Source organism: Salmo salar, unplaced genomic scaffold, assembly GCF_965601325.2.
Source record: "Salmo salar unplaced genomic scaffold, fSalSal1 ptg000743l, whole genome shotgun sequence".
Classification (NCBI taxonomy): domain Eukaryota; kingdom Metazoa; phylum Chordata; class Actinopteri; order Salmoniformes; family Salmonidae; genus Salmo; species Salmo salar.
Window position 1 is genome coordinate 160,841 of NW_027675484.1, and position 72,089 is coordinate 232,929.

Genomic DNA, 72,089 nt, shown 5'->3' on the forward strand with positions numbered 1-72,089 from the left:
GGCCTCACCCTCTACTTCTTGTTTTACTGTGATATTCTCTTCTTTAGCAGGAGGAGAGTAGCTCAGTGACCGCATGGTCGGAGATGTTAGCTAGCTAGGCTAATGCTAACTTAACCAGCCCGCTAGCTGAATAATAACAACAACACCGTAAATATGAAATTAAATCGGATAACTAACTAGACGACAGTAGTGGGTTTAAAACACAGAGGCTAATATACACTAACGCGTCTAAAGAGCTTTATCGGTTCGGCTATTTTGTCTAGCAAACTACCGTGGTGTCCGACTAACTGTTGCTGATGTTGAAAGAAGAGTTCCGTCCACTAGATTATACGTCACACCAACAGCATTACCTTAAATTCCCAGACCGCCATCTGCTGACTGGAGTGGGTAACGCAGTTGAGTAAAATGTTTATTTTGTCAGACAAAAGTTAAAGGGTAGGAATAAGGGACATCGCTGGTCCTAAAATATTCATTACCCCTCCCCCACCCTAAATAAATCAATATCAGTCAATATATTTTTCTGTGATTTTTTTTTTTTCGTCAACCGTTCCATCGCATCTTAAACTCCTAGGACCGGGGGAGGCTGCTGCTGCACCAGTGACTGTTAGACTTTCTTCAGAAATACTAGGAGAGAGGGGTACCCCTACACAGAACTGAACTGGATCAAAGATGGAGGACAGAAACACTAGGAGAGAGGGGTACCCCTACACAGAACTGATCTGGATCAAAGATGGCGGACAGAAATACTAGGAGAGAGGGGTACCCCTACACAGAACTAAACTGTATCAAAGATTGCGGGCAGAAATACTAGGAGAGAGGGGTACCCCTACACAGAACTGAACTGGATCTAAGATGGAGGACAGAAATACTAGGAGAGAGGGGTACCCCTACACAGAACTGAACTGGATCAAAGATGGCGGACAGAAATACTAGGAGAGAGGGGTACCCCTACACAGAACTGAACTGGATCAAAGATGGAGGACAGAAACACTAGGAGAGAGGGGTACCCCTACACAGAACTAAACTGTATCAAAGATTGCGGGCAGAAATACTAGGAGAGAGGGGTACCCCTACACAGAACTGAACTGGATCTAAGATGGAGGACAGAAATACTAGGAGAGAGGGGTACCCCTACACAGAACTGAACTGGATCTAAGATGGAGGACAGAAATACTAGGAGAGAGGGGTACCCCTACACAGAACTGAACTGGATCTAAGATGGAGGACAGAAATACTAGGAGAGAGGGGTACCCCTACACAGAACTGAACTGGATCAAAGATGGCGGACAGAAATACTAGGAGAGAGGGGTACCCCTACACAGAACTAAACTGTATCAAAGATGGCGGGCAGAAATACTAGGAGAGAGGGGTACCCCTACACAGAACTGAACTGGATCTAAGATGGAGGACAGAAATACTAGGAGAGAGGGGTACCCCTACACAGAACTGAACTGGATCTAAGATGGAGGACAGAAACACTAGGAGAGAGTGGTACCCCTACACAGAACTGATCTGGATCAAAGATGGAGGACAGAAACACTAGGAGAGTGGTACCCCTACACAGAACTGATCTGGATCAAAGATGGAGGACAGAAACACTAGGAGAGAGGGATACCCCTACACAGAACTGAACTGTATCAAAGATGGAGGACAGAAACACTAGGAGAGAGGGGTTTTTATTTTATTATTTTTTATTTTTAAGTTTGCACAGATCTTTATTTAACTTGCTATAAATAACAGTAACATGCAAAACATAAACATAACATAACATAACAGCCAGAGGGAATCCAAAGAGATTAGAGAAAAATAAAAAAAACTATTATATCAAATCAAATACAGACATATATCGAATACATTTTTTTGACATATTGTTTTGTATACGTTTTAAAGATTCTACGTACTGTTCCAAATCAGATAAAAAAATTAAGAAAAGGGGCTTTTTCTTCATAAATTTTGATTTGTGGATGAAAGATTTTCCTAATAAAAGAAAGAGATTTATGACATACTCACGTTCAATTGTGGAATCAGTGTAGTAAAATAATATGTCAAACTTAGTAATATCAATGGTTGTATGCAATTTGCGGCTAAGATATAGTTTTACATCAGTCCAAAACACTTCACTATATAAACAATTACAGAATAAGTGTTCAATAGATTCAGTTTCTAGTTCACAAAAACTGCATTCACTGGTAACGTCAAATATATATTTAGAAATCAAGCTATTACACGGATAGCATCTATGGATTATCTTAAAGGAGATCTCCTTTACTTTATTGGTCACCATAAATCTGTGTGGAGTGAGCCAAGCACGGCGCCAGTTTACATCAAACGATGAAGCCCAACAAAATATAGCAGAGGGAATAGACTTCCTGTAGAAAATATCCCTTATTAAACGATTGTTGAATTTCGTATCTAGTAGACCAATGCCATTCAACTGAATATCGCTTACAATCGGAGATATTCCAAAATATGCATTATTCTGAAGTAAAGTTTTTATCCCACTAGGTATAGCTTTAATAACAGTGTCATATTCCTTGCTTGAAACCTCAAAGTTGTATATTTCCATAAATTCTCTCCGTGTAAATAGATTCCCACTGTTATTAACCAATTGGCTGACAAGAACAATGTTTTTCGAGAACCATTTATGGTTAAATAACATCTTATTTCTATGTAATATTGACCCATTGTTCCAAATAAAACATTTATGAGGTGAAAAGTTGTGTTTATACAACAAAGCCCAGCACATTAAAGCCTGCTTGTGAAAAACCGCCAGTTTCACAGGAATTTTACCCACAATATATGGACATTGTAGTAAAAAATTAAGCCCGCCGAACTTCTGAAAAACAAAATGAGGTATAATATTCCAGAAGCTATGAGGATTTTTTATGTACCTTTTAATCCAGTTGACCCTTGATATCTGATTGAAGAGATTGAAATCTAAGACATTTAGACCGCCATCACAAACCCTGTTGGTGATAACATCTCTTTTTATCTTATGTGGCTTGTTTTTCCATATGAAGTTGTACAAAAGCCTATCTAAGGTACAGCAAGTGGATTTGGGAATGTCAATAGATGAAAAAAGATAGGATGCACGAGATAGCCCCTCAGCTTTGGATAAAAGCACCCTTCCTTGAAGACTTAAATCCCTCCCTAACCATGAGGATAATTTTTTTTTGACAGATTCAGTTACAGGGTTCAAATTAAGATCATTCATAGCCTTAAGATTTTTGGTGATCTTTACACCGAGGTAGGTTACAGTATCTTTTTCAGAGATGTTACAATCTGCTGGGTTGACAGCTCCTTTCACAACAAACAACTCACATTTGGAAAGATTTAAAGTCAAGCCTGAGATTTTGGAGAACTGCTTCACGATATCCAATGCTAATCTAGCTTGAGATACATTTTTCAAAAAAAGTGAGGTGTCATCCGCCAGTTGGGATATCTTGATCTCTCTGGACTGGAATGTAATGCCTTCAAATGGACTTTTATGAACTAATGAGCATAACATTTGAGAAACTAACAAAAATAAAAAAGGTGAAATTGGACAACCTTGTCGTATTCCTTTGTAAATGTTAAATCTTGAGGATGTTCCATGACAGAGTTTGATACAGCTATTGCCACCATTATACAGAGTTCTAATAGCATCAACAAAGAAACGACCAAATTTCAAATGCTTAAGACAATCAAAGATAAAATTGTGACTTACTGTATCAAATGCTTTCTGAAAATCCAGAAATAGGATAACAGGGAAGTCATCTAATAGATCACGATACTCAACCAAGTCTAATATCAGCCTCAGATTATTAGATATATGGCGCCCTTTCATAAACCCTGATTGACATTCATCAATCAGATCATTTAAGCAAGACTTTAACCTTTTTGCAAAGATTAAGGCTATAATTTTGTAGTCGTTATTTAGGAGTGTGATTGGACGCCAATTATCAATACTTAGGAGATCCTTGTGTGGTTTAGGTATAAGAGTAATAACCCCTTGCTTCAGAGAGGCAGGTAGTTCTCCCTTCTTTATAGCCTCCTTAAAGGTTTCAAGTAAAAAAGGTGCTATTTCTTCAAAGAAGGTTTTGTAAAATTCAGAGGTTAATCCATCACAACCTGGAGATTTGTTCTTTTTTAACTGAGCAACCCCGTACTGGATGTCCATAATGGATACATCTTGGCAACAAGACTGATTGAGTTCTTCACTAATCGAATTAACATTCTCTATAGAATCAAGGAGATCCTTAGAGTCACTCAAATTGTTATCTAAGGAGTAAAGATTCTCATAAAATTTAGTGGTAAATTCTGATATCAACTCTCTATCCTCAGTGGTAACCCCATTAATTTTAAGTTTCCGAAGTGTGTTGAGTTCCCCTCTCCTCTTCTCCAAATTAAAAAAGTATCTACTGTTCTTTTCTCCTTTTTCAAGCCATTGTTTTCTAGATCTTATGAAAGCTCCTCTAGCCTTTTCCTCATACAATGTATCTAGTTGATTCTGTAAATCATTCAATTTAGCTTTCTCATTAAGATCAAGATGCTCAATCTCTGTGATATCGGCAATTGTCTTAGAGAGTTCAGCTACCTCACATCTCCTTCTTAAAGCAAGCCGTTTTCCATAAGTAATACAGGCTGAGCGGATTTTAAATTTCAGCAGTTCCCAATATTTCCCATATTCTGCATTAGATGTAGCTAAACTCCAGTAAACAGCAATTAGATTCTTAATCACATTTTTTAAATCATCATGCAATAACAATGAGTTATTTAGTTTCCAGTAACCACCAGAGTATTTCTTACCATCATTACTGCATATTCTTACAGTCAACCATATGACTTTATGATCCGTCAGGACTGCAGGCAGTATTTTTACCTCTACAGTGTTGGGCACAAGACTAGAGGTTATCACCCACAAATCAATTCTTGATTGTAAGGAACGATCTCTATTACTCCATGTGTATTGTATCTCTCCAGGGTTTTTTACTCTCCATATGTCAATTAAGTCCAGGCTTTGGCAGAAATTCACCAACTTGTTCACACCAATGTTAGGCCTATGAGGCAATCTATCAGTCTCATTAGAATAAACCATATTAAAATCTCCACCAACTATTATCTGACTGGATGGGTATTTTCTCAGAAGATTTTTAAGAATTTCTTCAATTTCCTCTAGAAGTAAGTTATTTGGAGGACTAGAACAGTATCCATATACATTACACAACACAGACAATCTGTCCATGTGGTTGATGACCGCTACTAGCCAATGTCCATTGGAGTCCATTTGAGTAAACAAAAATTTCCCTTTGAAATTGTGTGCTAAAATTGCAACCCCAGCTGAATGATTTGTCCCGTGGGCCAAAAAAATGTCACTGCCCCACTGATTTTTCCAATAATTATAGTCCTCTTTGCATGAATGTGTTTCTTGAACGAATACAAGATCTGCGTTGCAGTCCTTACAAAACAAAAAAAAAGCTTTTCTCTTCAACATGTTACGTATCCCCCTGGCATTGATTGACATAAACTTCAAGTCCATATCTATAGAATAGAAAGAAAAATCCTATGCAATCTCAACTTTACCCTCTCTATAAAAAGTTGCTTCATATATGTATTAACAGAATTCTTAACTTGTAAAATAGTAACACCATGTTTCAAAAGTAGAACGTTCAGTTTGCAGTGGGGAAGGAACTACCTTGTAAACCTACCGACAGAACAAATCAAATCACCCCGGTCGTATTTCTTTACCGTTGGCGAAAAAAAGCTCTGATTCCCCTGTAGTATCCACCGTTTCCTTGATTTCGGGCCTGTTGTACGAGAGGCCACAATTTTGCCTTTGCTGCCTTGTCTGCTACAGTCAAATCCTCCCCGAATCTAAGTTTTTTTCTTTCAGAAAGGCGCTTTCCTTTGCTTTCTTCCAAACTGCATCTCTCGCTGTGCGAAAAGCAAACTGGATGATGATCGATCGGCTGACGATGGCATCTTGTTTCTTCCCAATCCGATGAGCGACATCCACAGCCATATCCATATATCCATCGGGAAAGTCCGGTGCCACACGGTTACAGATGTCTCTTACTAAGCGCTTCACATTCTCATCCTGGTTCTCGGGGACACCGTAAAGCCGTAGCCCCCACCTTCTCCGGTATCGCTCTGCTTCCGATAAGCGCTCTTGCATGTCTGCGATGGTCTTCTCCTGAGCAATGCATTTCTCAGACGTAGCAGTGTTTGCAAGTTTAAGCTCTTCGATACTCTTGTATGCATGATTCAGAGAGGTCTTGAGGTCAACTATTTTTGATGTGTTTTCGCGTATCATTTTCTCCAGACCGTCGGCTCTTTCGTTTACAGCATCGATTATGTTGATCTGTAGTTCGCGCAAAGATAATTCTTTATGTGTCTTTTTGGGTGCAGGACTATTGACTGCATTGTCAGAATCAACCGAATGTCCAGAATCCTCCATTTCTTCTCCTGAGTCAGGTGGCGGTTTTTCTCCAACGTATGAGTGCTCAGCTAGCAACTGCCTTCTCCTCCCTTTGCTCTTTCGCACATTTTTTCCTTCCATTTCTCAAAGTTATGAATCAAATTATCGGTCAACTAAGCGTTGTTCTCTATTGTGTTTACTATAAGCCAAGTTCCGTTACATTTAAGTAAGTTTGAGAGGGATAAAAGTTAAGGTTACTCGGAGCAAGCTGAAATCTCGTCTACACTCGCCGCCATCTTCCAGCGCCTCCAACATGGCTACATACCTAGCCACCTAGCATATCAAAATATATATGATAGTTAGCTAAAGTTAGCTAGTTCAAAGTCACGGGAGTTATGTTGAGACAAGGCTGTTTGTCATAACCAGTTAGCCTGTCATTAGCCAGCAAGCTACATAACGTTGCTAACTCCGACTGCATTGCAAGAGGCTAGTCCTGCAGGCTAACTAGCTTAGCTTAGCTAACTTTTTATTTTAACAGTAACATATAAAACATAACAGCCAGAGGTTATTCCCAAAGAAATGAGAAAACAAAAAACAGAACCTATTCCACATTATATCAAATCAAATACAGACATATAGCTAACTAACTTACCTGGCTAAATACCTAGCCACCTAGCATATCGTCTGGACGCAAAACGCTGTAAAATTAGTTGAATATTTTTACAACCCTTTAGAGAAACTGTCAGGGAATATATATATATATTTCTATTTGTTTTTTTCCCTTATTCTCCTCCTTGTAATATACCCAAGCTGTTTTTAAAGTTGTATTTTGTCCGTTTTAATGACCATGACAGTAAAGTCCTTGACTTGACTCGTAACCATGGATTTACCGCGGCCTTCAAAAACACAACATAGAAACATTATTAACTAACTCGCTTTTTTAAAATGTAATAAAATACAATGTTTCGCATGTAAATGCTGAAGTGAAAATGTCAGTTTAATTAATAAAAAAATTAATTAAAACCTGTAAACGTTTATTTTATTTTTTTACAGACAACCGACGTACCTATTCTGTCCGCCATCTTGTCCGGTGGAGACCGCAGTGGATGTCGGGATTAAAAATGGAAGGAGAGGATTGTGGGAGGACTGTGATTTTGAGTCTAGATGGGATACAGCTTTTGTCAACAAACAAAAAAAAAAAAAACTTTTCGTAGTAAGTTTAGGAGAACGTACGTAGCAGGTTAGGAGAAAAAGGTTATGATAATTAGGTTAAGGTTAGGAAAATGGTTAAGTTTAGCTAAAATACACCAAAAATATATAATATACTTAGATGTCAATTTGACAAAAGCTGTATCCCATCTAGACATATTACCGCTTTCCATGTTGTCTGTAGCTTGTGAGGTGTGGAAACATAAAAGTATATATAATATTTTTGGGGGGGCATTTTAGCTAACCCTAACCATTTTCCTAACCTTAACTTAATTATCACAACCTGATACGTTTTTTCTCCTAACCTGCTGCGTACGGTAAGATACGGACAACGAACACAATTGCATTTTATCAATGGCAATTTGAATGCACAGAGATACCGTGACGAGATCCTGGGGCCCCGTTGTCGTGCCGTTCTTCCTCCTCCATCACCTCATGTTTCAGCACGATAATGTCAACAAGGATCTGTACACAATTCCTGGAAGCTGAAAATGTCCCAGTTCTTCCATGGCCTGCATACTCACCAGACATGTCACTCATTGAGCATGTTTGGGATGCTCTGGATAGACGTGTACGACAGCGTGTTCCAGTTCTCGCCAATATCCAGCAACTTCACACAGCCATTGAAGAGGAAGTCGGACAACATTCCACAGGCCACAATCAGCAGCCTGATCAACTCTATGTGAAGGAGACGTGTCGCGCTGCATGAGGCAAATGGTGGTCACACCAGATACTGACTGGTTCTGATCCACACCCCTAACTTTTAACGGTATCTGTGACCAACAGATGCATATCTGTATTCCCAGTCATGTCTAATCCATAGATTAGGGCCTAATTTATTTATTTAAATGACTGATTTCCTTCTATGAACTGTAACTCAGTAAAATCTTTGAAATTGTAGCATGTTGCATTTAATATTTTTGTTCAGTATTTATACGGGGTCAGTTCCAATACCATATTTACAATGTGTAGGACACTGTAATTTATACGGAGTCAGTTCCAATACCATATTTACAATCGGTATTTATATTGTACTTGGTGGGCTACTGTTATTGAGATGAATAAAGTAGTATTTATATTGTTCTGTTATTGAGATGAATAAAGTAGTATTTATATTGTTCTGGCATTGAGATGAATAAAGTAGTATTTATATTGTTCTGTTATTGAGATGAATAAAGTAGTATTTATATTGTACTGGCATTGAGATGAATAAAGTAGTATTTATATTGTACTGGTATTGAGATGAATAAAGTAGTATTTATATTGTTCTGTTATTGAGATGAATAAAGTAGTATTTATATTGTACTGGCATTGAGATGAATAAAGTAGTATTTATATTGTACTGGCATTGAGATTAATAAAGTAGTATTTATATTGTACTGGCATTGAGATGAATAAAGTAGTATTTATATTGTACTGGTATTGAGATGAATAAAGTAGTATTTATACTGCTCAAAAAAATAAAGGGAACACTTAAACAACACATCCTAGATCTGAATGAAAGAAATAATCTTATTAAATACTTTTTTCTTTACATAGTTGAATGTGCTGACAACAAAATCACACAAAAATAATCAATGGAAATCCAATTTATCAACCCATGGAGGTCTGGATTTGGAGTCACACTCAAAATTAAAGTGGAAAACCACACTACAGGCGGATCCAACTTTGATGTAATGTCCTTAAAACAAGTCAAAATGAGGCTCAGTAGTGTGTGTGGCCTCCACGTGCCTGTATGACCTCCCTACAATGCCTGGGCATGCTCCTGATGAGGTGGCAGATGGTCTCCTGAGGGATCTCCTCCCAGACCTGGACTAAAGCATCCGCCAACTCCTGGACAGTCTGTGGTGCAACGTGGCGTTGGTGGATGGAGCGAGACATGATGTCCCAGATGTGCTCAATTGGATTCAGGTCTGGGGAACGGGCGGGCCAGTCCATAGCATCAATGCCTTCCTCTTGCAGGAACTGCTGACACACTCCAGCCACATGAGGTCTAGCATTGTCTTGCATTAGGAGGAACCCAGGGCCAACCACACCAGCATATGGTCTCACAAGGGGTCTGAGGATCTCATCTCGGTACCTAATGGCAGTCAGGCTACCTCTCAATTTAGAACACACATTTAGAACCCTCGTTTAGAACGCTCATTTAGAACGCTCATTTAGAACGCTCGTTTAGAACCCTCGTTTAGAACCCTCGTTTAGAACCCTCGTTTAGAACCCTCGTTTAGAACCCTCGTTTAGAACCCTCGTTTAGAACGCTCATTTAGAACGCTCATTTAGAACGCTCATTTACAACAACAATCAGTATTTGAGCTGGACACACTTTTTTCAGAAACTATTTACACAAAAAACACACACAGTCCTTACAAAGTTTCTCTCCAGAATGTGAGCAGTTTCTTTTTTGAAGGAAATGGTTCATATATTCACAGAAGTATATATTTAATCACTGAACAGTAGCAGACCTAACTTCATCTGTTCCTGACTCTGGATAGTGGATTAAAAAGACCACCTGTTGTTACATCAACACCAGACATCATGATTCATGGAAATGGACATTGTATTTTATCAAATATGAAAACCTTAAATCTCTTCAAATTCAAATCAGTCAGAAAATAAGGATCGTACATAAAACAGAGCAGAATAAATCATCACATCTGGGGACCATCACCACCAGCATGACTAGTATCTATGTGGACCCTACTACAGTTTAACCAGCTCAGCTATAGACTACACCAGCATGACTAGTATCTATGTGGACCCTACTACAGTTTAACCAGCTCAGCTATAGACTACACCAGCATGACTAGTATCTATGTGGACCCTACTACAGTTTAACCAGCTCAGCTATAGACTACACCAGCATGACTAGTATCTATGTGGACCCTACTACAGTTTAACCAGCTCAGCTATAGACTACACCAGCATGACTAGTATCTATGTGGACCCTACTACAGTTTAACCAGCTCAGCTATAGACTACACCAGCATGACTAGTATCTATGTGGACCCTACTACAGTTTAACCAGCTCAGCTATAGACTACACCAGCATGACTAGTATCTATGTGGACCCTACTACAGTTTAACCAGCTCAGCTATAGACTACACCAGCATGACTAGTATCTATGTGGACCCTACTACAGTTTAACCAGCTCAGCTATAGACTACACCAGCATGACTAGTATCTATGTGGACCCTACTACAGTTTAACCAGCTCAGCTATAGACTACACCAGCATGACTAGTATCTATGTGGACCCTACTACAGTTTAACCAGCTCAGCTATAGACTACACCAGCATGACTAGTATCTATGTGGACCCTACTACAGTTTAACCAGCTCAGCTATAGACTACACCAGCATGACTAGTATCTATGTGGACCCTACTACAGTTTAACCAGCTCAGCTATAGACTACACCAGCATGACTAGTATCTATGTGGACCCTACTACAGTTTAACCAGCTCAGCTATAGACTACACCAGCGTGACTAGTATCTATGTGGACCCTACTACAGTTTAACCAGCTCAGCTATAGACTACACCAGCATGACTAGTATCTATGTGGACCCTACTACAGTTTAACCAGCTCAGCTATAGACTACACCAGCATGACTAGTATCTATGTGGACCCTACTACAGTTTAACCAGCTCAGCTATAGACTACACCAGCATGACTAGTATCTATGTGGACCCTACTACAGTTTAACCAGCTCAGCAGTACTATTATAGAGCCTAAACCCAGGATAGAGGGTCTGAGTGAATGTGGTCTGGACTCTGTGGAGGAGGGTCATTGTGTCAGAGACACTGTAGAAGGACAGAGTACCTGCCTTGTGATCCAGGTACACTCCTACTCTGGAGGACTGAGGGCCTGATACTTCAGTCTCAACATCATTGTGTCTGAAATAATAACCATCACTATAGCACTGTAAACTCCAGGACTTGTTATTGAATCCAAATCTATTATCTGTCTCTGTTCTGCTGATGTCTTTATATGAGACTGCTGTAATAACCCACCCCCCAGTCCACTCCACCTCCCAGTAACAGCGTCCAGACAGACCCTCTCTACACAGAACCTGGTACTCGTTGGTGAATCTGTCTGGATGGTCAGGATATGGTTGGTCTTGGTCTGTATAGGTCACCTTTCTGTTCCCTTCAGACAGAGAGAGGTGTGTGCCTGCTGTGTTTGGGTCCAGTGTGAGCTGACAGGAATCTGGGAGAAGAGCAGAGACCAATGAGGGGAGTCAGAACAATAAGTTAAGTCAGATACTGTATCTACCCTGTCTTTGATTAGAGCACAGCAGAGATCAAATCAGAGAAATATGAGGAGTCAGATAGATACCCAGTCTTTGATTAGATCTACTATTGCTATATATTTCTAGAGGGATTGTTAGGAGTGGCAGTAAAAAGAGACTGTTAGTTACTTCACAATAAAGAGACTCACATTGTAACAACTGTTCTCTGGTCTTGGGCTCTGGAGGCAGAACAACCTCCACTATATTCACTACAGACACACAAACACATTGACAGAGAGAGGGAATGTTATCATCATACCATATTCCACATGTATATGACTAGTAGGGAACTTTCAATGGTCTAAAGTTGATGTTCTGATTGTTTTCAACACACCTGTAGTGGAGATCTTGGTCCATTCTCCTTTAAGGAAGTCTTCTAGTTTCTCTCTCAGTTCAGACACAGTCTTACTCACATCTCCAAAGTACTGAAGAGGACGGACAACGATGCTGGGTAAGTCTGAAGATACACTGATACTGGAGAGAGACTGATAACTCTGGAGAGAGAGAGAGAGACAGAGACAGAGAGACAGAGAGAGAGAGAGAGAGAGAGAGAGAGAGACAGAGAGAGAGAGAGACAGAGAGACAGAGACAGAGAGAGACAGAGACAGAGAGAGAGAGAGAGAGAGAGAGAGAGAGAGAGAGGGACAGAGGGACACAGAGAGAGGGAGACACGGACAGAGAGACACAGAGAGAGAGACACCGAGAGAGACAGAGAGAGGGACAGAGGGACACAGAGAGAGGGACACGGAGAGAGGGACACAGAGGGACAGAGAGACACAGAGAGACCCAGAGAGAGGGACACAGAGAGATGTGGGGACACAGACAGAGGGACAGGGGGACACAGACAGAGGGACACAGACAGAGGGACAGGGGGACACAGAGAGGGACAGAGAGAGAGAGAGAGAGAGAGAGAGGGACACAGAGAGGGACAGAGAGAGAGAGAGAGAGGGACAGAGAGAGAGAGAGAGGGACAGAGAGAGGGACAGAGAGAGAGAGACAGAGAGAGAGAGAGGGACAGAGAGAGAGAGGGACAGAGAGAGAGGGACAGAGAGAGAGGGACAGAGAGAGAGGGACAGAGAGAGAGGGACAGAGAGAGAGAGAGAGAGAGAGGGGGGGACAGAGAGAGAGAGAGAGAGGGGGACAGAGAGAGAGAGAGAGAGAGAGACAGAGAGACAGAGAGAGAGAGAGAGAGAGAGAGAGAGAGAGAGAGAGAGAGAGAGGACAACATAATGATTGAGATGAATAGTTTCACATATAGTTAATTTCATATCACATGTAACAAGACAGTTTAGTTACCTGGAGGAAATGGATGTGATCCTCTGTGTGTGAGAGCTGCTCCAGCTCAGTGCTTCTCTTCCTCAGCTCAGCTATCTCCTGCTTCAGTTGCTCCAGGACTCCTTCAGCTTCACTGACTTGATCCTTCTCTTGGGCTCTGATCAGCTCCTTCACCTCAGAGCTCCTTCTCTCAATGGAGCGGATCAGCTCAGTAAAGATCTGATCACTGTCCTCCACTGCTGACTGTGCAGAGCGCTGTTAAGAGAGAGACAGAGAGAGAGAGAGAGAGAGAGAGGAAGGAGAGAGAGAGAGAGAGAGGAAGGAGAGAGAGAGAGACAGAGAGACAGAGAGACAGAGACAGACAGAGAGAGAGAGAGGGACAGAGAGAGAGAGAGGGACAGAGAGAGAGAGAGGGACAGAGAGAGAGAGAGGGACAGAGAGATAGCAGTTAGTTAATAGTATCTCTACTTGCAAATTCATCTTCTGCACATCTATCATTCCAGTGTTTAATTGCTAAATTGTAATTATTTCGCCACCACGGCCTATTTATTAATTTACCTCCTTTATCTTACCTCATTTACACAACTGTATATAGACTTTTCTATTGTGTTATTGACTGTACGTTTGTTTATTCCATGTGTAACTCTGTGTTGTTGTTTGTGTCACACTGCTTTGCTTTATCTTGGCCAGGTCGCAGTTGTAAATGAGAACTTGTTCTCAACTGGCCTACCTGGTTAAATAAAGGACTTGTTCTCAACTAGCCTACCTGGTTAAATAAAGGACTTGTTCTCAACTGGCCCACCTGGTTAAATAAAGGTTTCATTAAAAAGTCTGGCAATAACTTAACTTTTCATTATTTAGACAGACTCCTCTAAATAATAAATATAATTAAATAACAAAAAACAGTTAAATGCTAAGTACTATACATAGGTTTTATTTAAAAAATAACAATAGAACCTATTTAGTACTATAATGGTATTTACTAACATAATATTATTACTATAATAGTTTCTAAAGGGGTTCTAGGCTACCCTACCCTAGAATTAGGGTTCAGGATAAAACAGGTTATACGTAGGGTTAGAGTTTCTGTACAGCACTTTGTGACATCTGCTGATGTAAAAAGGTCTTCATAAATACATTAGATTGATTGTTAGGTTCAGGGTATTTAAAGAGATAAACTGTATGGGTTAATATCTCTCTTGCTCCTCCCTGTGGTCTTCTGTGGGAACTACATACCTCATTCACCACACTTGATAGGCTCATAATCTGAGGTAGCAACTGAGTCAGAGCTACAAATCAATGATCTCCACCAATCCATTAGGTTTACAACTCAGTGAACCTGCGCAGCATTCTCTCTATTTGATGTCTACGAACCAACAGATTTCAACGATTATCATATTACCCAGCAGCCATTTAGAAACAAATAAAAAAAGGTTATTTATTTTTATTCTTTCTTCTGACTGTTTAAATCGGCCACATCTTGAAAAAGAGAACAGGGACATGCGATTTGTTGAGAATGTACACCTTTTTATAGATAAAAAATATATATATACAGTTAACCATGACCAGAACATGTTTAACATTTGAAGGCTTTGCGCCAACCATCCCTGTAGGTAACTACAATCTATAACCAGGTGAACAGTGAGCTTCCTCACCAAGTAACTGTAACCTAGTTAATAATAAGTTACCTGAGGTAAACATCAAGGACAGTTAATATTAAGTTACCTGAGGTAAACCTACAAGGATAGTTAATAATAAGTTACCTGAGGTAAACCTACAAGGACAGTTAATATTAAGTTACCTGAGGTAAACCTACAAGGATAGTTAATAATAAGTTACCTGAGGTAAACCTACAAGTTTAGTTAATAATCAGTTACCTGAGGTAAACCTACAAGGATAGTTAATAATAAGTTACCTGAGGTAAACCTACAAGGTTAACGCGGGCTGGAAGAGAATTACTTCAAAATCACAGCAAACAGCTGGGACATATAGTAATATTATATATATATAATATTATATCACTGGGCTCCTCTGTGCTAACAAACCCTGTGTACCACCCCTCCCCTGTTTAACCTTGAATTTCGTTCAGAAAAACACTTCCACATTTAGCAAAACGAACCAACTCTTTACGGATCTGTTCGGTGGTAATAAACGGAGGCAGATTAGACACCACTACTCTTGTCGAAATCTTCACCAACACAACCCCTCACATAAATCATACTGGTAACTAGCCGGGTAACAAGACTCACCTTTTACATTACCACAACCACCGCCTTGTTCATTCTGGATACAGAGTGTATATGTTCCTCTCCCACCTGTTCACCGACCAGGATCAATAATTCCTCCACACCATTCTCCACAACGCACCTGAAGAGACAGCGTTTCTTCTCCACTCGGTTGAGGACATCACACTACCCTACTCCCTCCTCAACTCTAACCGATAAACAGCGGAAACCGATAAACAAACCCTCCCACCATGACAAAATACATTTGGAAAATAGGCAAAAGAATAGCTGCACTCTTCACGAACGACAAAACCTCACGTTACCAACTTCTTCTTCTTCTATGGTATAATGGCGGTCCTCAAACCAACGTTAAAGGAGCGTGGCGCCTCCTACTGTGCTGGAGTGTGTTCAATCACGGTTTACACCATTTCTAAATCCTCCTACCTAACTCAGTACTTCTGAGAAAATAAAAAAGATCCCTACTAACTTCTAATAGACCCTCCCCCATCCCCCAAATCCCTTCCAACCCCCATCCAACCCCCCATCCAACCTCAATGACCCTACACTTCAATCTTTCCCTCTCTTCAACATCCTTACAACAATATAACAACACATGCTCCACCGTTTCATTGACAATACCCTCCAGACACAAACCATTCACATGCTGCCAACCAGATGGAAGGACCAGTTCAATGTACAATGTCCTAAACACAATCGAGGAAACACCACCTCTTCCTTCCTAATCTGACCTTTGAACCTTGGTCCACCGACCTTTCTTTAGAGGGCATATAAATGCCGTCCCTTGTGCTCAGAGTCCCATCTCTTCTGCCACACATCTATCAAAATGTCTCTGATCTCACATTTGTCCTCACCTCTACCCAGTGGAACATTAATATATATTATATCTTGTTTTAAAGTTATTTTAGCTAACTAGTCTACAATTTCATTCCATTCCACACCTGAATGTGCTGGGACCCAGCAGAATCTCACTACTAGACCCATTCTCTCAATTCTCCATAATAACATTAATACCTCCAATAGTAGGTCACTCCTAATAGATTTACCAGATGATAAACTATTATATGATAATACTAAAAAACACCCTTCTAACTAACCCTACACTCATTAAAACCCACTACCCCATTCCACTACTTTGACCCTATCTGCTCCTGCACCAGGCCATCTAACCCTACACTCATTAAAACCCACTACCCCATTCCACTACTTTGACCCTATCTGCTCCTGCACCAGGCCAACTAACCCTACACTCATTAAAACCCACTACCCCATTCCACTACTTTGACCCTATCTGCTCCTGCACCAGGCCAACGACCTGGGAGGACGGGACACCACCACTCAACACACCCTGGAACTCTTCTGAAGTCAAATCTAGTATGACCAAATACTTCTCTGCAGCTGCCACCAAAACAACATGTTTTTTTCTGTGATTTACATTCCATTTCTGCGGTAAAGTTGATAACCATTTGCTATGAACACTAAGAAGCCAACCTTACTGAAGCATATATCACTCGTTGGCCTGTCCCTCTGTGCTGTCACAGATCTACTACTCACAGGGATCCTCTCAGGATCCCTCAGCCTTGACCCATCCTCCTCTACTTTCTTCACTGCCTCAGCAGTGACAACCTGTTCCCAACAGTGGGGTCAGTGGGATTGGATAGGGGCCCCTCTCTCTCTCTCTCTCTCTCTGACTGGAGGAGACAGGTGAAATGGTGTGTCTCCTCTGGTCAACAATACTCACCTTGAAAGACTCCACAGCCTGTTGGAGCTCCTTCAGCTCCTTCTCTCTCTCCTGGAATCTCTGCTGGACCTTCTGCTGACTCATCCCCAGCTGCCTCTGTGGAGAATCACTCTTCAATGAGCTATCAAGCTTTATTAGTCCAGTAGATCAATAGTATAGTAATGTGACATAGGGCCCATAGAGAGGAAGGTCTAAAAAATGGATGGTCCATTTACTAAATGATATTTATTTGTTGCTATGTGAATGATTATAGTTTTTATGGTAGGACTACATGTATCAACAGGTTGAGACTGAACTTTGGACTCATAAAAGAGCATTCAGAATGATAATAGTGTTTGACATTATAAAATGGTGATACATCTGGAGAATCTGGGTTAACATATCTATATACTCAAGGTTTGTGTTCATATTTGTTCTGCTGAGGATCCATTTCATTTCAATGATCTCATATTCAAACAGCCTTAGTTCCTACTGTATCTTTAATTCTATGTTTATCAGACAGTCACCAACAAGTTGTTCTGGTCTTACCTGTTTCTCAGTCCTCTCTGCTGCAGCTGACACTGTATCATGGCCTTTATGTTCATCCATTGTACACATCAGACAGATACACTGCTGATCGGTACGACAGTAAACCTCCAGCAGTTTGTCATGATGAGAGCAGATCTTCTCCTGTAGTTGTGCGGTGGCTTTGACCAGCTTGTGCTTCTTCAAAGCAGGAGATTCGTAGTGAGATTGGAGGTGAGTCTCACAGTAAGAGGCCAGACACACCAGACAGGACATGAGGGCTTTCTGCTTTCTGGTCCCAGTGCAGAAATCACACGCCACATCTCTAGGTCCAGCATAGCACAGAGCAGGAGGGGGAGCAGCCTGGAGTCCTGTCTTCTTCAGTTTCTCCACCAGCTCAGCCAACATGTTATTTTTACTCAGCGTAGGCCTCGGACTGAAGGTCTGTCTGCACTGAGGACAGCTATAGACCCCTTTCAGAACATCCTGATCCCAGCAGCCCTCAATACAGCTCCTACAGTAACTGTGTCCACAGGGGATGGTGACTGGTTCCTTCAGTAGATCCAGACAGACAGAACAACAGAACTGGTCCTGGTCCAGCAGAACTCCCTGTTGAGCCATTTGGACGGTTGTTCACTCTCACACAGACAGACGACACAGAGACTCAGATCAGTTTCGTTTCCTCAGAAGACAGTTTGTGAAGGGGGATGGACTTCCTGGTTCTGCCAGAGGGGTGGGGTTAGAGGGAGGGAGGGAGGGGTTAGAGGAATGCAGGAAGAGAGAGAGGAACTGCATGCAACAGCAAGAGGGAGACAAATAGTCTTGTTCCTTGCTTAGAGCCCTTAACATGGAATATATGAAATAATGAATCTTAAAATGTGAGTTATTAGAATATAAAGGGTAACACTTTCTATGAAGTACATATTATAATTATTTTAATGACCTTTATAATGCCTTATAATACACTTATGTGTTCTAATAAGCAATAAGGCCTGAGGAGGTGTGGTATATGTAAGGATTGCGGACCTGGTGGCAGTGAAGTCAGACGCAGGAGAGCAGAGATAGGTAATAGCCGGAGCAGTTTAATACAAAACGAACCTACATGGGTACAAAACCCGATGCGCACCAGTAACAGAGTACAAGCACTTACAAACAAACAATTCCACACAAGGACATGGGGGGAACAGAGGGTTAAATACACAACAATTCATGATGGAAATGGAAACCAGATGTGTAAGAAAACAAGACAAAACAAATGGAAAATGAAAAAGTGGATCGACAATGACTAGAAGACCGGTGACGCCGACCGCCGAACAAGGAGAGGAAATGACTTCGGTGGAAGTGGTGACAGTATATGGCTAATATACAGTACCACGGCTAAGTGCTGTTTTTAGGCACGACGCAAAGCGGATTGAGAATTATGTAACACTTTCAAAAATACAATCAAATAAAAATGTTATTGGTCACATACACATATTTAGCAGATGTTATTGTGGGTGTAGTGAAATGCTTGTGTTCCTGGTTCCAACAGTGCAGTAGTATCTAACAATACACCCTAATGTAAATGTCACAGGTGTCGTAGGGTTTAGACCAAGACGCAGTGGGAAAATGTACACTCATCTTCTTTTATTAAAGGACAAAGAACAGGCCAGTAAGGCACAAAGCTATACACAGCAACAATCTGCCACAAAACCCCCATGACAAACAAACTCCTAATTATAGGACCTTCAATCAGAGGCAACGATAACCAGCTGCCTCCAATTGAAGGTCCAACCCCAATTAACTAAACATAGAACTACAATAGACAAGACAGAACATAGAAATACACTAACATAGAACATAGACTAACAAACCCCTGACCACATAAACCAAACACCCCTCTACCTAAATACATAGCCTGAACCACATAAACCAAACACCCCTCTACCTAAATACATAGCCCGAACCACATAAACCAAACACCCCTCTACCTAAATACATAGCCCGAAACACATAAACCAAACACCCCTCTACCTAAATACATAGCCTGAACCACATAAACCAAACACCCCTCTACGTAAATACATAGCCCGAACCACATAAAACAAACACCCCTTTACCTAAATACATAGCCCGAAACACATAAACCAAACACCCCTCTATGTAAATACATAGCCCGAACCACATAAACCAAACACCCCTCTATGTAAATACATAGCCCGAACCACATAAAACAAACACCCCTCTACCTAAATACATAGCCCGAACTACATAAACCAAACACCCCTCTACCTAAATACATAGCCCGAACCACATAAACCAAACACCCCTCTACCTAAATACATAGCCGAACCACATAAACCAAACACCCCTCTACCTAAATACATAGCCCGAACCACATAAACCAAAAACACCCCTCTACCTAAATACATAGCCCGAACCACATAAACCAAACACCCCTCTACCTAAATACATAGCCCGAACCACATAAACCAAACACCCCTCTACCTAAATACATAGCCCGAGACCACATAAAACAAACACCCCTCTACCTAAATACATAGCCCGAACCACAGGATGCCTATTTAAAAACACTTTTTCAACATTTCAAGATAGCAGTTAGTTCAGTTTGATCTTATTAAAGACAGCTGTATCATTTTTTTATTCATTTTGACATATTGTTTGGGACCACTTTTTTTGCTCTGTTTGAAGGCTGTCAGCTTCTTCTCAGGAAGAGAATCCCTTAGCCTTTCAACTAATTTTCAAATGATAGGATGCCTATTTTAAAACACTTTCTCTACATTTCAAGATAGCAGTTAGTTAATTTTGAGCATATCAAAGACAGCTGCTACTTCATTTTATTAATTTTCACCATTTTTTTTTTTTTACCCAAAATTATTCGAAGTCCACAGTCTCTGTCATTGAATTATGTTGAGCCGTGTGCCTGGTGATTGAACAGGTTACCAGGTGGGTTTTTGAATATAGTTCTTAATGGCTTCAGTGGTGTGCTGGGGTCCATTGCTTGCTAAGGGGGAACCTCCCACCCAGGTTCAGCCAACAGGGGGCGCCACCCAACCCCTCTAGTAAAACTGAATGTCTCTCTCTCTCTCTCTCTCTCTCAGGCTATGAAAAAAGCCCCACCTCCTCTCGCTCAGCCATTCTAACAGTGGAAGCCAGGATCTGTGAGAAACTATGATAATAAACTGTGAACAATAATGAAGCCATGTTTGTCTTGTGTGAGTGAGGATTTATTATTTAATTGTGTGATAACTTTAATTGTGTGATAACTTTATGTAATACATCCTCTGTTTCCTAACTGAATAAACATTTTAAGATAGCAGTTGGTTCAGTCTGATCATCTCATGTTGGAACTTTATTTTAATCCTTTTTCACTATTTAAATTTTCACTATTTTTTTTTTTTTTTTGACAAATTCCATTTTTACACATTTTTTCCCCACTCTCTACTTTGTACAATGACAGAGAAAGTGGGACTCTGTCGTTTTTTCTGACAAGTTCTCTCATTGATCTCAGGTTCAGCCACCAGGGGTCCCCCACCCTCCATGAAAACTTTCATAGGCTCTCTTTCACTCAGTAATCATGTAACAAGTCGACAGGCTCCCAGAGGCAGGGCAATCAAAGGCTCCAACTCACTGAAGTGCCCATCAGCCCAGCCATTGTTATTATTCCTACCAGCCGTTCTACAGTGAAGCGGGTTGATTAGTAGGTTGGAACCCCGTTACAACGGACACTTTACAATGACGCAACAATCAGCGTTTGAGCTGGACACACTCATTTAGAACACTCATTTAGAACACTCATTTAGAACACTCATTTAGAACGGACAGTTTACAATGACGCAACAATCAGCGTTTGAGCTGGACACACTCATTTAGAACGCTCGTTTAGAACGCTCATTTAGAACACTGATTTAGAACGGACAGTTTACAATGACGCAACAATCAGCGTTTGAGCTGGACACACTTTTTTCAGAAACTATTTACACAAAACACACACAGTCCTTACAAAGTTTATCTCCAGAATGTGAGCAGTTTATTTTTGGATGCAAATGGTTCAGATATTCACAGAAGTATATATATATATATATATATATATATATATATATAGCACAACACAATCATCCTAACCGGAAAAAATGTAGGCTACATTTGTCGTAGCGCTAACTGAAGAAAGATTGACCCAACACAAGCAGTCATATTTTCTAACTCTCGGCTGACGTAAACTACAATATGAATTAGCTAATTGCAATTACTATGTATAATTAATCACATCACGGGGTGAGCTCACCATTGATCGAAATAATTAGGTAAAACACTTTCTAGAAATCGACAGTAATCCGTCGATTAGTTTCAGCGAGCAGCCATGCATTTTTCCCTCACAGAAACCGAAGATAATAAAAGACAAGATGAGTTCGGTCTGTTTATAGTGTTGAAGGGGTGTGTCATCTACCGTCGTTCACATCCCACCATTCATTTCCGGAAGTCCTCAAAAAATGAGTGAACTCTTACTCACCTCATTTTGTTATAACATCTTTGGTCAAACGGATGATTACGTGAAACCCAGAATGCATTGTATGTCAACAAACATGGCTCCATACACATAGCTGGAATTAGCTTAGCTCATCATAATCAGTATAACCTTCAAATAAGTATTTTACACACATAATATGTGCCCATTACAATCTATGCAAGAATCGGAATGCATGATTTGTCACCCAGAATTGAAAACATGTGAATAAAACAATAAATACACAAATAATTACCTCACAAAACATTTTCTGATGGTGATTTATTGATACAAGTGACGCATGCCGGCAGTCAATCACGTCCCCTCTCACTCTGAGCAATTCAGTGTTGTTGTTTATGTATGTAGCTAGTGAGCTAAGCTGTAGCATTAGCAATGTCTTTCAAAAGGAGACAACTCACAAATGTGGAAATTCTGGAGATTTTTTTATTTTTATTCTGACAATGAGTCTGAGTCTGAAAGTCAGGAATCAGATTCTGACAGTGAGGAGCTGCCCCCCCCCCCCAACCTTGTAGCCATTGAGAACCCTGAATCTGAGGTTCCCTTGTCCACTGACCAAGTACCAGGTCCCTTTGAAGATGCTGGTGGTGATGGAGGGAGACCGACAGTGGATGAAGTACAGGAGTTCTGTGGTAGCTGGAAGGCCACCAGTCATTTCACCCCTCCTGGCCCTGCTGTTTGTTTTGATGAGTCCCAGTCTGGAGTCCATTTCCATCTGAGGCAGAGTGCTTCAAGTTGTTTCTGACAGAGGAGCTGGTGGGAAACCATAGTACAGGAGACCAATCGCTATGCCTTGGAGCTACAGGAGAAGAGAGAGCCAGGAGTGAGGGGGAAACTCGCTAAATGGGTGACAACCACAATGAGTGAAATGTATACCTTCCTGGTGACAGTCCTCCTCATGGGGATAGTAAAGAACAACTCCCTAAGAGAATACTGGAGCACAGATCCTATGTTTGCAACTCCCTTCTTTGCCACCCTCTTTTCCCAAGACCGCTTCCTAATTCTGCTGCGATGCCTGCATTTCGTCAACAATGCTACTGCCATCCTAAGTGACCCGTTATACAAAATAAGAATTGTTCTTATCAGCCTGACTAGGGCTGGGCGATATATTGATATAAAAAATATATCGATATATATTTTAAATGTGATATGAAATTAGACCATTTCGCATATATCGATATAGTTGAAATTTGCGCTTTGATCCTTGCTCCAAGCAAGCTGCAGACCCGGAGCTCTCTGCGCTGCTCCCCGCGCCTCCTCTTTCATGCACAGAGGGCGGAGGGGCAGGAACAGACACTTCAACAAACATGGAGGAAGCAACAGCGTCTGCGGAGCGTTTTGACGAGGAATTGGTTAGTAAAAGAAAAAGCATTGGCTCAGTAATTTGGAGATGGTTCGGATTCAAAGTATCAGATGAGCAACAAAATCACGTTATATGTAGGCAGTGCCATAAAAAAAAGTTACAGCCAGGGGTGGAAGCACTACAAATCTTTTTCACCACCTAAAACAGTGGCACAAACTGCAATACGAAGAGTGTGTGAAACTGCGCGCTGCAGAAGCCCCAGCCGCAAGCCGTCGACAACCCGAAAAAGCCCCGAAACAAAGCTCACTGCAAACTTCATTTTCCCGCAGTGAGCCTTTATGAAAAGAAAATTGGCAAGTGGTGTACTATAACTACAGCGGTGTCCTATCACATTGCTAAAGATATGGTCCCTGTTGCAACTGTGGAACAAGTCGGATTCAAAAAAGCTACTGAAAACTATGGACCCGAGATATGAGCTTCCCAACTACTTTACACGAGAAGCACTGCCACAAATGTCCACTGAAGTCAGGCAGAGCCTTGCTGACCGGCTCGCTAACGGGACCCATTTTGGCGTTGACCAGCGATATGTGGGTCGAGCAGGACAATGTGAGCCTTTACATGAAGCGTGACATGTTCACTTCATTCAACGACTGGGGGAGATGAAAACAGCGTCGTGTCTCCAAAACAAGTTATTTCCCCCCAGGATCACACCGGTGAGCATATAGCTGAGGCCTCGCAGGACGCAAGCTGGGAAACTCCAAGAAAAGCATCCGGTTGCTATAACAACCGCCAACGGGAGCGACGTGGTCAGAGCGGTGGAGCTGAACGATGAGGATGCAGTGCTTCGGTCAGACTACACTTGGCTATTGGGGAGTGCAGTGTTTTATTAAGGACTATTCACATATTTTACTTTAAAGAAAAAAACATATTAAAATATTAGTTTTTCATTATTTTGCTTTGTGTCTGTCTGCAACTTTTTTGTTTTATGCTGCTGTCTTGGCCAAAAATTGATTAATAAAACACAAAACATAAAGTGCTAAAAGTAAAATCACTTACAATACAGGATGGTAGATTTCAGAACCATATTTATTAGGTTATTGGATAAGAATTAGTGATGCATTGATGTGTTTACCACTTTAATGTTACAGCTGGTAAAGGTGAGGTAATTATGACTTTAAATTGCTGGTTAGCCTGTTGATATCATCAAGGTAACATATTTAGTTATTATGATAGACTATAGTTTTTTCTCTGGATTGAAGAGCCAACTGCAAAGTAACTAGAAACTAATGTTGACACGTAGGTAGGCCTAAACATTGTGGAGTTTTTAGTGGAGTAGAAATATGAAGTAGCATTAAATACTAAACATAAATACTAAGAACAACAACAAGAACGAAACATCAGTAAATGTACATACAGTATAGTCATCATTTATAAATTATACACAAATAATAATACATAAAAATCACTTACAGGATTCAAATTCACAAAATAAATGAATATAATATTTGATATTTATGATTAGGACTGGCGTTGATTTAAAAAAAATAAACTATGAAACAAGAAAATATTAATGTAGAATATTTCTAAAGCTTGATTTTGGAAAGCACTTAGTTGTATGAGTGTGTTAAAGTGAAAACAGAGTCAAATTTTCTCGCATAAGCACATTTGTTTAATAGTTTTTTTTATGTTTCTGACAGGACATGGCATGAATGACAAGCGCGTCACCCGGGCCATTTCTCTGTGCAAGAGAATTGTAAGCTGTTTTTGGTAGAGCTGGAAGAAAAGGAGACATCTTGCTGAAGTCCAGATTCAGCTGGGTCTGCCAAGTCACCAACTCATAACCGAGTCTGCCACACGCTGGGGATCAAGGCAGCAGATGATAGAGAGAGTCCTGGAGCAGGAAGGAGCACTGGCCAAAGTCCTGTCTAATGACAAAAAGACCAGGCACCTTGTCCCTACCTGGCAGGACTTAGAGGTCCTAGAAGCAGTCCAAAAGGTCCTGAAACCTCTCCAGGACTTTACCGATGCTTTGTCAGGTGAGGAGTACGTCACTCTATCATATGTAAAACCTGTGCTGCACCTTTTTAACGAAAGTCTCCTGGCATGTGAAGAGGGTGATAGCGAGCTTTGCAAATCGATCAAGACCAGCATTGTTGAGTACCTCAACCGCAAGTATTCTGACCCAGCCACTACTGACCTATTGGAGATGGCTTCATTTGTGGATCCACGCTTCAGGGCCACCTATATCGTAAGTGAAAAAGTTGATGCATTGAAGCACAGAGCTGTCTTGGAGGTGGAGACGCTACTGGCTGATCAGAGCAGCTGTCAACCGCCTTACCTACGTGTGCCAACTGTGCCTGAGCCTGCAGATGGAGAAGCAGCAGTGGCACCAAAAGCTAAGACACTGGCAAGCTTCTTCAAGCAGCGCACAGCCACCACCACTGCACCACCAACCAAGAGGGAGGCTATTGAAAATGAACTGTCAAGTTACTTGCAGTCAGCAAGTGTGGAGAGTGACACTGATCCCCTCAAGTGGTGGAAGGATCATGAAGTTGTCTTTCCAGCTCTGAGCCACCTGGCAAAAAAAGTATCTCTTGGTACCAGCTACCAGTTCACCCTCCGAAAGGGTTTTCAGCTGCAGTGGCAATATCGTGACCTGCCACAGAGCATCTCTGAAGCCGGATGCCGTTGACAGGCTGGTGTTTCTCGCACAAAATCTTTAAACGAAGGAGGACACGCTTGTCTTCTAATGTCTACCTCAAGACAGCATTACTGTTTATCAAAGTAAAAAAAGAGGGGGAAAATGTTTATTGAGTTGATAGTCTGTTTCTTGTGCAACTGGTTGAGGCTGTTCAGATAAGAAATTGAGTTAACAAAAAGCAAATGGTAATCTCAGGCTGATGTTTAAAACACATTTTGTCAAACTGAGCACTTTATTTTGTTCTTTATTTATATATAATTGCTGCCCTTACTAGGGTTTGTCATATTTTATTATTTTGTAATGTTCGTTATTTGCATCTGTGGATTTGTTAGAAAGGAGAAGAAATCTGTAATTTGATTTTAATAAGCCATTTAAAAGTTGTCAAACGAAAAAAAAGTTGACTTTTCTCATAAATATATATAATATTTATTTCAGAAAAAGACAGGCCTATTTTATTTTATAGGCTATTTTTGTTTAAGATATTTGTATTTATTTAAATGTGCACCTTATGGAGCTTTGATTTCAAAAAGGTCGTCCTGTTGTTCTACAGTGTTTATGTTTACATGTTGTTGTTATTTGAACAGCTGAGCATTTAATCTGAACCAGGTGAAGAGCCCTGTTTATTATTTATTCATTTGATTTTTCAACTGTTCACTGAAATAGCCGCTTTCAATAAAACTACTTGAGACATGTCATATCTGGCTTTGACTTTGACTGAACATTTGCTCTCACTTTGCGGAAAAAATATCAGGATATAATCTTATATCGATATTCAGCCTAAATATATCACACACAGGAATACACACTCTGAGCCTGCACTTGCATGTTTTGCTCACCTCATTCTTTAAAAAAAAACTAGGTTTGAGTTGTGGTATCCACTCAGATTAAAGGTGGGTTCATCTGCTCTGTTCCCCAAGTGTGGTCTCCCTCAGATCCCAAGTTAGAGGGATCCCTCGTGCACCATTTACCCAGGTCGTCAGGAGCCAGGTCATTTACCCAGGTCATCAGGAGCCAGGTCATTTACCCAGGTCATCAGGAGACAGGTCATTTACCCAGGTCGTCAGGAGCCAGGTCATTTACCCAGGTCGTCAGGAGCCAGGTCATTTACCCAGGTCGTCAGGTCATTTACCCAGGTCGTCAGGAGACAGGTCATTTACCCAGGTCGTCAGGTCATTTACCCAGGTCACCAGGAGCCAGGTCATTTACCCAGGTCATCAGGAGCCAGGTCATTTACCCAGGTCGTCAGGAGCCAGGTCATTTACCCAGGTCGTCAGGAGCCAGGTCATTTACCCAGGTCGTCAGGTCATTTACCCAGGTCATCAGGAGCCAGGTCATTTACCCAGGTCATCAGGAGCCAGGTCATTTACCCAGGTCGTCAGGTCATTTACCCAGGTCGTCAGGAGACAGGTCATTTACCCAGGTCGTCAGGAGCCAGGTCATTTACCCAGGTTGTCAGGTCATTTACCCAGGTCATCAGGAGCCAGGTCATTTACCCAGGTCGTCAGGAGCCAGGTCATTTACCCAGGTCGTCAGGAGTCAGGTCATTTACCCAGGTCGTCAGGTCATTTACCCAGGTCGTCAGGAGCCAGGTCATTTACCCAGGTCGTCAGGAGCCAGGTCATTTACCCAGGTCATCAGGAGTCAGGTCATTTACCCAGGTCATCAGGAGCCAGGTCATTTACCCAGGTCGTCAGGAGCCAGGTCATTTACCCAGGTCGTCAGGAGTCAGGTCGTCAGGTCATTTACCCAGGTCATCAGGAGTCAGGTCATTTACCCAGGTCATCAGGAGCCAGGTCATTTACCCAGGTCGTCAGGAGTCAGGTCATTTACCCAGGTCGTCAGGAGTCAGGTCATTTACCCAGGTCGTCAGGTCATTTACCCAGGTCATCAGGAGTCAGGTCATCAGGAGTCAGGTCATTTACCCAGGTCGTCAGGAGCCAGGTCATTTACCCAGGTCGTCAGGAGTCAGGTCATTTACCCAGGTCGTCAGGAGCCAGGTCATTTACCCAGGTCGTCAGGAGCCAGGTCATTTACCCAGGTCGTCAGGAGCCAGGTCATTTACCCAGGTCGTCAGGAGCCAGGTCATTTACCCAGGTCGTCAGGAGCCAGGTCATTTACCCAGGTCGTCAGGAGCCAGGTCATTTACCCAGGTCGTCAGGAGCAAGGTCATTTACCCAGGTCGTCAGGAGCCAGGTCATTTACCCAGGTCATCAGGAGTCAGGTCATTTACCCAGGTCATCAGGAGCCAGGTCATTTACCCAGGTCGTCAGGAGTCAGGTCATTTACCCAGGTCATCAGGAGTCAGGTCGTCAGGTCATTTACCCAGGTCGTCAGGAGTCAGGTCGTCAGGTCATTTACCCAGGTCATCAGGAGTCAGGTCATTTACCCAGGTCATCAGGAGCCAGGTCATTTACCCAGGTCGTCAGGAGTCAGGTCATTTACCCAGGTCGTCAGGAGTCAGGTCATTTACCCAGGTCGTCAGGTCATTTACCCAGGTCATCAGGAGTCAGGTCATCAGGAGTCAGGTCATTTACCCAGGTCGTCAGGAGCCAGGTCATTTACCCAGGTCGTCAGGAGTCAGGTCATTTACCCAGGTCGTCAGGTCATTTACCCAGGTCGTCAGGAGTCAGGTCATTTACCCAGGTCGTCAGGTCATTTACCCAGGTCGTCAGGTCATTTACCCAGGTCGTCAGGAGTCAGGTCATTTACCCAGGTCGTCAGGAGCCAGGTCATTTACCCAGGTCGTCAGGTCATTTACCCAGGTCGTCAGGAGTCAGGTCATTTACCCAGGTCGTCAGGAGTCAGGTCATTTACCCAGGTCGTCAGGAGCCAGGTCATTTACCCAGGTCGTCAGGTCATTTACCCAGGTCGTCAGGAGTCAGGTCATTTACCCAGGTCGTCAGGTCATTTACCCAGGTCGTCAGGAGCCAGGTCATTTACCCAGGTCGTCAGGAGCCAGGTCATTTACCCAGGTCATCAGGAGCCAGGTCATTTACCCAGGTCATCAGGAGTCAGGTCATTTACCCAGGTCATCAGGAGTCAGGTCATTTACCCAGGTAATCAGAAGCCAGGTCATTTACCCAGGTCATCAGGAGCCAGGTCATTTACCCAGGTCGTCAGGAGCCAGGTCATTTACCCAGGTCGTCAGGTCATTTACCCAGGTCGTCAGGAGTCAGGTCATTTACCCAGGTCGTCAGGAGTCAGGTCATTTACCCAGGTTGTCAGGTCATTTACCCAGGTCGTCAGGAGCCAGGTAATTTACCCAGGTCGTCAGGTCATTTACCCAGGTCGTCAGGAGTCAGGTCATTTACCCAGGTCGTCAGGAGTCAGGTCATTTACCCAGGTCGTCAGGAGCCAGGTCATTTACCCAGGTCGTCAGGTCATTTACCCAGGTCGTCAGGAGTCAGGTCATTTACCCAGGTCGTCAGGTCATTTACCCAGGTCGTCAGGTCATTTACCCAGGTAGTCAGGTCATTTACCCAGGTCGTCAGGTCATTTACCCAGGTCGTCAGGTCATTTACCCAGGTCGTCAGGAGCCAGGTCATTTACCCAGGTCGTCAGGAGCCAGGTCATTTACCCAGGTCATCAGGAGCCAGGTCATTTACCCAGGTCATCAGGAGTCAGGTCATTTACCCAGGTCATCAGGAGTCAGGTAATTTACCCAGGTCGTCAGGAGTCAGGTCATTTACCCAGGTCATCAGGAGTCAGGTCATTTACCCAGGTCGTCAGGAGCCAGGTCATTTACCCAGGTCGTCAGGAGTCAGGTCATTTACCCAGGTCATCAGGAGTCAGGTCATTTACCCAGGTCATCAGGAGCCAGGTCATTTACCCAGGTCGTCAGGTCATTTACCCAGGTCGTCAGGAGCCAGGTCATTTACCCAGGTCGTCAGGAGCCAGGTCATTGACCCAGGTCATCAGGAGCCTGGTCATTTACCCAGGTCGTCAGGAGTCAGGTCATTGACCCAGGTCGTCAGGAGTCAGGTCATTTACCCAGGTCATCAGGAGCCAGGTCATTTACCCAGGTCGTCAGGAGCCAGGTCATTTACCCAGGTCATCAGGAGCCAGGTCATTTACCCAGGTCGTCAGGAGTCAGGTCATTTACCCAGGTCATCAGGAGCCAGGTCATTGACCCAGGTCATCAGGAGTCAGGTCATTTACCCAGGTCATCAGGAGCCAGGTCATTGACCCAGGTCATCAGGAGTCAGGTCATTTACCCAGGTCATCAGGAGCCAGGTCATTTACCCAGGTCGTCAGGAGCCAGGTCATTTACCCAGGTCGTCAGGAGTCAGGTCAAGATTCACATCCCCGTCGCCAAATGTGGAGGTTAATTTCTTTAATATCAATTGAGGAAACAAACTTATCACACAAGTCAGCGTTATTCTAAAACTAAATCTTTATTCACTTATTAATACGGGAGCAGGTCAATACAACACACACATATAAAGTGAATCAATTGAGTGTTCTACGAAAATGATGGCTGGTCGACAAATCACCCCCAGATGATTCGTTGAGAGATGAATCACCCCCAGATGATTCGTTGAGAGATGAATCACCCCCAGATGATTCGTCGAGAGATGAATCACCCCCAGATGATTCATTGAGAGATGAATCACCCCCAGATGATTCGTTGAGAGATGAACCACCCCCAGATGATTCATTGAGAGATGAATCACCCCCAGATGATTCGTTGAGAGCCATGATACAAAGGTCTTTTACAGCCAAGACACACCCCTTTTAACCTACATGACCAACAACAGATGTATAGAACGGGTCACAAGGTTAAGATTTGTATGAAAGATACTTATAATTCTCAGCAGACAGTATCTGCTGTAAAAACAGTACTCTTTATGTAGAGACCAGGGTCTGGCCCTGAGGTCATCTCTCCCTGGTACCATATAGAACAGAAACATTAACTCATGCTCTGGAATGCAGTCTCTAGGTTTAATCACCCAAAAGACATTGTAAATCTCCTGTCAGTGTTTTCTCCCAGAGGCCCATCCTCAGTAGAACACACAGACACAATAGTTCTAAGAACCCTCCATTCTGTTGCATAAAACAACCATTTGATGCAATAAAAGTATTATAACAATGTTGCAGTTTTGCTCTCTCAGTGTCCACTGAAAGTTGACTAGTAACAACAACTGGGACCTAAAAGATACCCACCATGAGACCCACTAAATCTGCCCAAGAAGAGGAAAACAACATAAAAACCCACACCAAACTTAAAGACAGGAAGCAAACCAAAAAGGTGGCGCAACTAAAGGTGTTGACTCTCCACATGTATCAAGACAACAGGAGCACTGGGCCAGACACTCTTAAATAGAACCTGGACCAGCTCAGGTGAAACACCTTCCCACTAACGAGATGGACAAGCCAGCACAGGTGTAACACATACTGACTAACGAGGTGACACCAATCAGTGCGTCCTACGTGCTAACGAGCTGTACGGGCTAACGAGCTAGACGAGCTAACGAAGCTAGACGGGCTAACGAAGCTAGACGTGGTAACGAGCTAGACGTGGTAACGAGCTAGACGGGCTAACGAAGCTAGACGTGCTAACGAGCTAGACGTGCTAACGAGCTAGACGGGCTAACGAGCTAGACGGGCTAACGAGCTAGACGTGCTAACGAGCTAGACGTGCTAACGAGCTAAACGTGCTAGACGTGCTAACGAGCTAGACGTGCTAACGAGCTAGACGTGCTAACGAGCTAGACGAGCTAAAGTCCAACCTCAAAACATAAATGGAAAAACCAAAGCCTGTAACACCTTCCCCCTTAAGACAACAAATATGTCCTATATTTCTTTTGGACAAGTTTGCTTACCACCAACAGAAAACAACTTAATTTCCCATTATAATCAACTACAATGCATCACCTTCACCAATATAAACATGGTGTCTACTGGCTGTCATCAATTAAAAAGAAGAAAAAACACGTATTTCTAAATAATAATATACAATAGTATCTTTTGTCCTTTTTCTTTCCATAGAATCCTTCCTAAAACTCACTAGCTTCTAGAACTCTCGTCTTCCTAAAACTCACTAGCTTCTAGAACTCTCGTCTTCCTAAAACTCACTAGCTTCTAGAACTCTCGTCTTCCTAAAACTCACTAGCTTCTAGAACTCGTCTTCCTAAAACTCACTAGCTTCTAGAACTCTCGTCTTCCTAAAACTCACTAGCTTCTAGAACTCTCGTCCCCTTGGAACGAGCCCAAACAAAACTCATCTCCAATACGGAAAAACATGCAGTCATAATAAATTGTGATCCATGGCAACGCACTGGCTAAACACAAAACACTCAACTTTTTAACTGCCCACCCTTGAGACAATCAGCAACCAAGTTGTCCTCACCACAGACATGTCTGATTTCAAGAGGAAACTCCTGCAATATCCATAGTAACTTTCCACCTCACTGCAGAGCTTCTCTCTCTATTCAGGGTTCACTAGATAGGCATGTTGTTGGATCGGGGCCCAGTCCCCAATGTCATGCTCTAGTACATTTGGTTTGGCACATCTGAGAATGAACCCTGATATTCTAAAAGCAGGATAACAATATCAATATAATTGTACCCAAAACTTGTCAGTTGGTTGCATGAATAAGTATTACATGAATTGTAAATATGAAATATCAAAACCAAATGTACACCCCTTTGTTAATACATATTGACAATAATGAACCTAATGGTGAGGCATAAATAATAAAAAAAAATCTGATTTTGTCAGGCTGAATGTTTTTAATTTTTTACATTTTACATTTTAGTCATTTAGCAGACGCTCTTATCCAGAGCGACGTACAGTAGTGAATGCATATATTTCATTAAAAAAAAATTGTACTTTTTAATTTTATTTTTTATAAATATGAGGTGATTTGAGTCATGCTTCTTCAGTAGTGGAATAAAGACAATTAGCACTTGAATGTTGTAAATAAATACTGGAGTGATGTAGGATTGTTAATAAAATTGATTATAGACCAATTTATTATACTGCGTCCATGTGTATAGGCTGCAAGTACGTTGAAATGAAGCTGTTTTCAAGTCATTGAAAAAACGACCAGAAAAGACCTCTTTTCAACTTTCACTTTCAACTACAACGAACATATATTGGATGTCGGGCATAGTCTTATTTTCAACGTCTTTTCAATGACATGTTGCTAGGTGGGATATCCCCAATGTCAAAACACAGTTTTAACGTGTCCAAATCAATAACCAATAAGCAGAAACAGTTGGTGATATATTGAAAACCTAAACATTTCAAAGTGTTGCATTTTGATTCAAGTGGGTCACCAACATGGTAAGTGTAATACATTTTTTTTGTCACTTTTTGTTAAATCTCATAAATAGTAACTCTTCCATTTCAGAGCCTGGATTTTCCCCCTGAGGCTAATATCCATATCATGTTGAAATCAATAGAACAGGGGACAAACATTTAGGGTTCTACATTGTGACATCATTAAAATACTCCTACTACAATGTTTAAACATTCTACATTGTGACATTATTTCATTGATATCATGGAACAACTCCTTCATGTATTTTCTGATGTTTGATCAGAGATCTTTTATCAAAGTATCTCTTGTCACACTGATCACAGCCATAAGGTTTCTCTCCTGTGTGTGTTCTCTGGTGTTTAGTCAGACTGCTAGATGTAGTAAAACTCTTCCCACATTGATCACAGCTAAAAGGTTTCTCTCCTGTGTGTGTTCTATGGTGTCTCTTCAGATGGCTAGAACGAAAAAAACTCTTCCCACATTGAGTACAGCTATATGATTTCTCTCGTATCTCTCCTGTGTGTGTTCTATGGTGTACCTTCAGACTGCTAGAACAAAAAAAACTCTTCCCACATTGAGTACAGCTATATGATTTCTCTCCTGTGTGTGTTCTATGGTGTACCTTCAGACTGCTAGAACGAAAAAAACTCTTCCCACATTGAGTACAGCTATATGATTTCTCTCGTATCTCTCCTGTGTGTGTTCTATGGTGTACCTTCAGACTGCTAGAACAAAAAAAACTCTTCCCACATTGAGTACAGCTATATGATTTCTCTCCTGTGTGTGTTCTATGGTGTACCTTCAGACTGCTAGAACGAAAAAAACTCTTCCCACATTGAGTACAGCTATATGGTTTCTCTCGTTTCTCTCCTGTGTGTGTTCTCTGATGTGATATCAGGCTTCTTGACTGGGTATAACTCTTTCCACATTGATTACAGCTAAAAGGTTTCTCTCCTGTGTGTGTTTTCTGGTGTCTCTTCAGACAGCTAGAACGAAAAAAACTCTTCCCACATTGAGTACAGCTAAAAGGTTTCTCTCCTGTGTGTGTTCTCTGATGTGCTGTCAGGCTACCTAACAGGGCATAACTTCTTCCACATTGATTACAGCTAAAAGGTTTCTCTCCTGTGTGTGTTCTCTGATGTGATATCAGGCTACCTGACTGGGTAAAACTCTTCCCACATTGATTACAGCTAAAAGGTTTCTCTCCTGTGTGTGTTCTCTGATGTGATATCAGGTTTCTTGACTGGGTAAAACTCTTCCCACATTGATTACAGCTAAAAGGTTTCTCTCCTGTGTGTGTTTTCTGGTGTTTCTTCAGACAGCTAGAACGAAAAAAACGCTTCCCACATTGAGTACAGCTAAAAGGTTTCTCTCCTGTGTGTGTTCTCTGATGTGATTTCAGGCTACCTGACTCTCTATAACTCTTTCCACATTGATTACAGCTAAAAGCTTTCTCTCCTGTGTGTGTTATCTGGTGTCTCTTCAGACAGCTAGAATTAACAAAACTCTTCCCACACTGAGTACAGCTAAAAGGTTTCTCTCCTGTGTGTGTTCTCTGATGTGATATCAGGCTACCTGACAGGGCATAACTCTTCCCACATTGAGTACAGCCAAAAGGTTTCTCTTCAGTGTGAATTCTTTGATGTATTTTAAGTTTTACTGAGGAGTTGAATCTTTTCCCATAGTCAGAGCAGAAGTAAGATTTCTTCCCTGTGGGTCTCTGCAGGTGTTTCTTGAGGAGTTCTGATCTGGAGAGACTCTTCTCTGCCTCTTCAGCATCATGAGGTTGTTGAGGCTCCCCAGAGGATCCACGATAGTCCCGTCTCTCTCCTGTGTGAACAACAAAGTCATACAGATGGTTAAATGCCCACAACAGCAGAAATCCACTGTTTATTTGAGGTAAAAAGGGATGACCAGAGAGTACCCATGAAGTTGTACAACATTTGACAAGACAGTCAAGACCTAAGCAGTGTGCCAGATGACTTTTGGCCTCCAATATAGGCCCCTTTCTGTGTTTGCTAAAATTGCAGCGATGCACACGCAATTTGGTTGTAGAAACTCCTCCATTCTAATGAGGAAACCACTAGTTATGGATGTAGTATATCTGGTAATGAGGAAACCACTAGTTATGGATGTAGTATATCTGCTAATGAGGAAACCACTAGTTATGGATGTAGTATATCTGGTAATGAGGAAACCACTAGTTATGGATGTAGTATATCTGGTAATGAGGAAACCACTAGTTATGGATGTAGTATATCTGGTAATGAGGAAACCACTAGTTATGGATGTAGTATATCTGCCTGGAGCAAAAATGGTGAGCGAAGATGATCGTTTTTCACAATGTATTCTGAATATTACAGCGCACTATCAGGACAAGATGAGGAGTGCTACTCAAGTAAACTCACATTAAGTTCTGTCTATTCACTAATTCAGCACTGTGGGGGAAAACTCAGGAGAGTTCTCATAGGCTGACAGCAAAAATAGCCTCCATTTACAGGTTGCATATGAGTGCATTTCACATTACTTTTGGATTATAATTGTAAAGCTCGTTTGAACCTCCTGCTTAATATGTTTGTGTTATTGTCGCAAATCAACTGCTTTACACTTAAAAAACACTTCAACCAGTAAAATGCTCTTTGGCTAGCTTTAACATCAGCCTGACAATGAGGGTTTGTACACTAAGTGTTTAACAAATTGGCCCATAACTTCACCTAACAATAACATAGACCTACTGTAGGACCCATAACTTTATCTAACAACGACATAGACGTAGGACTATAAATCATTTAATATTTCAGGTGAAACATGGACACTAAAATGTCTGTCGTGACGTTTCATAACCTGATCACCAGATAATTTTGTGAATAATCCCACTAGGCTACTCTGTAATGTGTTGTCATTCTAAATGTCCTGAATAAAGGAAAATATCTCTGTGTGTTGAACAATAGCCTATCCATCAAGGAACAGTTCTCTACACATTATGAGCAAAGTAGGGATGTTGGATCCAACGTGGAGTGTATCTCTGTGCACAAACAGAGTAATGAGACCCTACTGTAAATCAGCCAGACAGTAACACATTATAAACATCGATTTGTTTGGGATGTTGGATCCAACGTGGAGCACGGCATAACTGTCTTTACCAGAGTAATGAATGAAGAAGCACTTTGGTTGTTGTTGCATGTCGTGATGTTTGTCATGTGACTGTCATTCAGAAAATGATTGTGGATCAGCTGATGATAGTTGAACATGTGACTGTAAATAAACAGCTACAGTATTAAGAATTATGTGTAATTATTGAAGAACCACGTTAATGACAGTATCCATTTGGGTGTTGTCAATAAAGTTAAGGTGACTCTTGGTTAGAACCATTGGATTTAGCAAACTCTGAAATGATTTAGGATTTCTGTGCCCATGAAAACTGTTTCCCCAGCGTAACATAAGGAGACACTAAATGTTACGTAGGTAGAGAGCATTTCAGAGATCTGAATACAAAAAACTGTCCTAACAGGACAATAACCTAAACCACAAGGCCAAATCTACACTGGAGGAGCTTACCAAGATGACATTGAATGTTCCTGAGTGGCCTAGTTACAGTTTGGACTTAAATCATCTTGAAAGTCAATGCAAGACTTGAAAACGGCTTTCTAGCAATGATCAACAACCAACTTGACAGAACAGGAAGGATTTTAAAAAGAATAATGAATATTCACATGAATATCAGTCTCCTATTGGATGACATCACGACTTCCCATCAAGCCAACTCCTTGGAGGCCTTACTATGACATCACTCACCCCTTCTAGTTTGCAGTTGTTAAAAAAACACTATTTTGCTCAAAACATTTATTTGTTTCCCATTAGTGTGTTTATACTTTACTGTATTTATATATCACTTTTCAACAGGAAAAGTTTATAAATCCCTGGAGGACGTCATGAACAATTCATACAGTACAAAAATATATTCAAGTGTAGAATGCCCTTTTAAAAATCACACATTAGTTCAACATCTGCAGAGTTTGTGTCCCTGTTTTATAAGATAGTACTCACTGTATTTACTGGTGTTAATCAGATCAATGCCCCTGTTTTATTAGATAGTACTCACTGTATTTACTGGTGTTAATCAGATCAATGTCCCTGTTTTATTAGATAGTACTCACTGTATTTACTGGTGTTAATCAGATCAATGTCCCTGTTTTATTAGATAGTACTCACTGTATTTACTGGTGTTAATCAGATCAATGTCCCTGTTTTATTAGATAGTACTCACTGTATTTACTGGTGTTAATCAGATCAATGTCCCTGTTTTATTAGATAGTACTCACTGTATTTACTGGTGTTAATCAGATCAATGTCCCTGTTTTATTAGATAGTACTCACTGTATTTACTGGTGTTAATCAGATCAATGTCCCTGTTTTATTAGATAGTACTCACTGTATTTACTGGTGTTAATCAGATCAATGTCCATGTTTTATTAGATAGTACTCACTGTATTTACTGGTGTTAATCAGATCAATGTCCCTGTTTTATTAGATAGTACTTACTGTATTTACTGGTGTTAATCAGATCAATGTCCATGTTTTATTAGATAGTACTCACTGTATTTACTGGTGTTAATCAGATCAATGTCCCTGTTTTATTAGATAGTACTCACTGTATTTACTGGTGTTAATCAGATCAATGTCCCTGTTTTATTAGATAGTACTCACTGTATTTACTGGTGTTAATCAGATCAATGTCCCTGTTTTATAAGATAGTACTCACTGTATTTACTGGTGTTAATCAGATCAATGTCCCTGTTTTATTAGATATTACTCACTGTATTTACTGGTGTTAATCAGATCAATGTCCCTGTTTTATTAGATAGTACTCACTGTATTTACTGGTGTTAATCAGATCAATGTCCCTGTTTTATTAGATAGTACTCACTGTATTTACTGGTGTTAATCAGATCAATGTCCCTGTTTTATTAGATAGTACTCACTGTATTTACTGGTGTTAATCAGATCAATGTCCCTGTTTTATTAGATAGTACTCACTGTATTTACTGGTGTTAATCAGATCAATGTCCCTGTTTTATTAGATAGTACTCACTGTATTTACTGGTGTTAATCAGATCAATGTCCCTGTTTTATTAGATAGTACTCACTGTATTTACTGGTGTTAATCAGATCAATGTCCCTGTTTTATAAGATAGTACTCACTGTATTTACTGGTGTTAATCAGATCAATGTCCCTGTTTTATTAGATAGTACTCACTGTATTTACTGGTGTTAATCAGATCAATGTCCCTGTTTTATTAGATAGTACTCACTGTATTTACTGGTGTTAATCAGATCAATGTCCCTGTTTTATTAGATAGTACTCACTGTATTTACTGGTGTTAATCAGTTCTCCAGTCTTCTCTTCTTCGTCCTCCTCTAATGTGACAGTAATCTCCCCCTCTTCATCTTTCATTCCAAAAACGTCTTCATCTTCTTTCACTTCATCCTCCACTCCAAAAACTGCATCTTCCTCCTCTTCTTTCACAATAACATCCTCCTCTTCTTTCACTGAAACGTCTTTCTCTTCTTCTTCTTTCACGGTAACAGCCTCACCCTCTACTTGTTTTTGTATTGTAACAGCCTCCTCTTCCTCCTCCTCCTCCTCTTTCACCAGAGCTTCTTTCTCCGTCCAGCAGACCTCCGCTTCTTTAACAGGAGGAGAGTAGCTTAGTGAACTCATGGTCGGAGATGTTAGCTAGAGGTAATAGCTAGTTAGCATTAGCGACTAGACTAGTGCTAACTTAACCAGCCAGCTAGTTGACTTACAACGTAAATATGAAATTAAATGGGGTAGCTAGTTGTTTCCACATAAGTATGTTTAAATCACAGTGGCAATTAAACCACGAAATTGTCCAAACAGCTTGAATGTTCAGACTTTGTCGCCTAGCGAGCTACCGAGGTGGCTGCAGTTGTTGAAGAAGCGTTCCGTCCACTAGATTATACGTCACACTAGAAACATCTCCTGAAAGACACATATCGCCATCTGCTGTCTGGAGGGAGGAAACGCAGTTGAGGAGGGAAAACTATTTTTATTCTTCATTGAATTATAATATTATAAAGCAGTTTAGGGAAACGTTTTTTCTCTCCATTAAATATGAATATTATATCAACACGTACAAAGAGCAACAAGTGTTATTTGATTAGTTCAGATTTTCTATGAGAATTTTAAACAAACTTAACCTCTACTCCACATCTGTATTTCTGATTCGGTCAAATAACTAGATATCAAAATAAGCACCTAGTTATTGATACCCTTGATAAAGATTAGCAAAAATTACTGTATAAAATAAATAAATTAACTTTACCCACTACCAGGATATTTTAGCCCAAAACCTGGTTACCTCTCTGCTAGGAGGCTGAAACTTGGCCATAAGAGGATCTTCCAGCAAGACACATCAACATCCACAAAGAAATGGTTAATTGGGCACAAAATCAACATTTTCAGTGGCCATCTCAGTCTTCGGACTTGAACTCCATTGAAAACCTGTGGTTTGAATTGATCAGGGCAGTCCATAAGACAGACTAAATAAATCAAGGACCTGGAGAGATTCTGTATGGAGGAATGGCTTGTTCGACATTGCAAGCGACTGCCGATTGACTGATCTACAAATTCCCTGTTGCTGCTGTTGAAAGAAGCGTTCCGTCCACTACATTATACGTCACACTAGCATCGCCTTAAAGCCCCACATGATGTATTGTTACACCATGTAGGAGCAGTATAGAGCTAGTCTGTTCATTATATACATCTACATGATGTATTGTTACACCATGTAGCAGCAGTATGGAGGTACAGTGGGGGACAAAATTGTTGACACTCTTGATAAAGATGAGCAAAAACGACTCTATAAAAAAAATTCAAATACTGAGCTATATTGTGTCAAAAATACAGGGAAATGATTTTATACTAATACAATAGCTCAGAGAAAGATATTTAGTTTAACATGTAATTCTCAAAAGGTAGGGGTCTGAATTATTGCCACCCATGTTTTCAATACTCCAGCACCCTCCCCTTGGGAGAATAAAGACACTGAAATGTTTTATGAGATTAGAGAACACATTGGGTGGGATCTTCAAGCCCAATACCAAACCAATCAGGTGGTTGTTTGATGAAATGAAGCTTCAGACGCCATTGATGACGTGCTGCTGATAAAGTGATACAGGCATCGGTACACTGCTTTGAAGTTTACTGCTTAGCGATTTGGACGCAGACGTCGTAGCTCCGGTATCAAAAGTAACATCCCTACTGACAACAAGGCAGCAGAGTCTACCGTGCTAATGCGTTCCCACTAGATATCACAACCACACAGTATATGAAAGCATGAGGTGTGGCTGACGTTTACAAGCTGGAGCTAAATACCGAGCTAGCATACAAACTCTGTAGCACATAGTGCATTGTGGGTAGTTTAGAAGATATCCGGAAATAAGTCAAGAAATATGTAACAACGCAAAAACATAACTGTTTGTACTTATAGGGAACCATATCGTGACTACAACTAGCTTACTACGTCTTTAACCACACTGTGTTGTTACACTAGCGAGTAAAAACGAATGCTTCCGACACTTTAACTTTTTGTCTGACAATAAAATAAACATTTTACTCAACTGCGTTACCCACTCCAGTCAGCAGATGGCGGTGTGGGAATTTAAGGTAATGCTGTTGGTGTGACGTATAATGTAGTGGACGGAACGCTTGTTTCAACAGTTATTCAGCCACCTCGGTAGCTTGCTAGACAAAATAGCCGAACCAATAAAGCTCTTTAGACGCTTTCGTGTATATTAGCCACTGTGTTTTAAACCCACTTCTGTCGTCTAGTTAGTTATCAGATTTAATTTCATATTTGCGGTGTTGTTGTTATTAGTCAGCTAGCGGGCTGGTTAAGTTAGCATTAGCCTAGCTAGCTAACATCTCCGACCATGAGTTCACTAAGCTACTCTCCTCCTGATAAAGATGATGTTGTTGTTGAACTGATGTGTGGTGTTAGAGGGGAAATATTCAATAGCTACATCAATATTTTGACTTTTAAATTATTTATTTATGGCCATTGATTCTTGAAGAATATAACACATGCCTCATGAGCTTAGTTCAACTGTTGTACCCCATCAGAACCCCAAATAAGCTTTTTATACTCCAATGTTTAGAAACAATTTAAATGATAAACAAACACTGTAAACACTCACACTCAAAACATGGTTAAAACTATGTTGATATCATGGATGGTCAGTCCTTGCATCCATAGGTCCGTCTATGAATTTGAGAGTAGTTACATTTCTCCAGCCCCATCATCATCTTATTACCAAATCAGTGGTGGAATTACAGCTTTGTTATTGTTTGAACTGCAGATGAATTGGTTGATTGTGTGGCTTGTTTAAAGGGACAACCTAGTTTTTAAACAGAAACAAAATGGCTGCCCAGAGGCTTGGTTTGGTAAGCAGCTGAGGGATGGGGGAAGGAGAATTGTAACCACTCTGAAATTCATAGAGAAAGCTATTGTAGCAACCGTAACCCAATACCTAGCGACCTCGTCAAGAAGTTCAGACATCTTGGCGTAACAGTTATAAGCTGTTGACTTGACAGTCGCTGGACCCAGGTTTGAGTTCAGTCCAGGACTACCCCCTGAATTGACTACACTATAAATACAAGCACTGGCCATTCATAAGGTCAAAATGATAGTTTTAACCAGATTTCAAGGCTATACAGTGCTTGTTAACAAACAGTGGTGTTTTTCAAGCTTATGTTTTGGTTTCTGATGGGGTAATACAGTTGAAACATTTGAGGCATTTATAAGTTATATTCTTCAAGAATCAATGGTTATATAGTAAATGGGTCTTTCTATAACTGCCAGTGTAGATTTTCCTGTGGGGGTCAAATTGTTAGAGCTGTTGATAAGTCATTAGCTGTGTTAGAATACTCATACTAACCGTACTATTTGTGATGTTAATTGAGTATATAGTGTGCTTATTGGTCATAGTATGATATAGTTAGTATTTTTTTTTCATTTTTTTTTTTCATTTTTTTTTTTTATTATTTTATTTTTTAAGTTTGCACAAATCTTTATTTAACTAAGTTTGACATATTATTTTACTACACTGATTCCACAATTGAACGTGAGTATGTCATAAATCTCTTTATTTTATTAGGAAAATCTTTCATCCACAAATCAAAATTTATGAAGAAAAAGCCCCTTTTCTTAATTTTTTTATCTGATTTGGAACAGTACTTAGAATCTTTAAAACGTATACAAAACAATATGTCAAAAAAATGATATAGTTAGTATGCCAAAACCTCCCGGATGTCGTACTAAATTCGCCATAATATGACGTAAACACGCAGTACGTTAGGGTCCATAATGCAATTCTTCAGGAAATGGGCGTGGCTTCCCGTTGTTTTTTAAATTTGTAGAAAATGGCGGAAAATATGCAGCCGAAGTCCAACGAGAGCCGATACAAATTCATTGCTTTAACTAATTATGACAAATGTTAAGAAAATGTTGAGCAATGTAATAAAATAATTACTTTTCAAATAAGTTACTTTACACGTCATTTTGGCTGACTATTTGCAAGTATGTTATTACAGCAGTATGTACCGGTATGTTAACTAGCTACCTAACGTTAGTTGGCTACTTATACATCAAACTTGCCAGTATATGAACTATATTCTATCTAACTAACTACCCAACGTTTATTGACTTGATTATTCCCGTCATTCTTAGCTTAGCTAAATGGTATAGTCGTTGTGCTTTCTCAATGGACATTCGGGTGCTTTCATAAATTCACACTGTTGTCAGTGACTCTTTGTTAGTTCCCTCTTCAATTTAAGGGACGTTTCTGGTTTCTTGCTGGTGAACGTAACAACAAACAATGGAGTAAAACAACCTTATATTTTGGGTTGGATCCATCCAATAAATATTTTAATCAATGGATTTTCCTTAGAATCTTCATTAGTCTTTCAGATGTTATTCTTTTTTTTAATCCTCTTCTTTTCATTTTTCCTGTCAAGCCATTGTGTTGCATCCATGTCTGAAATGTGCTGTATAAATAAAGCTTGATTTGAACATGTTGTAAAACAAATGAACCCAATGACTGACCAATCAACACTAAGCAAACCAATGAACAAATGTGCAAAAGCAACACATAACTTACTATGAAAAACAATATACATTCAGTATATTTTCCACTATGTCAAAATAGTGCATGGTATGTAGATTTAGTATCACTTTTCAACCAACCCAGTAGATTTGCTGAAAATGATAAATGCCCCTGCAACACAGAATCACATTTAGTCATATTCTATAAAACACTCAAAGTAATGGATAGTCTATGGCCTCAGTTACACCTGGCACCTAAATGTGACTTCCGTCATCCGATCACTCCAAGCTGCATTAGGTTCAGATCTACCAGGACGGGCCTTTGATGTAGTCTGGACGCAGTCAGGCCACTGAATATGCGTAAGATATGACAAAGAATAACAAATTACTCATGTGTGCCTGAGGGGAAATTAACTTTCATACAGACAAAATGGGTGATAAATTACACCAATATCAGGGGACAATTTGCACTGCTGCTGAAAAACATCTCCACAGTAATGATGTTGCCAACACCATGCTTCACTGTAAGGATGGTGCCAATTTTCCTCCAGACATGACACTTTGATTTCAGGCCAAAGAGTTCAGTCTTGGTTTAATCAGACCAGAGAATCTTGTTTCTCATGGTCTGAGAGTCTTTCAGGTGCCTTTTGGCAAACTCCAAACGGGCTGCCATATACCTTTTACTGAGGAGTGGCTTCCGTCTGGCCTCTCTACCATAAAGGTCTTATTGATGGAGTGCTGCAGAGATGGTTGTCCTTCTGGAAGCTCTGTCAGAGTGACCATCGGGTTCTTGGTCACCTCTCTGACTAAGGCCCTTCTCCCCTGATTGCTCAGTTTGGCCGGGCGGCCAGCTCTAAGATGAGTCTTGGTGGTTCCAAACGTCTTCCATTTAAGAATGATGGAGGCCACTGTGTTCTTGGGGACCTTCAATGCTGCAGACATTTTTTGGTACCTTTTTGGTACCTGTGCCTCGACACAATCCTGTCTCAGAGCTCTACGGACAATACCTTTGACCTCATGGCTTGGTTTTTGCTCTGACATGCACTGAACTGTGGGACCTGATATAGAGAGGTGTGTGCCTTTCCAAATCATGTCTAATCAATTGAATTTACCAGAGGTGGACTCCAATCAAGTTGTAGAAACATCTCAAGGGTGATTAGTGGAATCAGGATGCATCTGAGTTCAATTTCGAGTCTCATAGCAAAGGTTCTGAATACTTAAGTAAATACATTTGTAAAAATGTCTAAAAACCTGTTTTGGGTTTGTCATTGTGGGGTATTGTGTGAAGATTGATGAGGATGAAAAATTATTCACCATTTTTCTATTTAATCCATTTTAGAATAAGGCTGTAACATAACAAAATGTGGAAAAAGTGAAGGGGTCTGAATACTTTACGAATGCGCTGTATACCGCTGGCAGAGTTTTCTACCACTGCAGAGTTTTCTATCATTGGCAGTTTTGTACACAGTCACGTGATACGTGGTAAAGAAAAACCCAATCTTAGGAGAGTACATGGGAGGCACTATACTGTGTGTCTGCAGGTGTCTATCTGGTCAAAACCACTGTTACAGGAGCCCCTCCACCCTCTGGTGGGATGGATCATGTCTACAGAGAAACCTAGATTCAAATACTTAGATGTGTGTGTATTGGGTATATGTTGTGAAATTGTTAGATATTACTTGTTAGATATTACTGCACTGTCGGAGCTAGAAACACAGGCATTTTGCTACACCTGCAATAATATCTGCTAAACACGTGTATGTGACCAATAAAATGTGATTTTGATTTGAAATAAACGTCCTATTTATCAAAGGTGCTTTTGTCTGGGGTCAAAATGACTCCAAAGGATTTGAATTTGTTAAAAGTCCATATTGATACAGAAACACTAAACCATGATTTAGATTTATTAACAACCAGTTGATTGACAAAGTCATGAAAAATTGGAAGAATTGAATAAAATACATTTTGGCCATGATAAAAGATATGCCTCTGGGGTCAAAATGATCCATGTCAGAAGTATGGTTCAATGCAAATATGTAGTGGGTGTAAAGTTTGTTTTAAATTCTCACTCATTAAAAACGAATCAATCAACACATGCTTCTCTTTGAACGACTTAATATAATATTAAACTTTTCTGAAATAAATGAAAAATAAACGTTTGGTTCCTCAACTGCGTTGCCCAGTCCAGTCAGCAGATGGCGATGTGCGTCTTTTAGGTTCAGGCGATGCTGCCAGTGTGACGTAGAATCTAGTGGACGGGACGCTCCTTCAACAACAACAGCTAGTCAGACACCTCGGTAGCTTTCTAGCAAACATAGCTACAACATTCACGCTCTTTACACTGTTTTGGTGTATATTAGTCGCTGTGTATTAAACACACTTCTGTCGTATGTACTTGTTGACCCATTTAATTATATATTTACGTTGTTTGTAAGCTAGCTGGTTTGCTAAGTTAGCTTAGAACTAGGCTAGTCGCTAATGCTAACTAGCTAACATCCCCGACCATGAGTTCACTAAGCTACTCTCCTCCTGTTAAAGAGGAGGTCTGCTGGACGGAGAAAGAAGCTCTAGTGAAAGAGGAGGAGGAAGAGGAGGCTGTTACAATGCAAAAACAAGTAGAGGATGAGGCTGTTAGCGTGAAAGAAGAAGAGAAAGACGTTTCAGTGAAAGAAGAGGAAGACGCGTTCAGAGTGAAAGAGGAGGAGGATGTTACAGTAAAAGAAGAGGAGGAAGAGAAAGAGGAGGCAGTTTTTGGAGTGAAAGAGGAGGAGGGGGAGATGACTGTCACATCGGAGGAAGAAGAGGAGGTTGGAGATCTGTTTAACACCAGTAAGAACCGTCTCTGCAGTAAAGGGGTTCTACACTTTAATGTTGTTCTGTAGGAATGGCTGAAGCTTCACTGTAACGTGTAGAACATCAAGAGTGGACCATCAACAAAACGTTAACAATTGATCAAATGCATCCAATGACAATGCCTGAAATACTGTAGTCCTCAATATCTCCTATTAGATTAGCCCAAGATGTTCTCTTAAAGGGGCAATCAGCAGTTGTTACATCCATTTTGGGACTTATACATTAATGATATGTACCCATCTGTTTCTTGAAGAAATCACTTATAAATGCCTCATGAGCTTAGTTCAACTGTCGTACCCCATCAGAACCCAAAATATAAGCATTTTTTTACTCCAATGTTTGTCAGGAAATATTAACAAACACTGTATATCCTCAAAACATGGTTAAAACTATAATGTTGATATCATGGATGGTTACATTTCTCCAGCTCCATCCCTCAGCTTTTTACTGAAACGGGCAGGGAGTACGCTTTGATATTGTTTCTACTGCTGATTGCTGCCCCCGTTACTCCTCAAGGTCCAAGGACTGTATGTTATTTTCAGAGGTAGACTCGCTCTGGCAGTCAAAATAATCAAATATTCCATCATCAAATCAAATGTATTTATATCTTACATCAGCTGAGTGGCAAGTTATCTGACCATTTCTACCAATCTGTGTGCCAGTTGTGATTTTCATATGTACATTTTACTGGAACAGTTTCATTTCATTTATAATAGTATCTCAAAATCATTGCCTGTGATTAATCTACATTCTATCTAAATGAAAATTATACAAATCTAAAAGTAACTTTTATTGCCATCTATGTAAAAAAAAACGCAAGTAAAACTAAATGCATGCTATTCAACCGATCGCTGCCTGCACCTGCCCGCCCGTCCAGCATCACTACTCTGGACGGCTCTGACTTAGAATACGTGAACAACTACAAATACCTGGGTGTCTGGTTAGACTGTAAACTCTCCTTCCAGACTCACATTAAGCATCTCCAATCCAAAATTAAATCTAGAATCGGCGTCCTATATCGCAACAAAGCATCCTTCACTCACGCTGCCAAACACACCCTCGTAAAACTGACCATCCTACCGATCCTCGACTTCGGCGATGTCATCTATAAAATAGCCTCCAACACTCTACTCAACAAACTGGATGCAGTCTATCACAGTGCCATCCGTTTTGTCACCAAAGCCCCATATACTACCCACCACTGCGACCTGTACGCTCTCGTTGGCTGGCCTTCGCTTAATACTCGTTGCCAAACCCACTGGCTACAGGTTATCTACAAGTCTCTGCTAGGTAAAGCCCCGCCTTATCTCAGCTCACTGGTCACCATAGCAGCACCCACTCGTAGCATGCGCTCCAGCAGGTATATCTCACTGGTCACCCCCAAAGCCAATTCCTCCTTTGGTCGTCTTTCCTTACAGTTCTCTGCTGCCAATGACTTGAACGAACTGCAAAAATCTCTGAAGCTGGAGACTCATATCTCCCTCACTAGCTTTAAGCACCAGCTGTCAGAGCAGCTCACAGATCACTGCACCTGTACATAGCCCATCTGTAAACAGCCCATCTATCTACCTACCTCATCACCATACTGTGTTTATTTATTTATCTTGCTCCTTTGCACCCCAGTATCTCTACTTGCACATTAATCTTCTGCACATCTACCATTCCAGTGTTTAATTGCTATATTGTAATTACTTCGCCACCATGGCCTATTTATTGTCTTAACTTACCTCATTTGCACTCACTGTATATAGACTTTTTGTTTTCTTTTGTTCTACTGTATTATTGACTGTATGTTTTGTTTATTCCATGTGTAACTCTGTGTTGTTGTATGGGTCGAATTGCTATGCTTTATCTTGGCCAGGTCGCAGTTGCAAATGAGAACTTGTTCTCAACTAGCCTACCTGGTTAAATAAAGGTGAAATAAAAAAATAAAAAAATAAATGATGGGTCCTACAGTAGGTCTATGTTATTGTTAGGTGAAGTTATGGGTCCTACAGTAGGTCTATGTTATTGTTAGGTGAAGTTATGGGTCCTACAGTAGGTCTATGTTGTTGTTAGGTGAAGTTATGGGTCCTACAGTAGGTCTATGTTATTGTTAGGTGAAGTTATGGGTCCTACAGTAGGTCTATGTTATTGTTAGGTAAAGTTATGGGTCCTACAGTAGGTCTGTTATTGTTAGGTGAAGTTATGGGTCCTACAGTAGGTCTATGTTATTGTTAGGTGAAGTTATGGGTCCTACAGTAGGTCTATGTTATTGTTAGGTGAAGTTATGGGTCCTACAGTAGGTCTATGTTATTGTTAGGTGAAGTTATGGGTCCTACAGTAGGTCTATGTTGTTGTTAGGTGAAGTTATGGGTCCTACAGTAGGTCTATGTTATTGTTAGGTGAAGTTATGGGTCCTACAGTAGGTCTATGTTGTTATTAGGTGAAGTTATGGGTCCTACAGTAGGTCTATGTTATTGTTAGGTGAAGTTATGGGTCCTACGGTAGGTCTATGTTATTGTTAGGTGATGTTATGGGTCCTACAGTAGGTCTATGTTGTTAGGTGAAGCTATGGGTCCTACAGTAGGTCTATGTTGTTGTTAGGTGAAGTTATGGGTCCTACAGTAGGTATATGTTGTTAGGTGAAGTTATGGGTCCTACAGTAGGTCTATGTTGTTAGGTGAAGTTATGGGTCCTACAGTAGGTCTATGTTGTTAGGTGAAGTTATGGGTCCTACAGTAGGTCTATGTTGTTGTTAGGTGAAGTTATGGGTCCTACAATAGGTCTATGTTGTTAATAGGTGAAGTTATGGGTCCTACAGTAGGTCTATGTTTTTAGGTGAAGTTATGGGTCCTACAGTAGGTCTATGTTGTTGTTATGGGTCCTACAGTAGGTCTATGTTATTGTTATGGGTCCTAGAGGACACTATGTGTGTCATGCAACAACAACCAAAGTGCTTCTTCGTTCATTACATAGGTATGATTGTTGTTAGGTGAAGTTATGGGCCAATTTGGCAAAGAGTGTACAACCCCTCATTGTCAGGCTGATGGAAAAGCCAAAGAGCATTTTACTGGTTGAAGTGTTTTTTAAGTATAAAGCAGTTGATTTGCGACAATAACACAAACATATTAAGCAGGAGATTCAAATGAGTCTTACAATTATAATTCAAAGTAGTGTGAAATGAACTCATCATCAACCTGGAAATGGAGGTTACTCCCCTGAGTTTTCCCCCATTCACATTCAGAATACATTGTGAAAAACTAAAATCTTTGCTCACCATTTTTGCTCCAGGCAGATATACTACATCCATAACTAGTGGTTTCCTCATTACCAGATATACTACATCCATAACTAGTGGTTTCCTCATTACCAGATATACTACATCCATAACTAGTGGTCTCCTCATTACCAGATATACTACATCCATAACTAGTGGTTTCCTCATTAGCAGATATACTACATCCATAACTAGTGGTTTCCTCATTAGCAGATATACTACATCCATAACTAGTGGTTTCCTCATTACCAGATATACTACATCCATAACTAGTGGTTTCCTCATTACCAGATATACTACATCCATAACTAGTGGTTTCGTCATTACCAGATATACTACATCCATAACTAGTGGTTTCCTCATTACCAGATATACTACATCCATAACTAGCCATTTCCTCATTAGCAGGGATGAGTTTCTGCAACCAAATTGTGTGCATTGCCCTCGTGCTGCAATTTTAGCAAACACAGAAAGGGGCCTATATTGGTGACCAAAAGTCATCTGGCACACTGCTTAGAGTTTCAACAACATGAATAACTTATTTCTAGCCTACAATCGTAATGTTACTACGAATGTGAAAACAAGACAAAATATTACTATTCTTGCTCATTTTAAGACAATTGTCAAATCATTTTAACATTCATTACAGATATCAATTGTTGTACAACATCATGGCTCCGCTGTTGGCATCACCTTTTACAGTGGATTACCGCTGTTGTGGGCCTTTAACCATCTGTCTGACTTTGTTGTTCACACAGGAGAGATACGGGACTATCGTGGATCCTCTGGGGAGCCTCAACAACATCATGATGCTGACGAGGCAGAGAAGATTCTCTCCAGATCAGAACACCTCAAGAAACACCTGCAGAGATCCACAGGGAAGAGAACTCACTGCTGCTCTGACTGTGGGAAGAGATTCACCTCCTCAGGCATTAAAATTCATCAAAGAATCCACACAGGAGAGAAACCATTTAGCTGTACTCAATGTGGGAAGAGATTTACTACATCTGGCTCTCTGACATTACACCAGAGAACACACACAGGAGAGAAACCTTATAGCTGTGGTCAATGTGGGAAGAGTTTTGGTCAATCTAGCAATCTGACAGTGCACCAGAGAATACATACAGGACAGAAACCCTATAGCTGTGATCAATGTGGGAAGAGTTTTGGTCAATCTAGCAATCTGACAGTGCACCAGAGAACACACACAGGAGAGAAACCTTATAGCTGTGGTCAATGTGGGAAGAGTTTTGGTCTATCTGGATATCTGACAGTGCACCAGAGAACACACACAGGAGAGAAATATTTTGGCTGTGGTCAATGTGACAAGAGATTCTCTGATAAAAGACCTCTGATCAAACATCAGAAAATTCATGAAGGAGTTGTTACATGATATCTGTGAAATAAAATGTAGAATGTTTAAACATTGTAGTAGGTGTATATTAATGATGTCACAATGTAGAACCCTAAACGTTTGTCCCCTGTTCTATTGATTTCAACATGATATGGATATTAACCTCAGGGGGAAAATCCAGGCTCTGAATTGAAAGAGTTACTATTTATGAGATTTAACTAAAAGTGACTAACACAAAAAGAGTTGTGTTACACTTACCATGATGGTGACCCACTGGAATCAAAATGTATCTGGCTGTTTTCTACAAATTGTCCTCTAACCAGGGATGTACACACTATTCCCAGATTCTGTGTGGTTTTTGAGCTGTTAGTTTTAACAGGACGTGCAACCTCATCTCCTTCCTCGCGGCACAATTGATTTCAACATGATATCGATGAGTTATGACAAATAAGTGTTGTGTTCCTTTGTTTAGGGACCCCTACATTTAAATGCATCACTCCAAAATGTAGCTGACTGTCTTCTGCAGGTTGTCCTCTAACCAGTGAGGTGAAATATATCTCCATTTCCATGTGTTTTTTGTTTTGTTGTGTTAGTTTCAAGAGCAGGTTCAACCTGATTTCCCCCCAAATGGATATAAGATTTGTGTTTTGCGTTTAGCTAGTGCGTTGCTATGGATCTTTATTTATTTTGACTGCACGTTTTTCCGTATTGGAGATGAGTTTTGTTTGGGCTCGTTCCAAGGAGACGAGAGTTCTAGAAGCTAGTGGGATTTAGAAAGAGGAGAGTTCTAGAATCTAGTGAGTTTTAGGAAGACGAGAGTTCCAGAAGCTAGTGAGTTTTAGGAAGACGAGAGTTCTAGAAGCTAGTGAGTTTTAGGAAGACGAGAGTTCTAGAAGCTAGTGAGTTTTAGGAAGACGAGAGTTCTAGAAGCTAGTGAGTTTTAGGAAGACGAGAGTTCTAGAAGCTAGTGGGATTTAGGAAGACGAGAGTTCTAGAAGCTAGTGAGTTTTAGGAAGACGAGAGTTCTAGAAGCTAGTGAGTTTTAGGAAGACGAGAGTTCTAGAAGCTAGTGGGATTTAGGAAGACGAGAGTTCTAGAAGCTAGTGAGTTTTAGGAAGACGAGAGTTCTAGAAGCTAGTGAGTTTTAGGAAGACGAGTGTTCTAGAAGCTAGTGAGTTTTAGGATTCTATAGAAAGAAAAAGGAGAAACAAATAATACTATTGTATATTATTATTTAGAAATACGTGTTTTTTTCTTGTTTTTAATTGTTGACATCCAGTAGACACCATGTTTATATTGGTGAAGGTGAAGCATTGTAGTTGATTATAATGTGAAATGGAAGTTGTAGAGATACTCTGAATGATTGGCTATGAAAAGCCAACTGACATTTACTCCTGAGGTACTTGTTGCACCCTCGACAACCACTGTGATTATTATTATTTGACCCTGCTGATCATCTATGAACATTTAAACATCTTGGCCATGTTCTGTTATAATATCCACCCTGCACAGCCAGAAGAGGACTGGCCACCCCTCATAGCCTGGTTCCTCTCTAGGTTTCTTCCTAGGTTTTGGCCTTTCTAGGGAGTTTTTCCTAGGGAGTTTTTCCTCGGCACCGTGCTTCTACACCTGCATTGTTTGTTGTTTGGGGTTTTAGGCTGGGTTTCTGTACAGTACTTTGAGATATCAGCTGATGTAAGAAGGGCTATATAAATAAATTTGATCTGAATTGATTGATTGTACAACTGAATGCATTCAACTGAAATGTGTCTTGGGTACATATTGGTGTCGCCTGGTTAGTCAGTATGTGTTACACCTGTGCTGGCTTGTCCATCTCGTTAGTGGGAAGGTGTTTCACCTGAGCTGGTCCAGGTTCTATTTAAGAGTGTCTGGCCCAGTGCTCCAGTTGTCTTGATACATGTGGAGAGTCAACACCTTTAGTTGCTCCACCTTTTTGGTTTGCTTCCTGTCTTTAAGTTTGGTGTGGGTTTTTCTTTTGTTTTCCTCTTCTTGGGCAGATTTAGTGGGTCTCATGGTGGGTGTCTTTTAGGTCCCAGTTGTTGTTACTAGTCAACTTTCAGTGGACACTGAGAGCAAAACTGCAACATTGTTATAATACTTTTATTGCATCAAATGGTTGTTTTATGCAACAGAATAGAGGATTCTTAGAACTATTGTGTCTGTGTGTTCTACTGAGGATGGGCCTCTGGGAGAAACACTGACAGGAGATTTACAATGTCTTTTGGGTGATAAAACCTAGAGACTGCATTCCAGAGCATGAGTTAATGTTTCTGTTCTATATGGTACCAGGGAGAGATGACCTCAGGGCCAGACCCTGGTCTCTACATAAAGAGTACTGTTTTTACAGCAGATACTGTCTGCTGAGAATTATAAGCATCTTTCATACAAATCTTAACCTTGTGACCCGTTCTATACATCTGTTGTTGGTCATGTAGGTTGAAAGGGGTGTATCTTGGCTTTAAAAGACTTTTGTATCGTGGCTCTCAATGAATCATCTGGGGGTGATTCGTCGACCAGCCATCATTTATCGTAGAGCACTCAATTGATTCACTTTATATGTGTACGTTGTATTGACCTGCTCCCTTATAAGTGAATAAAGATTGATTTTAAGAATAACTCTGACTTGTGTCATAAGTTTGTCTCCTCATTTGATATTAAAGAAATTAACCACCACATTTGGCGATGGGAATGTGAATCTTGACTTGGTGACCGCTCCTGACGACCTGGGTAAAGGGTGCATGAGGGATCCCTCAAACTTGGGATCTCAGGGAAACCACACAGACCATTTATGATAGTACGGTGCACCTGTAATTGTTTTAAACCTGTAATTGTTTTAAACCTGGACCCCATTTTAGAAGTATTGAAATATGTACATGTATGAGTTACATTATCCTAGGAACTAACCATGAGATAGAAATGTGAAGATATTCCTGCAGGTTAAAATATTGTTGAAAAACAACTAATTGATTAGGTATGTTTGGGAATAGCATTGTGTGACTGTGATATGAGAGTTGTGTGACTGTGGTATGAGAGTTGTGTGACTGTGGATATGAGAGTTGTGTGACTGAGTCTTAATCTGATGTTTGGATAGTAACATAGAGATCTATAGTTCCTCACAGAGATTTATAGTTCCTCCTAGAGATCTATTGTTCCTCACAGAGATCTATAGTTCCTCACAGAGATCTATAGTTCCTCACAGAGATCTATAGTTCCTCACAAAGATCTATAGTTCCTCACAGAGATCTATAGTTCCTCACAGAGATCTATAGTTCCTCCTAGAGATCTATAGTTCCTCCTAGAGATCTATAGTTCCTCCTAGAGGTCTATAGTTCCTCACAGAGATCTATAGTTCCTCACAGAGATCTATAGTTCCTCCTAGAGATCTATAGTTCCTCCTAGAGATCTATAGTTCCTCCTAGAGGTCTATAGTTCCTCACAGAGATCTATAGTTCCTCACAGAGATCTATAGTTCCTCACAGAGATCTATAGTTCCTCACAGATATCTATAGTTCCTCCTAGAGATCTATAGTTCCTCCTAGAGATCTATAGTTCCTCCTAGAGATCTATAGTTCCTCACAGAGATCTATTGTTCCACACAGAGATCTATAGTTCCTCACAGAGATCTGTAGTTCCTCCTAGAGGTCTGTAGTTCCTCACAGAGATCTGTAGTTCCTCCTAGAGGTCTGTAGTTCCTCACAGAGATCTATAGTTCCTCCTAGAGATCTATAGTTCCTCCTAGAGATCTATAGTTCCTCACAGAGATCTATAGTTCCTCACAGAGATCTATAGTTCCTCACAGAGATCTATAGTTCCTCACAGAGGTCTGTAGTTCCTCACAGAGATCTGTTGTTCATCCTAGATGTCTGTAGTTCCTCACAGAGATCTATAGTTCCTCCTAGAGGTCTATAGTTCCTCCTAGAGGTCTATAGTTCCTCCTAGAGGTCTATAGTTCCTCCTAGAGATCTAGAGTTCCTCACAGAGATCTATAGTTCCTCCTAGAGATCTATAGTTCCTCACAGAGATCTATAGTTCCTCCTAGAGATCTATAGTTCCTCTCAGAGATCTATAGTTCCTCTCAGAGATCTATAGTTCCTCACAGAGATCTATAGTTCCTCACAGAGGTCTGTAGTTCCTCACAGAGATCTGTAGTTCCTCCTAGAGGTCTATAGTTCCTCACAGAGGTCTGTAGTTCCTCACAGAGATCTATAGTTCCTCCTAGAGGTCTATAGTTCCTCCTAGAGATCTATAGTTCCTCCTAGAGGTCTATAGTTCCTCCTAGAGGTCTATAGTTCCTCCTAGAGATCTATAGTTCCTCACAGAGATCTATAGTTCCTCCTAGAGATCTATAGTTCCTCCTAGAGGTCTATAGTTCCTCCTAGAGGTCTATAGTTCCTCACATAGATCTATAGTTCCTCTCAGAGATCTATAGAAACTTCCGGGTTTGGAGCGAGTAGTCGTGCTGCACTTCGCTCCGCAGGTAATATTACATTTCACTACATTACAACGGTTTGATTTGTTTGATCTGAGCAATTTTAGCTAGCTACATAGCTGTCTTTGCTGTCGTTGTATCAAAGATAGTGGTGTAGTTTAGAGAAATTATCGAGGTTAGCTAGCCAGCTATTTTCGTCCGCCGCGACACCGTTTTCCAAACCTAGTCATCACCACAGCCACTGCTAGCTAGCCTACATTACCAATAGCAGCACTGTAGCACTGTAGAAACTAAATACATTACAACGGAACGATTTGATTAGTGTAGTGTTAGCTAGCTACATAGTTGTCTTTGCTGTCTTTGTATCAAAGATAATTGTATAGTTTACCGCCAACTTTAGAGAAATTATCGAGGTTAGCTAGCCAGCTCGCAGCGGCGCCGTTTTCCTAACAGTCAACTCCACAGCCACCGCTAGTTAGCCAACTTTACCAATAGCAGCACTGTAGCACTGCAGAAACGAATACATTACAACGGAACGATTTGATTAGTGTAGTGTTAGCTAGCTACATAGCTGTCTTTGCTGTCTTTGTGTAGTTTAGAGTAATTTTCGAGGTTAGCTAGCCAGCTATTTTCGTCCGCCGCGACGCTGTTTTCTAAACCTAGTCAAACTTAGTCAACACCACTGCTAGCTAGCCAACTTTACCGACTAGCAGCACTGTAGAAACTCAATACATTACAAAGGAACGTCTTGATTAGTGTTACGTTAGCTAGCTACATAGTTGCCTTTGTATCATGATAAAGGTGTAGTACAGATAAACTATCGAGGTTACCTAGTCCCTGTGCGCACAACCCACATGGAGTTCCAGGTCTCCGGCAGCCTCTGGAACTGCCGGTCTGTGGCCAACAAGGCAGAGTTCATCTCAGCCTATGCTACGCTCCAGTCCCTCGACTTCTTGGCGCTGACGGAAACATGGATTACCACAGAAAACACTGCTACTCCTACTGCTCTCTCCTCGTCTGACCACGTGTTCTCGCATACCCCGAGAGCATCTGGCCAGCGGGGGGTGGCACTGGAATCCTCATCTCTCCCAAGTGGACATTCTCTCTTTCTCCCCTGACCCATCTGTCTATCTCCTCCTTTGAATTCCATGCTGTCACAGTCACTAGCCCATTCAAGCTTAACATCCTTATCATTTATCGCCCTCCAGGTTCCCTTGGAGAGTTCATCAATGAGCTTGACGCCTTGATAAGTTCCTTTCCTGAGGATGGCTCACCCCTCACAGTTATGGGTGACTTTAACCTCCCCATGTCAACCTTTGACTCATTCCTCTCTGCCTCCTTCTTTCCACTCCTCTCCTCTTTTGACCTCACCCTCTCACCCTCTCACCCTCCCCCCTACTCACAAGGCAGGCAATACGCTTGACCTCATCTTTACTAGATGCTGTTCTTCCACTAATCTCATTGCAACTCCCCTCCAAGTCTCCGACCACTACCTTGTATCCTTTTCCCTCTCGCTCTCCTCCAACACTTCTCACTCTGCCCCTACTCGGGTGGTATTGCGCCGTCGCAACCTTCGCTCTCTCTCTCCCGCTACTCTCTCCTCTTCCATCCTATCATCTCTTCCCTCTGCTCAATCCTTCTCCAACCTATCTCCTGATTCTGCCTACTCAACCCTCCTCTCCTCCCTTTCTGCATCCTTTGACTCTCTATGTCCCCTATCCTCCCGGCCGGCTCGGTCCTCCCCTCCTGCTCCGTGGCTCGACGACTCAGTGCGAGCTCACAGAACAGGGCTCCGGGCAGCCGAGCGGAAATGGAGGAAAACTAGCCTCCCTGCGGACCTGGCATCCTTTCACTCCCTCCTCTCTACATTTTCTTCCTCTGTTTCTGCTGCTAAAGCCAATTTCTACCACTCTAAATTCCAAGCATCTGCCTCTAACCCGAGGAAGCTCTTTGCTACCTTCTCCTCCCTCCTGAATCCTCCTCCCCCCTCCCCCCTCCTCCTTCTCTGCGGATGACTTCGTCAACCATTTTGAAAAGAAGGTTGACGACATCCGCTCCTCGTTTGTTAAGTCAAACGACACCGCTGGTCCTGCTCACATTGCCCTACCCTATGCTTTGACCTCTTTCTCCCCTCTCTCTCCAGATGAAATCTTGCGACTTGTGACGGCCGGCCGCCCAACAACCTGCCCGCTTGACCCTATCCCCCCACTCTCCTCCAGACCATTTCCGGAGACCTTCTCCCTTACCTCACCTCGTTCATCAACTCATCCTTGACCACTGGATATGTCCCTTCCGTCCTCAAGAGAGCGAGAGTTGCACCCCTTCTCAAAAAACCTACACTCGATCCCTCCGATGTCAACAACTACAGACCAGCATCCCTTCTTTCTTTTCTCTCCAAAACTCTTGAGCGTGCCGTCCTTGGCCAGCTGTCTTGCTATTGCTCTCAGAATGACCTTCTTGATCCAAATCAGTCAACTGAGACTGCTCTTCTCTGTGTCACGGAGGCTCTCCGCACTGCTAAAGCTAACTCTCTCTCCTCTGCTCTCATCCTTTTAGAGCTATCTGCTGCCTTTGATACTGTGAACCACCAGATCCTCCTCTCCACCCTCTCCGAGTTGGGCATCTCCGGCGCGGCCCACGCTTGGATTGCGTCCTACCTGACAGGTCGCTCCTACCAGGTGGCGTGGCGAGAATCTGTCTCCGCACCATGTGCTCTCACCACTGGTGTCCCCCAGGGCTCTATTCTAGGCCCTCTCCTATTCTCGCTATACACCAAGTCACTTGGCTCTGTCATATCCTCACATGGTCTCTCCTATCATTGCTATGCAGACGACACACAATTAATCTTCTCCTTTCCCCCTTCTGATAACCAGGTGGCGAATTGCATCTCTGCATGTCTGGCAGACATATCAGTGTGGATGACGGATCACCACCTCAAGCTGAACCTCAGCAAGACGGAGCTGCTCTTCCTCCCGGGGAAGGACTGCCCGTTCCATGATCTCGCCATCACGGTTGACAACTCCATTGTGTCCTCCTCCCAGAGTGCTAAGAACCTTGGCGTGACCCTGGACAACACCCTGTCGTTCTCCGCTAATATCAAGGCGGTGACCCGATCCTGTAGGTTCATGCTCTACAACATTCGCAGAGTACGACCCTGCCTCACACAGGAAGCGGCGCAGGTCCTAATCCAGGCACTTGTCATCTCCCGTCTGGATTACTGCAACTCGCTGTTGGCTGGGCTCCCTGCCTGTGCCATTAAACCCTTACAACTCATCCAGAACGCCGCAGCCCGTCTGGTGTTCAACCTCCCCAAGTTCTCTCACGTCACCCCGCTCCGCCGCTCACTCCACTGGCTTCCAGTTGAAGTTCGCATCCACTACAAAACCATGGTGCTTGCCTACGGAGCTGTGAGGGGAACGGCACCTCCGTACCTTAAGGGTCTGATCAGTCCCTACACCCAAACGAGGGCACTGCGTTCATCCACCTCTGTCCTGCTCGCCTCCCTACCTCTGAGGAAGCACAGTTCCCGCTCAGCCCAGTCAAAACTGTTCGCTGCTCTGGCACCCCAATGGTGGAACAAGCTCCCTCACGACGCCAGGACAGCGGAGTCAATCACCACATTCCGGAGACACCTGAAACCCCACCTCTTTAAGGAATACCTAGGATAGGATAAAGTAATCCTTCTAACCCCCCCCAAAAAAAGATTTAGATGTTCTATTGTAAAGTGGTTGTTCCACTGGATATCATAAGGTGATATCCAGTGGCCTTCCCTGTAGCTCAGTTGGTAGAGCATGGTGTTTGCAACGCCAGGGTTGTGGGTTCGATTCCCATGGGGGGCCAGCACAGAAAAAAAATGTATGAAATTGTATGAAATGTATGCATTCACTACTGTAAGTCGCTCTGGATAAGAGCATCTGCTAAATGACTTAAATGTAAATGTATAGTTCCTCTCAGAGATCTATAGTTCCTCACAGAGATCTGTATCAAATCAAGTCAAATGTATTTATATAGCCCTTCTTACATCAGCTGATATCTTAAAGTGCTGTACAGAAACCCAGCCTAAAACCCCAAACAGCAAGCAATGCAGGTGTAGAAGCACGGTGGCTAGGAAAAACTCCCTAGAAAGGCCAAAACCCAGAAAGAAACCTAGAGAGGAACCAGGCTATGAGGGGTGGCCAGTCCTCTTCTGGCTGTGCCGGGGTGGAGATTATAACAGAACATGGCCAAGATGTTCAAATGTTCATAAATGACCAGCATGGTCAAATAATAATAATCATAGTAGTTGTCAAGGGTGCAACAAGTCAGCAACTCAAGAGTAAGTGTTATATATTATATGCAACATTTTGCTGCGTGGCAATACTGTGTTGGGATTCTGAAGGGCATTTATACAAAAGAGGTAGTCTAGACACTGTATTAATACCATTATGCATTTGAATCCCATCTAGAGCTACCATCTAAGATATTAATTTCCCTCCACAAGGGGGCGGACATGTAACGTTTCCAAAATGGGATAGTATTGTACATGTAACGTTTCCAAAATGGGATAGTATTGTCTATGTAACGTTTCCAAAATGGGATAGTATTGTACATGTAACGTTTCCAAAATGGGATAGTATTGTACATGTAACGTTTCCTAAATGGGATAGTATTGTACATGTAACGTTTCCAAAATGGGATAGTATTGTACATGTAACGTTTCCAAAATGGGATAGTATTATCCATGTAACGTTTCCAAAATGAGATAGTATTGTACATGTAACGTTTCCAAAATGGGATAGTATTGTCCATGTAACGTGTCCAAAATGGGATAGTATTGTCCATGTAACGTGTCCAAAATGGGATAGTATTGTCCATGTAACGTTATGCCCCCTTGTGAGTTAATAGTATTGCATGCTGTAGCAGCCTATATAAAGAGGAAGACCTCCATTGACGATTCAGTTCGTTGTAACATCTCGTCTGGACAGGTCACCGTCCTTAGTTAGTTAATTAGTTAGTTAACGAAGCTAGTTGTACATGTAGATTGGAAACTTACGTTAATGAGTGTAAAGCCATGTTGTCTTTATGGAAACGATATACAATATATGGGAAAGAATATAGTTGAGGAAATAATCCAAACCTAGTTGTGCCTAGTTAGGACATAACGTTAGCTAGCTAGCTAACGGTACTGTACTGTAGCTCATACAACGCCGACGGTCAAACCCGGCTTTCTAATATTTACATGAATTAACTATAGTAACGTTATGGAAGATATTCACAGAAAACCATCATTGTCTTCGTTATTCATTATTAGTATGTTATATTATTATAATAAATTATTTCGAGACATATTCAGAGCCAAACATCAACCCAACTTAACCTTTTTAACTGTTGTCGCATCCAAACTTGTCACCATCGTTTTCAGTTGTAATTGCGAAGTTCCCGGAAGAAGTCCAGCAACAACGGAGGTTCCTCGATGAACCCACCTTCTAACAAGTTCTTTGAAGAACCTTTTGGGGCTGTTTTTCATTGACCAAGAACCCTACGGTTCTTAGGGGATCTGAGAACAACTCCAGTTGAACCCTTCATTTTTAGAGTGTAGTCGGCTCTATTTACTCTCAGATTCAAACATGATGATTAGTATCAACTGTCAAGTCAGCTGCTGCTGCTCCAATACAGTTTGAGGTGAGATGGTGAACTGACGTTCAACTGGGCAGTCAGCTGCTGCTGCTCCAATACAGTATGAGGTAAGACGGTGAACTGATGTTGAACCGGGCAGTCAGCTGCTGCTGCTCCAATACAGTACGAGGTGAGACGGTGAACTGATGTTGAACTGGGCAGTCAGCTGCTGCTGCTCCAATACAGTATGAGGTGAGACGGTGAACTGATGTTGAACTGGGCAGTCAGCTGCTGCTGCTCCAATACAGTATGAGGTGAGAGGGTGAACTGATGTTGAACTGGGCAGTCAGCTGCTGCTGCTCCAATACAGTATGAGGTGAGACGGTGAACTGACGTTGAACTGGGCAGTCAGCTGCTGCTGCTCCAATACAGTATGAGGTGAGACGGTGAACTGTTGTTGAACTGGGCAGTCAGCTGCTGCTGCTCCAACACAGTATGAGGTGAGACGGTGAACTGGGCAGTCAGCTGCTGCTGCTCCAGTACAGTATGAGGTGAGACGGTGAACTGATGTTGAATCATAATGATTAAGTTAATTAAAATGAATTAGTGAAACTATTAAAAAATAGTATTTGTCATATTAAATATATTACTCTATTGTTATCATATAGAAACATCATGGAATATTATACATCATATTAAATATATTACTCTATTGTTATCATATAGAAACATGATGGAATATTATACATCATATTAAATATATTACTCTATTGTTATCATATAGAAACATCATGGAATATTATACATCATATTAAATATATTACGCTATTGTTATCATATAGAAACATCATGGAATATTGTACATCATATTAAATATATTACTCTATTGTTATCATATAGAAACATCATGGAATATTATACATCATATTAAATATATTACTCTATTGTTATCATATAGAAACATGATGGAATATTATACATCATATTAAATATATTACTGTATTGTTATCATATAGAAACATCATGGAATATTATACATCATATTAAATATATTACTCTATTGTTATCATATAGAAACATCATGGAATATTATACATCATATTAAATATATTACTCTATTGTTATCATATAGAAACATCATGGAATATTGTACATCATATTAGCATCAACATACATTATTGTTTCATTCAATTTCACATAATAAGGATATTTAATATTTTCAAGTTCAGAAGTCAGAACCCATCACCTGCTATGTAAAAGAGACAGAAGAATGCACAATGGTCAATGCTATCTGGGATCCTTGGGACATCCCTACCCTGAACCCTAACCTTAACCCCTACCTTAACCATTTAAAATGTCAACTTCAACGGGCTAGGGACGTCCCAAGGATGTATCTCTACCTGGAAATACATGATCTAAGTGATTGATAGTTGGTATTCAGCAGTCATAAAGCCTTATTTACTTTAATGAACTACTAAAATAGTGATTTTGTCAGACAGCAGCTCTACACTTTATTGAGTGACTGATCCATTCATCCTTCCATCCCTCCTCAGCCTTCCTCTCCTCTGAAGACCCAGTGAGGGTAGAGCTCAGTCAGAGAGCTGTTGAGGGACTGGTTAGGAAGAACACTTCTACAGCCAGAGAGGTGAGAGGTCACACATGGTTTAGATGGTATATATTTATGTCCCCTTAGCGGTTCATCACGTCAGCTAAAGGGAATATGTTCCATCTATGTTTATTTACATTAGTGCAAATTATCCACTAATATTGGTGTAATTTCTCATCCCTGTTGGCTGTATGAAAGTTAATTTCCCCTCAGGCACACACATTTGTTCTTTGATATTATGAAGGTAATTTGTGTCAAATGTACTTTTCCACTCATTCACCCCATCTCTTTACATTGCTTATGCATAATCAGTGGCCTGACTGCATCCAGACGATGTCAAAGGCCCATCCTGGTAGATCTGAACCTAATGCAGCTTGGAGTGATCAGATGACAGAAGTCACATTTAGGTGCCAGGTGTAACTGAGGCCATAGATGCTCCATATCCATTTACATTTAAGTCATTTAGCAGACGCTTTTACTTTGAGTGTTTTATATAATATGACTAAATGTGTTTCTTTCTGTGTTGCAGGGGCAGTCAAGAAATGGAACAGCAAGGCCACAGAACATGACATAAGCAGAGCTGTGGGAGACCACCTCAAGCCCCTGGTAGAGCCGGGGGTGGTGTTTACCACTCCACTACGCCTTCAGCAGGCTGGAAAAGTGGGATTGATACAGTTTTTCATACTAAGGTGGACCAAGAGTCTGTTGATTGGTCAGTCATTGGGTAAATTTGTTTTACAATATGTTCAAATCAAATCAAGCTTTATTTATACAGCACATGTCAGACATGGATGCAACACAATGGCTTCACAGGAAAAAACTACGAAAATAATCAGAAATATTTAGTACACAAATATGAGGATAAAAAACAATAATAACAACTGAAAGACTAATGAGCATTGTAAGGAAATGCCATTGATTAAAATATCAACAATATGATGCTATATCCAACCCACAATATAACTTGTTTTTTAGGAGGGGCTCTGAAAGACACTATGGGGGTGTCCACTGGAAGTTGACTAGTAACAACAACTGGGACCTAAAAGACACCCACCATGAGACCCACTAAATCTGCCCAAGAAGAGACAAACAAAAGAAAAACCCACACCAAACTTAAAGACAGGAAGTAAACCAAAAAGGTGGAGCAACTAAAGGTGTTGACTCTCCACATGTATCAAGACAACTGGAGCACTGGGCCAGACACTCTTAAATAGAACCTGGACCAGCTCAGGTGAAACACCTTCCCACTAACGAGATGGACAAGCCAGCACAGGTGTAACACATACTGACTAACGAGGTGACACCAATCAGTGCGTCCTACGTGCTAACGAGCTAGACGTGCTAACGAGCTAGACGGGCTAATGAGCTAGACGTGCTAACGAGCTAGACGTGCTGACGGAGCTAGACGTGCTAACGAGCTAGACGAGCTAAAGTCCAACCTCAAAACATAAATGGAAAAACCAAAGCCTGTAACACCTTAAGACAACAAATATATCCTATATTTTTGTTGGAAAAGTTTGCTTACCACCAACAGAAAACAACTTCAATTTCCCATTATAATCAACTACAATGCTCCACCTTCACCAATATAAACATGGTGTCTACAGGATGTCAACAATTAAAAACAAGAAAAAACACGTATTTCTAAATAATAATATACAATAGTATATTTTTTTCTCCTTTTTCTTTCTATAGAATCCTAAAACTCACTAGCTTCTAGAACTCTCGTCTTCCTAAAACTCACTAGCTTCTAGAACTCTCGTCTTCCTAAAACTCACTAGCTTCTAGAACTCTCGTCTTCCTAAATCCCACTAGCTTCTAGAACTCTCGTCTTCCTAAAACTCACTAGATTCTAGAACTCTCGTCCCCTTGGAACGAGCCCAAACAAAACTCATCTCCAATACGGAAAAACGTGCAGTCAAAATAAATAAAGATCCATAGCAACGCACTAGCTAAACGCAAAACACAAATCTTATATCCATTTGGGGGGAAATCAGGTTGAACCTGCTCTTGAAACTAACACAACAAAACAAAAAACACATGGAAATGGAGATATATTTCACCTCACTGGTTAGAGGACAACCTGCAGAAGACAGTCAGCTACATTTTGGAGTGATGCAGTTAAATTTAGGGGTCCCTAAACAAAGGAACACAACACTTATTTGTCATAACTCATCGATATCATGTTGAAATCAATTGTGCCGAGAGGAGGGAGATGAGGTTGCAAGTCCTGTTAAAACTAACAGCTCAAAAACCACACGGAATCTGGGAATAATGTGTACATCCCTGGTTAGAGGACAATTTGTAGAAAACAGCCAGATACATTTTGATTCAAGTGCGTAACCAACATGGTAAGTGTAACACAACTATTTTTTTGTTAGTCACTTTTTGTTAAATCACATAAATAGTAACTCTTTCATTTCAGAGCCTGGATTTTCCCCCTGAGGCTAATATCCATATCATGTTGAAATCAATTGAACAGGGGACAAACGTTTAGGGTTCTACATTGTGACATCATTAAAATACACCTTCTACAATGTTAAAAACATTCTACATTGTGAGATTTAATTTCATTGATATCATGAAACAATTCCTTCATGTATGTATTTTCTGATGTTTGATCAGATATCTTTTATCAGAGTATCTCTTCCCACATTGAACACAGCTAGAAGATTTCTCTCCTGTGTGTGTTATCTGGTGTTGAGTCAGAGTGCGAGATAGAGCAAACCTCTTCCCACATTGACCACAGATATAAGGTTTCTCTCCTGTGTGTGTTCTCTGGTGCACTGTCAGCACTCCAGATCCACCAAAACTCTTCCCACATTGGTCACAGCTATAAGGTTTCTCTCCTGTGTGTATTCTCTGATGAATTTTAATGCCTGATGGGGAGGTGAATCTCTTCCCACAGTCAGAGCAGCAGTGAGTTCTCTTCCCTGTGGATGTCTGCAGGTGTTTATTGAGGTGTCCTAATGTGGAGAGACTCTTCTCTGCCTCTTCAGCATCATGAGGTTGTTGAGGCTCCCCAGAGGATCCAAGATAGTGAAGTATCTCTCCTGTGTGAACAACAAAGTCAGACAGATGGTTAAAGGCCCACAACAGCGGTAATCCACTGTAAAAGGTGATGCCAACAGCGGAGCCATGATGTTGGACAACAATTGACGTCTGTAATGAATGTTAAAATAATTTGACAATTGTCTTAAAATGAGCAAGAAAACTCATATTTTGTCTTGTTTTCACATTAGTAGTGACATTGATGATTGTAGGCTAGAAATAAGTTATTCATGTTGTTGAAACTCTAAGCAGTGTGCCAGACGACTTTTGGTCTCCAATATAGGCCCCTTTCTGTGTTTGCTAAAATTGCGGCACAAGGGCAATTTGATTGTAGAAACTCCTCCCTGCTAATGAGGAAACCGATAGTTACGGATGTACTATATCTGCCTGGAACAAAAATGGTGAGCAAAGATTTTAGTTTTTCACAATGTATTCTGAATGTGAATGGGGAAAACTCAGGGGAGTAACCTCCATTTCCAGGTTGCTTATGAGTACATTTCACACTACTTTGGATTATAATTGTAAGGATATTTTTGAATGTCCTGTTTAATAAAATGTTTGCTAAAGCATTAAGAATTATGTGTAATTATTACATTTACATTTACATTTTAGTCATTTAGCAGACGCTCTTATCCAGAGCGACTTACAGTAGTGAATGCATACATTTCATACAATTTCATACATTTTTTTCTGTGCTGGTCCCCCGTGGGAATCGAACCCACAACCCTGGCGTTGCAAACACCATGCTCTACCAACTGAGCTACAGTATCCATTTGGGTGTTGTCAATAAAGTTAAGATTCTATTTTTTTATTTCACCTTTATTTACCCAGGTAGGCCAGTTGAGAACAAGTTCTCATTTACAACTGCGACCTGGCCAAGATAAAGCAAAGCAGTGCGACACAAACAACACAGAGTTACAAGTGGGATAAACAAACGTACAGTCAATAACACGACAGAAAAATCTATATACAGTGTGTGCAAATGGAGTACGGAGGAAAGGCAATAAATAGACCATAGTAGCTAAGTAATTACAATTTAGCAAATTAACACTGGAGAGATAGATGTGCAGATGATGATGTGCAAGTAGAAATACTGGGGTGCAAAAGAGCAGAAAAAGTAAATAAAAACATGGGGATGAGGTAGGCAGTTGGATGGACTATTTACAGATGGGCTGTGTACAGCTGCAGCGATCGGTAAGCTGATCAGATACCTGATGCTTAAAGGTAATGAAGTAGATAGATATAAGTCTCCAACTTCAGAAAGTTTTGCAATTTGTTCCAGTGATTGGCAGCAGAGAACTGGAAGGAAATGCGGCCAAAGTAGGTGTTGGCTTTGGGGATGACCAGTGAGATATACCTCCTGGAGTGCGTGCTATGGGTGGGTGTTGCTATGGTGACCAGTGAGCTGAGTGAAGGCGGCCTAGCAAAGACTTATAGATGACCTGGAGCCAGTGGGTTTGGCGACGAATATGTAGCGAGGGCCAGCCGACGAGAGCATACAGGTTGCAGTGGTGGGTGGTATATGGGGCTTTGGTGACAAAACGGATGGCACTGTGATAGACTGCATCCAGTTTGCTGAGTAGAGTGTTGGAGGCTATTTTGAAAATGACATCGCCGAAGTCAAGGATCGGTAGGATAGTCAGTTTTACGAGGGTATGTTTGGCAGCGTGAGTGAAAGAGGCTTTTTTTTTGCAAAATAGGAAGCCGATTCTAGATTAAATTTTCGATTGGAAATGCTTAATATTAGCCTGGAAGGAGAGTTTACAGTCTAGCCAGACACCTAGGTATTTATAGTTGTCCACATATTCTAAGTCAGAAACGTCCAGAGTAGTGATGCTGGACGGGCGGATGCGGGCAGCGATCGGTTGAAGAGCATACATTTAGTTCTACTAGCGTTTAAAGAGCAGTTGGAGGCCACGGGTGGAGTGTTGTATGGCATTGAAGCTCGTTTGGAGGAGAGTTAACTTCTTTGGGATAGGGGGCAGTATTTTGACGTCCGGATGAAAAGCGTGCCCATAGTAAACTGCCTGCTACTCAGGCCCAGAATGTAGGATATGCATATAATTAGTAGATCTGGATAGAAAACACTCTGAAGTTTCCAGAACTGTTTGAATGATGTCTGTGAGTATAACAGAACTCATATGGCAGGCAAAAACCGGAGAAAAATCCAACCAGGAAGTGAGGAAATCTGAGGTTTGTAGTTTTTCAAGTGATTGCTTATCCAGTATACAGTGTCTTTGGTTGTCACAGGAAGTTCTTACTCAACACACGTTGTCTTGGGGGTAGACATAAACAGAATCCTGAATAAGAACTCTCTACTTTAATAATTGACTGAATGACACAAGGTTGAGTTGCTTAATTTTCACTATCTGCAGGTGGCCATATGACAATAGCTCTAGGCTGTTTTTAACAACTTCCGGTTGTCACAGGGAGCTCTTGCTTCACACACGTTGTCTTTGGGGTAGTCTCAGTCCTGTCTGATGCTGTCTGGTCAGTGAAACAGTCTGTCTCAGTCCTGTCTGATAAGTGAAACAGTTTGTCTCAGTCCTGTCTGGTCAGTGAAACAGTCTGTCTCAGTCCTGTCTGATGCTGTCTGGACAGTGAAACAGTCTGTCTCAGTCCTGTCTGATGCTGTCTGGTCATAAAGAGTATAACATTGTTGCTGCCCGTAGCGTTGAAGGCAAGGGAAGCCAGTGAGCATTTGGCTTCCTTTGATTGTGTTGGCTGTGCTAGCTGTGCTAGCTGTGTTAGCTGTGCTAGCTGTGTTAGCTGTGTTAGCTGTGCTAGCTGTGCTAGCTGTGCTAGCTGTGCTAGCTGTGTTAGCTGTGCTAACTGTGCTAACTGTGTTAGCTGTGTCAGCCGTTTTAGCTGTGCTAACCGTGTTAGCTGTGCTAGCTGTGCTAGCTGTGCTAACTGTGTTAGCTGTGCTAGCTGTGTTAGCTGTGCTAGCTGTGTTAGCTGTGCTAGCTGTGTTAGCTGTGTTAGCTGTGTTAGCTGTGCTAGCTGTGTTAGCTGTGCTAGCTGTGCTAATCCAAGTTTATGGTTTTAAAAAAGGTCAAAATTAAAGACAGATCGTAACTGTAGGTGCTGAACTCTCTGTGTCGTTTTAAAGCAATAGTCGTTTTGTCGTCCCTAAAACGTCTGAAACATATATTTTGCTTTGACCGTGCTGCAGGTCACCTAACTGTTTGGTTACATGCAATACGCTTTGTGTGGACTTCACCGGACAGCGGTTGCTCTCTGGTTTTGAGATGAAAACAAATGTCTAGTTTAATTTATTCTGCCGCTGTGTCTAGTAGTAGTACCATCAACAGACAGCAGGGGGCAGTAGAACCTGTCTTCACAGTAGAAAGGCAGACACAGTGGATTCATTTGTCTTTAATAAGATCAAACTGAACTAACTGCCATCTTGAAATGTTGAAAAAGTGTTTTTAAATAGCTCAGTCTCATCACTCAATATGAGTCAAAATCTGTCACTTCCAGGAGTGCTCATTTTGTCAAAAATGAAAAAATGAAAAAAATAACAACTCACAGCTGTGTTAATAGACCCAACTCAAACATCTGCTATCTTGAAATGTCCAAAAAATGTATTTAAATGGGCCTACCAGACATCTTCTTGAGAGAAGATAAGGTCAGGGACTCCTGTCTTACTTTCTGTCATGTTGAAATAGGTTCTCCTGTCTTACTTTGTGTCATGTTGAGATTGGTTAGTTCTTCTTGAGATAACACAGTATTGCCACTCAACAATATTTTAACCTGCAGGAATATTTTCACATTTCTATGTCATGGTTAGTTCCAAGGATAATGCAACTCATACATTTTTCATTACTTCTAAAATGGGGTACAGGTTTAAAATAATGACAGGTTTAGAATAAGTACAGGTTTAAAAAAAGTTTCCATAAAGCCAACATGGCTTTACTCTCATTAACGTAAGTTTCCAATCTAGAGCAGTTCTAACTTTTGTGATAATGAACTAGCTAACTAACTATTACAGGTTTAAATCAAGTATATGTTTAAAATAATTACAGGTGCACCTTACTAGCTTATACTATATCATAAATGGTCTTACCTAGTAAACACAGATTCTAGTTTTCATTCAGTTCACAGATGGCTGGCTGGGCCCTGGACCAGCTCAGGTGAAACACCTTCCCACTAACGAGATGGACAAGCCAGCACAGGTGTAACACATACTGACTAACGAGGTGACACCAATCAGTGCGTCCTACGTGCTAACGAGCGAGACGGGCTAACGAGCTAGACGTGCTAACGAGCTAGACCTGCTACGAGCTATACCTGCTAACGAGCTATACGTGCTAACGAGCTATACCTGCTAACGAGCTAGACGTGCTAACGAGCTATACCTGCTAACGAGCTAGACGGGCTAACGAGCTAGACGTGCTAACGAGCTAGACGTGCTAACGAGCTATACGGGCTAACGAGCTAGACGTGCTAACGTCCAACCTCAAACCATAAATGGAAAAACCAAAGCCTGTAACACCTTCCCCCTTAAGACAACAAATATATCCTACATTTCTTTTGGACAAATTTGCTCACCACCAACAGAAAACAACTTCCATTTCACATTATAATCAACTACAATGCTTCACCTTCACCAATATAAACATGGTGTCTACTGGATGTCAACAATTAAAAACAAGAAAAAAACACGTATTTCTAAATAATAATATACAATAGTATCTTTTCTCCTTTTTCTTTCTATAGAATCCTAAATCCCACTAGCTTCTAGAACTCTCGTCTTCCTAAAACTCACTAGCTTCTAGAACTCTCATCCCCTTGGAACGAGTCCAAACAAAACTCATCTCCAATACGGAAAAACATGCAGTCAAAATAAATTGTGATCAAATGTACACCCCTTGGTTAATATGTATTGGCAATAATTAACTTAATGGTGAGGCATGGAATAATAAAACATGTATCTTTTGTCAGGCTGAATGTTTGAAATATGAGGTGATTTGAGTCATGCTTCTTCAGTAGTGGAATAAAGACAATTAGCATTTGAATGTTGTCAATAAATACTGGAGTGATGTAGGATTGTTCATAAAATTGATTATAGACCAATTTATTATACTGTGTCCATGTGTATAGGCTGCAAGTACATTGAAAAAAAACGACATCTTCTCAACTTTCACTTTCAACAAAAACCGAACATATATTGGATGTCGGGCATAGTCTTCTTTTCAACGTCTTTTCAATTACATTTAACTAGGTGGGATAGCCCGATGTCAAAACACAGTTTTAACCTGTCCAAATCAATAACCAATACGCAGAAACAGCTTGGGATATATTGAAAACCTAAACATAAATGTACTATCAACACAAACATCTGCCACAATAATCATATTACTTGTATTTCTTTAAACAAGCACCTTATAAACTGCACAAGCACCAAAAACGCTGTTGTTTTGACAAGTAGCAATAAATCACTGATATCGATTAGGCAGAAAATCAGGTTGTACGTGCTGTTGAAACTAACACAACTAAAAAATAAACATATGGAAATGGGAGATATATTTTACCTCACTGGTTAGAGGACAACCTGCAGAAGACAGTCAGCTACATTTTGGAGTGATGCATTTAAATGTAGGGGTCGCTAAACAAAGGAACACAACACTTATTTGTCATAACTCATCGATATCATGTTGAAATCAATTGTGTGACAGAAGGGAGATGAGGTTGCACGTCATGTTAAAACTAACAGCTCAAAAACCACATGGAATCTGGGAATAATGTGTACATCCCTGGTTAGAGGACAATTTGTAGAAAACAGCTAGCTACATTTTGAAGTGGTGCATTTTGATTCCAGTGGGTCACCAACATGGTAAGTGTAACAACTTTTTTGTTAGTCACTTTTTGTTAAATCACATAAATAGTAACTCTTCCATTTCAGAGCCTGGATTTTCCCCCTGAGGCTAATATCCATATCATGCTGAAATCAATAGAACAGGGGACAAACGTTTAGGGTTCTACATTGGGACATCATTAAAATTCTCCTACTACAATGTTAAAACATTCTACATTGTGACATTAATTCATTGATATCATGAAACAACTCCTTCATGTATGTATTTTCTGATGTTTGATCAGAGATCTTTTATCAAATTATCTCTGGTCACAGCTATGAGGATTCTCTCCTGTGTGTGTTCTCTGGTGTTTAGTCAGACGACTAGACTCAGTAAAAAACTCTTCCCATACTGATCACAGCTTTTTCGGTTTCTCTCCTGTGTGTGTTCTCTGGTGTTTAGTCAGACCCCCAGACTCAGTAAAACTCTTCCCACACTGATCACAGCTAAATGGTTTCTCTCCTGTGTGTGTTCTCTGGTTCAC

General features: G+C 41.1%; 1 protein-coding gene across 1 annotated transcript; it reads right to left on the reverse strand.

Moving 5' to 3' along the window:
- Positions 1–4,709: 4,709 nt before the first annotated feature.
- Positions 4,710–18,294, reverse strand: LOC145877273 (tripartite motif-containing protein 16). The gene is made up of 6 exons (XM_082972572.1): positions 17,683–18,294; positions 17,155–17,250; positions 13,192–13,425; positions 12,230–12,389; positions 12,045–12,104; positions 4,710–11,813 (listed from the first exon to the last, which is right to left on the reverse strand). The coding sequence occupies exons 1-6, from the start codon at positions 18,277–18,279 to the stop codon at positions 11,299–11,301; spliced, it is 1,662 nt and encodes a 553-aa protein (XP_082828698.1). The 5' UTR covers positions 18,280–18,294; the 3' UTR covers positions 4,710–11,298.
- Positions 18,295–72,089: the final 53,795 nt, after the last annotated feature.

Coding starts and splice junctions, on each gene's coding strand:
- LOC145877273 (XM_082972572.1), bottom strand. CDS start 18,279: ATGGCTCAACAGGGAGTTCTGCTGGACCAGGACCAGTTCTGTTGTTCT. Junction 12,390..13,191: donor ATCACATCCATTTCCTCCAG/GTAACTAAACTG, acceptor CTCTCTCTCCAG/AGTTATCAGTCTCTCTCCAG. Junction 11,814..12,044: donor CAGAGAACAGTTGTTACAAT/GTGAGTCTCTTT, acceptor CTCTTCTCCCAG/ATTCCTGTCAGCTCACACTG.